Below are 72,089 nucleotides of genomic sequence, written 5' to 3'. Positions count from 1 at the left end.
TTGGCGTCCCATGTCTTGACCGGTGCTGTCCACAATGTGTGTAGCTCCTCTTTCAGTAGCCCGAGATACATATAATATCATTTCCTGGTTGTTTCGGCCCTTGAATTAGCATGATAATGTGTATGTACTTTTCCTTCATGCACTTCCAAGGGGGGAGGTTGTACATCCATACAAACACGGGCCATGTGCTATGGCTGGTGTTCTGATTGCCAAACGGATTCATGCCATCGGCACTCGCGCCAAGCATGATGTTCCTTGGATCTTCTGCGGAATATCGATATTCGGCGTTGAACGCTCTCCACTTGCTTGCATCTGTGAGATGTCTCAGCTTCAGATCACCTCCATCATCGGACTTCACCCTCTCTACGTGCCAGCGCATTAGCTTTGCTTCCTTAGGATCTACAAAATAATGTTGTAGATGGGGAGTGATCAGAAAGTACTATAAAACTTTATGAGGAGCTTTCTTTCCAGACTTCTTGTATCGAGAAGCATTGCACATTGGACGACTGGGTTTTTCACGTGCTCCTTGTTGGGGAACGTAGTAATTTCAAAAAAATTCCTACGCACATGCAAGATCATGGTGATGCATAGCAACGAGAGGGGAGAGTGTTGTCTACGTACCCTCGTAGACTGACAGCGGAAGCGTTAGCACAACGCGGTTGATGTAGTCGTATGTCTTCACGGCCCGACCGATCAAGCACCGAAACTACGGCACCTCCGAGTTCTAGCACACGTTCAGCTCGATGACGATCCTCGGACTCCGATCCAGCAAAGTGTCGGGGAAGAGTTCCGTCAGCACGATGGCGTGGTGACGATCTTGATGTTCTACCGTCGTAGGGCTTCACCTAAGCACCGCTACAATATTATCGAGGATTATGGTGGAGGGGGGCACCGCACACGGCTAAGAGAACGATCACGAAGATCAACTTGTGTGTCTATGGGGTGCCCCCTGCCCCCGTAGATAAAGGAGTGGAGGAGGGGAGGGCCGGCCCTCTCTATGGCGCACCTTTAGGGGAGTCCTACTCCCACCGGGAGTAGGATTCCCCCTTTCCTAGTCCAACTAGGAGTCCTTCCAAGTTGTAGGAGTAGGAGACAAGGAAGGGGAAGAGGGAAGAGAAGGAAGGAGGAGGCGCCGCCCCTCCCCCTAGTCCAATTCGGACTAGTCAATGGGGGGGCGCGGCCTGCCTCTCCCTCTCCCCTAAAGCCCAATAAGGCCCATATACTTCTTCTCCCGTATTCCCGTAACTCCCCGGTACTCCGAAAAATACCCGAACCACTCGGAACCTTTCCGATGTCCGAATATAGTCGTCCAATATATCGATCTTTACGTCTCGACCATTTCGAGACTCCTCGTCATGTCCCCGATCTCATCCGGGACTCCGAACTCCTTCAGTACATCAAAACTCATAAACTCATAATATAATTGTCATTGAAACCTTAAGCGTGCGGACCCTACGGGTTCGAGAACAATGTAGACATGACCGAGACACGTCTCCGGTCAATAACCAATAGCGGAACCTGGATGCTCATATTGGCTCCTACATATTCTACGAAGATCTTTATCGGTCAGACCGCATAACAACATACGTTGTTCCCTTTGTCATCGGTATGTTACTTGCCCGAGATTCGATTGTCGGTATCTCAATACCTAGTTCAATCTCATTACTGGCAAGTCTCTTTACTCGTTTCGTAATACATCATCTCGCAACTAACTCATTAGTTGCAATGTTTGCAAGGCTTATGTGATGTGCATTACCGAGAGGGCCCAGAGATACCTCTCCGACAATCGGAGTGACAAATCCTAATCTCGAAATACGCCAACCCAACACGTACCTTTGGAGACACCTGTAGAGCTCCTTTATAATCACCCAGTTACGTTGTGACGTTTGGTAGCACACAAAGTGTTCCTCCGGTAAACGGGAGTTGCATAATCTCATAGTCATAGGAACTTGTATAAGTCATGAAGAAAGCAATAGCAACATACTAAACGATCGAGTGCTAAGCTAATGGAATGGGTCAAGTCAATCACATCATTCTCCTAATGATGTGATCCCGTTAATCAAATAACAACTCTTTGTCTATGGTTAAGAAACATAACCATCTTTGATTAACGAGCTAGTCAAGTAGAGGCATACTAGTGACACTCTGTTTGTCTATGTATTCACACATGTATTATGTTTCCGGTTAATACAATTCTAGCATGAATAATAAACATTTATCATGAAATAAGGAAATAAATAATAACTTTATTATTGCCTCTAGGGCATATTTCCTTCAGTCTCCCACTTGCACTAGAGTCAATAATCTAGTTCACATTGCCATGTGATTTAACACCAATAGTTCACATCATCATGTGATTAACACCCATAGTTCACATCATTATGTGACCAATACTCAAAGGGTTTACTAGAGTCAATAATCTAGTTCACATCGCTATGTGATTAACACCCAAAGAGTACTAAGGTGTGATCATGTTTTGCTTGTGAGAGAAGTTTAGTCAACGGGTCTGCCACATTCAGATCCGTATGTATTTTGCAAATTTCTATGTCAACAATGCTCTGCATGGAGCTACTCTAGCTAATTGCTCCCACTTTCAATATGTATCCAGATTAAGACTTAGAGTCATCTGGATCAGTGTCAAAACTTGCATCGACGTAACCCTTTATGACGAACCTTTTTGTCACCTCCATAATCGAGAAACATATCCTTATTCCACTAAGGATAATTTTGCCCGTTGTCCAGTGATCTAATCCTAGATCACTATTGTACTCCCTTGCCAAAAACAGTGTAGGGTATACAATAGATCTGGTACACAGCATGGCATACTTTATAGAACCTATGGCTGAGGCATAGGGAATGACTTTCATTCTCTTTCTATCTTCTGTCGTGGTCGGGCTTTGAGTCTTACTCAATTTCACACCTTGTAACACAGCCAAGAACTCTTTTCTTTGACTGTTCCAGTTTGAACTACTTCAAAATATTGTCAAGGTATGTACTCATTGAAAAAACTTATCAAGCATCTTGATCTATCTCTATAGATCTTGATGCTTAATATGTAAGCAGGTTCGCCGAGGTCTTTCTTTGAAAAACTTCTTTCAAACACTCCTTTATGCTTTGCAGAATAATTCTACATTATTTCCGATCAATAATATGTCATTCACATATACTTGTCAGAAATGCTGTAGTGCTCCCACTCACTTTCTTGTAAATACAGGCTTCACCACAAGTCTGTATAAAACTATATACTTTGATCATCTCATCAAAGTGTATATTCCAACTCCGAGATGTTTGCACCAGTCCATAGATGGATCGCTGGAGCTTGCATATTTTGTTAGTACCTTTAGGATTGACAAAACCTTCTGGCTACATCATATACAACCCTTCTTTAATAAATCCATTAAGGAATGCAGTTTTGTTTATCCATTTGCCAGATTTTATAAAATGCGGCAATTGCTAACATGATTTGGACAGACTTAAGCATAGATACGAGTGAGAAACTCTCATCGTAGTCAACACCTTGAACTTGTCGAAAACCTTTTTGCGACAATTCTAGCTTTGTAGATAGTAACACTACTATCAGCGTCCGTCTCGCTGATCAATGGGCAAGTCAATCAAAGTCCATACTTTGTTCTCATACATGGATCTCATCTCAGATTTCATGGCCTCAAGCCATTTTGCGGAATCTGGGCTCACCATCGCTTCTTCATAGTTCGTAGGTTTATCATGATCTAGTAGCATGACTTCTAGAATAGGATTACCGTACCACTCTGGTGCGGATTTTACTCTGGTTGATCTACGAGGTTCAGTAGTAACTTGTTCTGGAGTTTCATGATCATCATCATTAGCTTCCTCACTAATTGGTGTAGGTGTCACAGAAACCGGTTTCTGTGATGTACTACTTTCCAATAAGGGAGCAGGTATAGTTACCTCATCAAGTTCTACTTTCCTCCCACTCACTTCTTTCGAGAGAAACTCCTCTCTAGAAAGGATACATTCTTAGCAACGAATGTCTTGCCTTCGGATCTGTGATAGAAGGTGTACCCAACTGTCTTCTTTGGGTATCCTATGAAGACACATTTCTCCGATTTGGGTTTGAGCTTATCAGGATGAAACTTTTTCTTATAAGCATTGCAACCCCAAACTTTAAGAAACGACAACTTTGGTTTCTTGCCAAACCACAGTTTATACAGTGTCGTCTCAACGGATTTAGATGGTGCCCTTTTTTAACGTGAATGCAGCTGTCTCTAATGCATAACCCCAAAACTATAGTGGTAAATCGGTAAGAAACATCATAGATTGCACTATATCCAATAAAGTACGGTTATGACGTTCGGACACACCATTACACTGTGGTGTTCCAGGTGGCATGAGTTTGTGAAACTATTCCACATTGTATTAATTGAAGACCAAACTCGTAACTCAAATATTCGTCTCTGTGATTAGATCATAGAAACTTTATTTTCTTGTCACGATGATTTTCCACTTCACTATGAAATTCTTTGAACTTTTCAAATGTTTCAGACTTATGTTTCATCAAGTAGATATACCCATATCTGCTCAAATCATCTGTGAAGGTCAGAAAATAATGATACCCGTCGCGAGCCTTAACACTCATCGGATCGCATACATCAGTATGTATTATTTCCAATAAGTCAGTTGCTCGCTCCATTGTTCCGGAGAACGGAGTCTTAGTCATCTTGCCCATGAGGCATGGTTCGCAAGCATCAAGTGATTCATAATCTAGTGATTCCAAAATCCCATCGGCATGGAGTTTCTTCATGCGCTTTACACCAATATGACCTAAACGGCAGTGCCACAAATAAGTTTCACTATCATTATTAACTTTGCATCTTCTGGTTTCAATATTATGAATATGTGTATCACTACGATCGAGATCCAATGAACTATATTCATTGGGTGTAACGCCCTCGATGCGGCTATATCTCCCACGTGTCGAAGCACGACTTAGAGGCATAACCGCATTGAAAGCAATGTCGCAAGTGAGGTAATCTTCACACAACCCATGTAATACATAAGGGAAAGAGATACATAGTTGGCTTACAATCGCCACTTCACACAATTACATGAATAAAACATTACAACATCCAAATACAATCAAGGTCCGACTACGGAACCAAAATAAAAGAAGAACCCCAAATGCGACAAAGTCCCTGATCGACCCCAACTGGGCTCCACTATTGATCAACTAGAACGAAACAAAACAAAGGACAAGATCTTCATCGAGCTTCTCCTGAGCTTGGTTGCGTCATCTGCACAGACTCATTGGCACCTGCAAGCTGGTTTTGGAAGTATCTGTGAGTCATGGGGACTCAGCAATCTCGCACCCTCGTGATCAAGACTATTTAAGCTTATGGGTAAGGTAAAGGTATGAGGTGGATCTGCAGCAAGCGACTAGCATATATGGTGGCTAACATACGCAAATGAGAGCGAGAAGAGAAGGCAAAGCACGTTCGAGAAAGTATGATCAAGAAGTGATCCTAAAGCAACCTACGTCAAGCATAACTCCAACACCGTGTTCACTTCCCGGACTCCGCTGGAAAGAGACCATCACGGTTACACACGCGGTAGATGCATTTTAATTGAGTTAAGGTTCAAGTTATCTACAACCGGATATTAACAAATTCCCATCTGCCATAACCGCGGGCACGGCTTTCGAAAGTTCAAATCCCTGCAGGGGAGTCCCAACTTAGCCCATGACAAGCTCTCACGATCAACGAAGGAATAGACCTCCTCCCGACACATTCCGATCAGACTCGGTATCCCGGTTCTACAAGACATCCTCGACAATGGTAAAACAAGTCCAGCAAAGCCGCCCGATGTGCCGACATCCTGATGGGAGCTGCACATATCTCATTCTCAGGGCAACACCGGATAGGTCAAGCTACGAGTAAAACCAGCCCTCAACTTTCCCCGAGGTGGCCCCGCAGGCTGCCCATTTCGGACCAACACTTAGACAAGCACTGGCCCGGGGGGGTTAAAATAAAGATGACCCTTGGGCTGGCCTAACCCAAGGGAAAAAAGAGGCTAGGTGGCGAATGGTAAAACCAAGGTTGGGCCTTGCTGGAGGAGTTTTATTCAAAGCGAACTGTCAAGGGGTTCCCATTATAACCCAACCGCGTAAGGAACGCAAAATCCGGGAACATAACACCGATATGACGGAAACTAGGGCGGCAAGAGTGGAACAAAACACCAGGCATAAGGCCGAGCCTTCCACCCTTTACCAAGTATATAGATGCATTAATTAAATAAGATATATTGTGATATCCCAACAAGTAAACATGTTCCAACAAGGAACAACATCTCCATGTTCCAACAAGGAACAAACTTGAAACTTCACCTGCAACTAACAACGCTATAAGAGGGGCTGAGCAAAGCGGTAACATAGCCAATCAACGGTTTGCTAGGACAAGGTGGGTTAGAGGCTTGGTTCAACAATATAGGAGGCATGATAAGCAAGTGGTAGGTATCACAGCATAGGCATAGCAAAAGAGCGAGCATCTAGCAAGCAAAGATAGAAGTGATTTCGAGGGTATGGTCATCTTGCCTGAAATCCCGCAAGGAAGAAGAACGAGTCCATGAAGAAGACAAACGGACAAAGTCGAACGGATCCTCACAAACGCGACGTTACCGGAACCAACCCGAAGAAGCAAACACCGGAAAGAAGCACACAACATAGTAAACAACCAACACACAAACATGGCATGATTCACAACCAAGTATGATGCATGTCCGGATTAAAGAGGCATGGCATGGCAAAGAGCACAAGCAACCCTACAAATTAAGTGGAGCTCAATATGCAACAAGTTGCATATTGACGAAACACCACATCAATTATTTAGTTCACTCCTGCTTATGTACCCAACCAAATTAAATGTTGTTAAGCATGGCAAGGGGTGTAGCATAACAAACTATACCATCTAAACAATTTAAATGGGGCCGGATATAATAAACAACAAAACCGGTAAATCCCCATATGCATTTAGCAAATTAATGCAAACAACAAATTAAACATTTTAATTGTTGTTATCATGATGCGGATGACATGAACAAGTTTATGCAATTTTTATTAAAAGTTGACAAGAGCATTATGAAGCATTTGTCACCATGGTGGAAAGGAAAGGGGTGCCACGGCAACGGTAACGAAAACGGTGCCACGACAACGTATCGGTTATCAGGTAGCCCACGGGGATACCGGTGCAAAAGGAAAAGTGACGGGAGCGTGCAAGAGATGGTGGGGTGATCCCGGTTACCGGGTTCCAACGGTTCGATGACGGTGACAAGGCAAAAGAGGGGCAACGTGCACCGACAATTCGAGCACGGAGCAAACACGGGCATCTCTTACATCACACATGCATTCGTTCACGGGCGGTCATCTCGGGGTTATACCTTCGAAGCGTGCGATATCGGAACAGATCAAGTTCGTAGAGGGAAGTAGACATTCTCGCAATGGCGGTAGTGGAAGTAGTTGTTCACGCGGTGGTGGTCGAACTTGACGATACCGTTACACGGGTCTTCGGCAACGGTGGTGGTACCCATTTTGTAGTCGTGCACATTCCGTAGAAGATCGAGGTCACGGCGAGGATCTTGACGTCCACGGAGTCTTCGAGGGTCAACGGTAGTGGTACTCGGGTCATTGGCGACGGTAGTCGTTCTATGCATGGGGCGTCAAGGTACTTGCCGAGGTACTTGCCGTTCTTAGCGGTTCTGAAAACGGCGGTAGATGAACAAGATGCGTCGTCGTGGTACTTGGCAAAAAAATCACAGAGAAGATGCTTGGCGGTCCTTGTTGACCGGGTACTTGGTGTTATTTCCTGTTCTGGTCTACCTTGGCGTCAACCTCAACAGCAAGTGGAGGTACACAAACAGCAACAGGAGGTTGCAGAGGTGGTCGAACTCAGGCGGTTCATGGTGCGGTCACGCGAGCAGCGCTCGCGTACTGAAACTGACGAAGCGGGCGGTGACAGCTTCGTGCGTTTGATCGAAGCAGAGACGAGACCCTGCGGCAGGAAGTGAGTGCGGACAGCCGAGGTGAGAGGAGCCGGGCGGAGCAGGCCCGATCCAGCAACAGGTACGGCAGGGACGGGAAGGACACACCGGATGCTCTGGTCACCGGCAGCCAAGGCAGAAGAGAAGGATGGCGGGCGGAGCTCGAGGTAGTGGAAACAGGGTCCATGGCGCGCTCGACAACGGCGGATAGGCGGCTACGCTAAGCAGAGGCAGGGCCGAGGACGGACGGGTCGAGGGGCTCCTCCCCTGGCGACGAAGCTGGCGATGCGGTGGCGCCGGGTAGACGAGGAGGCGGCGAGGGAGGTCCTGGACCCGCTGCAGGAGGCGAGGCGCTGAGGGCGCGGCGAGGCTGTCGTGGAAGACCGGTGCAGAGGTGGAGGAAGGGCTCCAGCGAGGGGACGTCGAGGGCGAGCCGGGTCAAGGGCGACGAGCTCACGAGACCGCGGGAGGGTAGGTTTGAGGGGTCTCACTCCTCTCCTCTCCTGCGGGTGGCTACACGAGCGATGGAGAGGGAGAGAATGAGAGGAGGGTGTGGCTGCGCAAGGGGATCGCGAGGGAGAGGACGAGGGGATTGAGCAGAGCTGAGCGAGGGGGAAGATGGGATCGAGCGCGGGTGCACTCCTGGCGGCGCGAGGGGAAAATGAGAGGGAGAAGGGAGTCGGGCTCCCTGGTGTCTATGGTTAGCAACGCTAGGTGGGCTTGGGGCCGGCCCAGTAGAAAGGAGGGGTCAGCTAGGCTTGCTGGATTGGGCTCTCCCTCTCCTCTCTTTCTTCTTTAAACGAAAAAAATAGAGAGAGAGGAAAAAGAAGGGGGGTTAGGAAAAAGAGTTTGAGCAGGAGGACATTTTCCTAGACTCATAAAAATAAACATGACCACAGAAAAATATAAGTGGCAAGATTGCAGGAATTAAATTCAAATTCATTTGAATATAATTCAAATGGTTTTGAATTGGGACTAGGTTCGGTGTGGCCAAAAATGTTCGGGTCTTTGGTGGAGCTCCGGAATATGATGAAATAATATATGGCTAAGTTGGAGACCAAGAATTAAGATAACAGCAGCATTGGGATATTCTGCAAGTGTGTTTATGGGTGAATCCAAATTATTGGAATATTTAATATAGCTCCCTAAATATTAGGAGGATATGTTATAAAGAGAAGTCACTGTTGGAAATATGCCCTAGAGGCAATAATAAAAGGATTATTATTATATTTCCTTGTTCATGATAATTGTCTTTTATTCATGCTATAATTGTGTTATCCGGAAATCGTAATACATGTGTGAATACATAGACACCAACATGTCCCTAGTAAGCCTCTAGTTGACTAGCTCGTTGATCAACAGATAGTCATGGTTTCCTGACTATGGACATTGGATGTCATTGATAACAAGATCACATCATTAGGAGAATGATGTGATGGACAAGACCCGATCCTAAACATAGCACAAGATCGTATAGTTCGTTTGCTAGAGTTTTTCCAATGTCAAGTATCTTTTCCTTAGACCATGAGATCGTGTAATTCCTGGATGCCGTAGGAGTGCTTTGGGTGTACCAAACGTCACAACGTAACTGGGTGACTATAAAGGTATACTACGGGTATCTCCAAAAGTGTCTGTTGGGTTGACACGGATCAAGACTGGGATTTGTCACTCCGTATAACGGAGAGGTATCTCTGGGCCCACTCGGTAATGCATCATCATAATGAGCTCAAAGTGACCAAGTGTCTGGTCATGGGATCATGCATTACGGTACGAGTAAAGTGACTTGCCGGTAACAAGATTGAACGAGGTATTGGGATACCGATGATCGAATCTCGGGCAAGTAACGTACCGATTGACAAAGGGAATTGTATACGGGGTTGCTTGAATCCTCGACATCGTGGTTCTTCTGATGAGATCATCGAGGAGCATGTGGGAGCCAACATGGGTATCCAGATCCCGCTGTTAGTTATTGACCGGAGAGCCATCTCGGTCATGTCTACATGTCTCCCGAACCCGTAGGGTCTACACACTTAAGGTTCGGTGACGCTAGGGTTGTAGAGATATGAATATGCAGTAACCCGAAAGTTGTTCGGAGTCCCGGATGAGATCCTGGACGTCACAAGGAGTTCCGGAATGGTCCGGAGGTGAAGAATTATATATAGGAAGTGCAGTTTCGGCCATTGGGAGAGTTTCGGGGGTCACCGTTATTGTACCGGGACCACCGGATGGGTCCCAGGGGTCCACCGGGTGGGGCCACCCATCCCGGAGGGCCCCATGGGCTAAAGTGGGGAGGGGAAGCAGCCCATAGTGGGCTGGTGCGCCCCCCTTGGCCCACCCCATGCGCCTAGGGTTGGGAACCCTAGGGTGGGGGGGCGCCCCACCTGGCTTGGGGGGCACTCCACCCCTTGGCCGCCGCCCCCCCTAGGAGATCCCATCTCCTAGGGACGGCGCACCCCCTAGGGGGCCAATATAAAGGGGGGGAGGGAGGGGGAAGCCGCACCCTTGAGTCTTGGCGCCTCCCTCTCCACTGCTACACCTCTCCCTCTCGCAGTAGAACGGCGAAGCCCTGCTGCGGTGACCCCTGCATCCACCACCACGCCGTCGTGCTGCTGGATCTTCATCAACCTCTCCTTCCCCCTTGCTGGATCAAGAAGGAGGAAACATCACGCTGACCGTACGTGTGTTGAAGCGGAGGTGCCGTCCGTTCGGCGCTAGGATCTCCGGTGATTTGGATCACGTCGAGTACGACTTCCTCATCCCCGTTCTTTGAACGCTTCCGCGCGTGATCTACAAAGGTATGTATATGCAATCTGATCACTCGTTACTAGATGAACTCATAGATGGATCTTGGTGAAACCGTAGGAAAATTTTTGTTTTCTGCAACGTTCCCCATCAGTCACCACCTGAATTCCCTCGGTTTAAATGGATCGAAGATCCACACAATTTATTTAGTTGAGATGCAAAAGATTTATGAGATGATGGCATGATTACATGATGCAATGCAAAAAAAATAAAAGGGCAAGAACAAATGAAACAAACGGTGAAACCCGGAATATATGGAAGTCTTCTCGAGCATCGGTCTCGGGGCGTCACAACACTCCACCACTACGAGATGATCTCGTCCCGAGATCTAGAATGGCACCGGAGGGAAAAACGGAAGAGAAAGAGAAGAGGTAAAACTAAGTTGCTTCTCTGACAAACGAGTGAAACCAAAGAACCTTGAAAAGTTGAACAACTTGAAAGAAAAAAAGCAACGACGATGAACGAAGTTGAAAGCACTCCGGTAGAAAAGAGATGCAAGACTTGATAGGATGAAAAAGGACTTGAGCAAAGGACACAACACTCTGGTTAAATGGATAAACCAAGAAAAGAACATGATCCTGACAAAACAAGAAGATGGGTTGAAGAGAGCAACATCACAATGCCTCCAGAACAAAAGTAAGAATGGAATGGAATGAACGAAGTGAAACAAGATCTTGAGAGAGCACGATAACAACAAATGCTAGAACGGAGTTGTTGGAAAACCAACAACGAAAAGAATAATCTTGATATGGTCTTATGGAATACATCTCAAATTATGAGGTGACAACCTGCCACTCACGAAAAACAAGATTGGATTGATATGAACAAGAAGACGAGAAACTTATCTCACCGAGAGGATAAATGAAGACTAGGGTCGTTTATAAGCACCATAATTAGCAAAATCCTTAGGGAAAGCTTTAGGTGAAAAATAACCCAAGTTAACTCGAATGAAGAGATTGATGGATTTAATATATCTCATTCTTAACAACATGTGAATCATGGAACATGAACTCAAATTATCAAGAATGACATAATACCACCTCCAATGATATGGTAGAAGGAATTGCACTCCGGATTGCACAAAGAAGAATACTTGAGCTCCTTTAGAAAAGAATCTCAATGAACACTTCGAAAAGGAATTAAATCCTTGATGAACCAACATTAGAGCCTCCATGAAGAACTCCGGTAAACAAAAGGATAACGAAAAGAAAGAGAAGTTGAAAACACAAGGTGAAACCTTGTAATGATTAGATGGATCTTCATGACGATATAATTGAGAGAGCTTGGAACTCCGGGAAAAGAAAAGATGAAACAAATGAAACCGAGAATTTGATGAGCCTACGGAATAAGGAGTTAATCACTTGGATGAAAACAAGAATAAGAATTACATTATGCTTATCCTTTACCAATTTAATTGATGACAAGCAACAGATTTGGCATACTACTTATCCTTGTAGAAAGCTTAAGATAGATATAGCGCAAACTTAAGAAGGTCTTCGACGAACCACCAGCAGAATTAGGAAACAATGAATGAATTGATATGATAAGAAAGAAGGAAAAAAAATCTTGAACGAACCACCGTAAGAATTGAAAATGAAGAATGAAAAATATAAAGAAACACCGGGAAGAATTATCAAATGCACAAAAGTGCTTGAGGGAATTTAGATCCATGAGAACGAAGAGATCACGAGCTGATTAGAGAAAACTTGAATGATGCACCGGTAAGATTTGGAGAAAGAGAGCTGAAAGCTGAGAATGAATAAATCTGAGATGATGGACTCCGGATGAACAAACTGAACAGAATCTTGAATTTCTCCGGATAGGTGAAAAGAATTCTCACAATCGAAACAACTATGAGAGGATGGTATCAAGCTTGAACTACGCATCTCTGAGAGAATGGTTAAGATTTTGAGGAAAAACTCTTCTTCGATCTTCAAAATCCGAGAATGACGACGAGAAACACCACCATGAATTATTTAGACACTCCGGAAGAATCAAAAGCGAAGAGGTTGAGCCAACTATGAAAAGAATTTGAAAGATCTTGGAGAAACACATCTGACTAAAGAAAAATCATTCTTACGTCAAACTTTGACAAGAATTTAGGATAGCTCCGGGAAAATTAGAAGAGTCAGGTAAGATCCTGGAAAAAGACCTGTGGGTTAGGGCCCACTCAAAAGAAACACCATAGAATGATTCCTTGAAAAGAGAGATTGCACCGGTTGAATTAAATGGCTTGAAAGATATTACAATCTCGATAGAGCTTGAATGGATCGAGAATGTACCCGTGAGTCTTCTGAGATATCTTGAGCACTCCGGAACAAATGAATAGCGAGAGGTGAATGATAAAGAGGTGCACCGGTAAGAAAAGGTATTTGAAACAAGGAAAAAGGATATGATCCACAAAGCTTGACTTGGTTCCTCCGGAAAAGAAAAAAGAATGAATAATGGTGAACTAGAAACTCCGTTAAAATCTTCATGAGAATCACCGGATAAGAATATTGACGGAAAAAGGATGGAGAGACTTCAAAAGAATAAAAGGATACTTGATAAAGAAATCTTAGTCCTTGAAGAAAAAGGGGTGGGTGGGCGGGAAAAAACAAAGGCATCTTGGGATAGATAAAATGAGCACTGTTGATAAGAATCGATAATTAATCTTGCGGATGTTGAAATGATCGGATCCACTTGAAGAGAAGCACACTGGTTTAAAAGGATTGGCAAAACACTCTCGATGATCGAGAAGGATTAGTGTTCACATCGAAGTATGAGAACACCGCTTAAGAAAAGGTATGGAATCCACATTTGACTTCGAAGCAACTCGAAAACAACAACTCAAAACAAAACAAAGGATTGGCTTGCAGAATAAGCCGGAACAAACATATGATAGAGATTTCGTCCGAAGTTTTCGTGGTGGAGCCTACACGGGCTCGATCGTACAGCACCATCATGTACAAGGCAGTGCACATGACATACGAAGCGTCCCCGAGTCGGCATAGCCAAGGACTCTTTAAGACACAACGAGGCCACTGTAAAACCGACCGTGAATAGGCGGACCACTAGACGTCGAACCCCAATTTCATATCATACATCTGTCGGAAAGATATCCTAAGAGCTACTTGATTTCCCACTTATGAACTCCCGAAATTTTCCCACTTATGCAATCAGGTGTTGAGGATACAGGGGAAGCATAATATCTCACCCAAAGCTAGCAAATCCTACATCCAGCTGTATCCATCCTTCAACACATAACCAAGAAACCTTCGGAAATCACCTACCTCAACCTTCAAAAAGCATCCGTTATACAAGTTATGGCAATACTCCCGAACTCCCGCCCCAGTACTGGGTGGCGTCGAGGTTATCTCACCAACAACTGCATAAAAGAGATTTTTGATGCCGGCGAAACTAAACTCAGGTATTCCAGAACTGCAACGATAAAATTGTGACGACAACCCCATGGAGCTCAACTCCCCGGGACACTGCCACAACCCCTAAATGACAGGAGCCACCAAGAACAATGTTCTCGTCACAAATCGATCGGAACGATTCCAAGATACCCGCGTGATCCTAAAAAAATTTAGTGAAATTTGAGAAGAGAAGAGTCAAAACTCTACGTCAGGATGCCTTACTAGAGCGATGAGGAGACTGGGAAGTAAAAAGAATTCCTAAACTCTCCGATATATAATTCCTAAATGACTCAAAACATTTTTCTAGACTCAACAACGGCTGGTAAAAAGATCAAGCAATGGGGCTCCTAAGGTCGGGGAAGGCTCTGACTACCAACTTGTAACGCCCTCGACGCGGCTATATCTCCCACGTGTCGAAGCACAACTTAGAGGCATAACCGCATTGAAAGAAATGTCGCAAGTGAGGTAATCTTCACACAACCCATATAATACATAAGGGAAAGAGATACATAGTTGGCTTACAATCGCCACTTCACACAATTACATGAATAAAACATTACAACATCCAAATACAATCAAGGTCCGACTACGGAACCAAAATAAAAGAAGAACCCCAAATGCGACAAAGTCCCCGATCGACCCCAACTGGGCTCCACTACTGATCAACTAGAATGAAACAAAACAAAGGACAAGATCTTCATCGAGCTTCTCCTGAGTTTGGTTGCGTCATCTGCACGGACTCATCGGCACCTGCAAGCTGGTTTTGGAAGTATCTGTGAGTCACGGGGACTCAGCAATCTCGCACCCTCGCGATCAAGACTATTTATGTTGGGGAACGTAGCAGAAATTCAAAATTTTCTACGTGTCACCAAGATCTATCTATGGAGAGACCAGCAACGAGGGGAAGGAGAGTGCATCTACATACCCTTGTAGATCGCTAAGCGGAAGCGTTCAAGAGAACGGGGTTGATGGAGTCGTACTCGTCGTGATTCAAATCACCGATGATCCTAGCGCCGAACGGACGGCACCTCCGCGTTCAACACACGTACGGAGCAGCGACGTCTCCTCCTTCTTGATCCAGCAAGGGGGAAGGAGAGGTTGATGGAGATCCAGCAGCACGACGGCGTGGTGGAAGTAGTGGGATTCCAACAGGGCTTCGCTAAGCGCTGCGGAAGGAGGGAGATGTGTCACGGGAGGGAGAGGGAGGCGCCAGGCCTTAGGTATGGTTGCTTCTCCTTTTCCCCACTATATATAGGGCCAAGGGAGAGGGGGAGGCGCAGCCCTTGCCCCTTCCTCCAAGGAAGGGTGCGGCCAAGGGGGGAGGAGTCCATCCTCCCCAAGGCACCTCGGAGGTGCCTTCCCCTTTTAGGACTCTCCCCTTTTTTCTCTTCTCTTGGTGCATGGGCCTCTTGGGGCTGGTGCCCTTGGCCCATGTAGGCCAAGGCGCACCCCCTACAGCCCATGTGGCCCCCCGGGGCAGGTGGCCCCACCCAGTGGGCCCCCGGGACCCTTCCGGTGGTCCCGGTACAATACCGGTGACCCCGAAACTTGTCCCGATGGCCGAAATAGCACTTCCTATATATAATTCTTTACCTCCGAACCATTCCGGAACTCCTCGTGACGTCCGGGATCCCATCCGGGACTCCGAACAACTTTCGGGTTACCGCATACTAATATCTCTATAACCCTAGTGCCACCGAACCTTAAGTGTGTAGACCCTACGGGTTCGGGAGACATGCAGACATGACCGAGATGACTCTCCGGTCAATAACCAACAGCGGGATCTGGATACCCATGTTGGCTCCCACATGTTCCACGATGATCTCATCGGATGAACCACAATGTCAAGGACTTAATCAATCCCGTATACAATTCCCTTTGTCTAGCGGTACGATACTTGCCCGAGATTCGATCGTCGGTATCCCGGTACCTTGTTTAATCTCGTTACCGGCAAGTATCTTTACTCGTTCCGTAACACATCATCCCGTGATCAACTCCTTGATCACATTGTGCACATTATGATGATGTCCTACCGAGTGGGCCCAGAGATACCTCTCCGTTTACACGGAGTGACAAATCCCAGTCTCGATTCGTGCCAACCCAACAGACACTTTCGGAGATACCTGTAGTGCACCTTTATAGTCACCCAGTTACGTTGTGACGTTTGGTACACCCAAAGCACTCCTACGGTATCCGGGAGTTGCACAATCTCATGGTCTAAGGAAATGATACTTGACATTAGAAAAGTTTTAGCATACGAACTACATGATCTTGTGCTAGGCTTAGGATTGGGTCTTGTCCATCACATCATTCTCCTAATGATGTGATCCCATTATCAACGACATCCAATGTCCATGGTCAGGAAACCATAACCATCTATTGATCAACGAGCTAGTCAACTAGAGGCTTACTAGGGACATGGTGTTGTCTATGTATCCACACATGTATCTGAGTTTCCTATCAATACAATTATAGCATGGATAATAAACGATTATCATGAACAAGGAAATATAATAATAATCAATTTATTATTGCCTCTAGGGCATATTTCCAACAGTCTCCCACTTGCACTAGAGTCAATAATCTAGTTCACATCACCATGTGATTAATACTCACAGGTCACATCGCCATGTAACCAAGATCCAAAGAGTTTACTAGAGTCAATAATCTAGTTCACATCACTATGTAATTAACACTCAATGAGTTCTGGGTTTGATCATGTTGCTTGTGAGAGAGGTTTTAGTCAACGGGTCTGAACCTTTCAGATCCGTGTGTGCTTTACAAATCTTTATGTCATCTCCTAGATGCAGCTACCACGCTCTATTTGGAGCTATTCCAAATAACTGTTCTACTACACGAATCCAGTTTACTACTCAGAATAATCTGGATTAGTGTCAAAGTTTGCATCGGCGTAACCCTTTACGACGAACTCTTTTACCACCTCCATAATCGAGAAAATTCCTTAGTCCACTAGTTACTAAGGATAACTTTGACCGCTGTCCTGTGATCCATTCTTAGATCACTCTTGTACCCCTTGACTGACTCACGGCAAGGCACATTTCAGGTGCGGTACACAGCATAGCATACTGTAGAGCCTATGTCTTAAGCATAGGGGACGACCTTCGTCCTTTCTCTCTATTCTGCCATGGTCGAGCTTTAAGTCTTAACTTCATACCTTACAACTCAGGCAAGAACTCCTTCTTTGACTGATCCATCTTGAACACCTTCAAGATCATGTCAAGGTATGTGCTCATTTGAAAGTACCATTAAGCGTTTTGATCTATCCTTATAGATCTTGATGCTCAATGTTCAAGTAGCTTAATCCAGGCTTTCCATTGAAAAACACTTTCCAAATAACCCTATATGCTTTCCAGAAATTCTACATCATTTCTGATCCATAATATGTCAACAACATATACTCATCAGAAATTCTATAGTGCTCCCACTCACTTCTTTGGAAATACAAGTTTCTCATAAACTTTGTATAAACCCAAAATCTTTGATCATCATCAAAGTATACATTCCAACTCCGAGATGCTTAATCCAGTCCTTAGAAGGATTGCTAGAGCTTTGCATACTTATTAGCATCTTTCAGGATTGACAAAACCTTCCGGTTGTATCACATACAACCTTTCCTCAAAAATCGTCGAGGAAACAATGTTTTGACATCCTATCTGCAAGATTTCATAAATAATGCAGTGATCGCTAACATAATTCCAACAGACTCTTAGCATCGCTACGAGTGAGAAAATCTCATCGTAGTCAACTCCTTGAACTTGTCAGAAACTTCTTAATGACAAGTCGAGCTTTCTTAATGGTGATACCTACCATCATTGTCCGTCTTCCTTTTAAAATCCATCTGTACTCAATAGCATTACGACCATTGAGCCGTTCTGCCAAAGTCTACACTTTGTTTTCATACATGGATCCTCTCTCGGATTTTATGGCCTCGAGCCATTTATCGGAATCCGGGCCCACCATCGCTTCTCCATAGCTCGTAGGTTCATTGTTGTCTAGCAACATGACTTCCAAGACAGGACTACGTACCACTCTGAAGTAGTACGCATCCTTGTCATCCCACGAGGTTTGATAGTGACTTGATCTGAAGTTTCATGATCACCATCATAAGCTTCCACTTCAATTGGTGTAGGTGCCACAGGAACAACTTCCTGTGCCCTGCCACACACTAGTTGAAGAGACGGTTCAATAACCTCATCAAGTCTCCACCATCCTCCCACTCAATTCTTTCGAAAGAAACTTTTCCTCGAGAAAGGACCCGATTCTAGAAACAATCCCTTATTGCTTTCAGATCTGAGACAGGAGGTATACCCAACTGTTTTGGGTGTCCTATGAAGATGCATTTATCCGCTTTGGTTTCGAGCTTATCAGCCTGAAACTTTTTCACATAAGCGTCGTAGCCCCAAACTTTTAAGAAATGACAGCTTAGGTTTCTCTAAACCATAGTTCATACGGTGTCATCTCATCGGAATTACGTGGTGCCCTATTTAAAGTAAATGTGGTTGTCTCTAATGCCCAACCCATAAACTATCGTGGTAATTCGATAAGAGACATCATGGTATGCATCATATCCAATAGGGTGCAGTTATGATGTTCGGACACACCATCACACTATGGTGTTCCAGGCTGTATTAGTTGTGAAACAATTTCCACAATGTCTTAATTCTGTGCCAAACTCGTAATTCAGATATTCATCTCTATGATCATATCATAGATCTTTTATCCTCTTGTCACGACGATCTTTCAACTTCACCCTGAAATTACTTGAACCTTTCAATAATTCAGACTCGTGATTTATCAAGTAAATGTACTCAACATCTACTCAAATCATCTGTGAAGTAAGAACATAACGATATCCACTACACGCCTCAGCACTCATTGGACTGCACACATCAAAATGTATTTCTTCCAACAAGTTGCTTTCTAGTTCCATTTTACTGAAACCGAGGATTTCAGTCATCTTGCCCATGTGGTATGATTTGCATGTCTCAAGTGATTCAAGATCACGTGAGTTCAAACGGTCCATCTGCATGGAGTTTCTTCATGCATATACACCAATAGACATGGTTCGCATGTCTCAAACTTTTCAAAAATGAGTGAGCCCAAAGATCCATCAACATGGAGCTTCTTCATGCGTTTTATACCGATATGACTTAAGTGGCAGTGCCACAAGTAGGTGGTACTATCATTACTATCTTATATCTTTTGGCATGAACATGTGTATCACTACGATCGAGATTCAATAAACCATTCATTTTAGGTGTAAGACCATTGAAGGTATTATTCAAATAAACAGAGTAACCATTATTCTCCTTAAATAACCGTATTGCGATAGACATAATCCAATCATGTCTATGCTCAACACAAACACCAATCTCGATGGTAGAAGGAGCGTACGATATTTGATTATATCAACATTGGAAACACTTCCAACACATACCGTCAGCTCACCTTTAGCTAGTCTCCGTTTATTCCGTAGCTTTTATTTCGAGTTACTAACACTTAGCAACCGAACCGGTATCTAATACCCTGGTGCTACTAGGAGTACTAGTAAAGTACACATCAACACAATGTATATCCAATATACTTCTATCGACCTTGCCAGCCTTCTAATCTACCAAGTATCTAGGGTAATTCTGCTCCAGTGGCTGTTCCCCTTATTACAGAAGCACTCAGTCTCGGGTTTGGGTTCAACCTTGGGTTTCTTCACTAGAGCAGCAGCTGAATTGCCATTTCATGAAGTATCCCTTTGTTCCCTTGCCCTTCTTGAAACTAGTGGTTTCACTAACCATCAACAATTGATGCTCCTTCTTGATTTCTACTTTCGCGGTGTCAAACATCGCGAATATCTTAAGGATCATCATATATGTCCCTAATACATTATAGTTCATCACGAAGCTCTAGCAGCTTGATGGTAGTGACTTCGGAGAAACATCACTATTTCATCTGGAAGATCAACTCCCACTTGATTCAAATGATTGTTGTACTCAGATAATCTGAGCACAAGCACAACAATTGAGCTTTTCTCCTTAGTTTGTAGGCTAAGAAAATCGTTGGAGGTCTTATACCTCTTGACGTGGGCACGATCCTGAAATCCCAATTTCAGCCCTCGAAACATCTCATATGTTTCACGATGTTTCAAAAACGTCTTTGGTGCCTCAACTCTAAACCGTTTAACTGAACTATCACGTAGTTATCAAAATGTGTATGTCAGATGTTCTCAACATCCACAGACAACATTCGAGGTTCAGCACACTGAGCGGTGCATTAAGTACATAAGCCTTCTAAGAAGCAATGAGGACAATCCTCAGTCTACGGACCTAGTCCGCATAATTGCTACTATCAGCTTTCAACTAAATTTTCTCTAGGAACATAACTAAACAGTAGAACTGAAGCGCGAGCTACGACATAATTTGCAAAATCCTTTTGACTATGTTCAGGGCAATTAAGTTCATCTTATGAACTCCCACTCAGATAGACATCCCTCTAGTCATCTAAGTGATTACATGATCCGAGCCAACTAGGCCGTGTCCGATCATCACGTGAGACGGACTAGCCAACGTCGGTGAACATCTTCATGTTGATCGTATCTTCTATATGACTCATGCTCGACCTTTCGGTCTTCTGTGTTCCGAGGCCATGTCTATACACATGCTAGGCTCGTCAAGTTAACCCTAAGTGTTTTGCATGTGTAAAACTGTCTTACACCCGTTGTATGTGAACGTAAGGATCTATCACACCCGATCATCACATGGTGCTTCGAAACGACGAACTGTAGCAACGGTGCACAGTTAGGGGAGAACACTTCTTGAAATTTTAATGAGGGATCATCTTATTTACTACCGTCGTTCTAAGCAAATAAGATGTATAAACATGATAAACATCATATGCAATCAAATAATAGTGACATGATATGGCCAATATCATATAGCTCCTTTGATCTCCATCTTGGGGCTCCATGATCATCTTGTCACCGGCATGACACCATGATCTCCATCATCATGATCTCCATCATCGTGTCTTCATGAAGTTGTCACGTCATCTATTACTTCTACTACTATGGCTAACGCTTTAGCAATAAAGTAAAGTAATTACATGACGTTTATGTTGACGTGCAGGTCATAAATAAATTAAGACAACTCCTATGGCTCCTGCCGGTTGTCATACTCATCGACATGCAAGTCGTGATTCCTATTACAAGAACATGATCAATCTCATACATCACATATATCATTCATCACATCCTTTTGGCCATATCACATCACATAGCATACCCTGCAAAAACAAGTTAGACGTCCTCTAATTGTTGTTTGCATGTTTTACGTGGCTGCTATGGGTTTCTAGCAAGAACGTTTCTTACCTACGCAAAGACCACAACGTGATATGCCAATTTCTATTTACCCTTCATAAGGACCCTTTTCATCGAATCCGATCCGACTAAAGTAGGAGAGACAGACACCCGCTAGCCACCTTATGCAACTAGTGCATGTCACTCGGTGGAACCTGTCTCATGTAAGAGTACGTGTAAGGTCGGTCCGGGCCGCTTCATCCCACGACGCCGCCGAATCAAGATAAGACTAGTAACGGCAAGCATATTGAACAAAATCAACGCCCACAACTACTTTGTGTTCTACTCGTGCATAGAAACTACGCATAGACCTAGCTCTGATACCACTGTTGGGGAACGTAGCAGAAATTCAAAATTTTCTACGTGTCACCAAGATCTATCTATGGAGAGACCAGCAACGAGGGGAAGGAGAGTGCATCTACATACCCTTGTAGATCGCTAAGCGGAAGCGTTCAAGAGAACGGGGTTGATGGAGTCGTACTCGTCGTGATTCAAATCACCGATGATCCTAGCGCCGAACGGACGGCACCTCCGCGTTCAACACATGTACGGAGCAGCGACGTCTCCTCCTTCTTGATCCAGCAAGGGGGAAGGAGAGGTTGATGGAGATCCAGCAGCACGACGGCGTGGTGGAAGTAGCGGGATTCCAACAGGGCTTCGCTAAGCGCTGCGGGAGGAGGGAGATGTGTCACGGGAGGGAGAGGGAGGCGCCAGGCCTTAGGTATGGTTGCTTCTCCTTTTCCCCACTATATATAGGGCCAAGGGAGAGGGGGAGGCGCAGTCCTTGCCCCTTCCTCCAAGGAAGGGTGCGGCCAAGGGGGGAGGAGTCCATCCTCCCCAAGGCACCTCGGAGGTGCCTTCCCCTTTTAGGACTCTCCCCTTTTTTCTCTTCTCTTGGCGCATGGGCCTCTTGGGGCTGGTGCCCTTGGCCCATGTAGGCCAAGGCGCACCCCATACATCCCATGTGGCCCCCCGGGGCAGGTGGCCCCACCCAGTGGGCCCCCGGGACCCTTCCGGTGGTCCCGGTACAATACCGGTGACCCCGAAACTTGTCCCGATGGCCGAAATAGCACTTCCTATATATAATTCTTTACCTCCGGACCATTCCGGAACTCCTCGTGACGTCCGGGATCTCATCCGGGACTCCGAACAACTTTCGTGTTACCGCATACTAATATCTCTATAACCCTAGCGTCACCGAACCTTAAGTGTGTAGACCCTACGGGTTCGGGAGACATGCAGACATGACCGAGATGACTCTTCGGTCAATAACCAACAGCGGGATCTGGATACCCATGTTGGCTCCCACATGTTCCACGATGATCTCATTAGATGAACCACGATGTCAAGGACTTAATCAATCCCGTATACAATTCCCTTTGTCTAGCGGTACGATACTTGCCCGAGATTCGATCGTCGGTATCCCGGTACCTTGTTCAATCTCGTTACCGGCAAGTCTCTTTACTCGTTCCGTAACACATCATCCCGTGATCAACTCCTTGATCACATTGTGCACATTATGATGATGTCCTACCGAGTGGGCCCAGAGATACCTCTCCGTTTACACGGAGTGACAAATCCCAGTCTCGATTCGTGCCAACCCAACAGACACTTTCGAAGATACCTATAGTGCACCTTTATAGTCACCCAGTTACGTTGTGACGTTTGGTACACCCAAAGCACTCCTACGGTATCCGGGAGTTGCACAATCTCATGGTCTAAGGAAATGATACTTGACATTAGAAAAGCTTTAGCATACGAACTACATGATCTTGTGCTAGGCTTAGGATTGGGTCTTGTCCATCACATCATTCTCCTAATGATGTGATCCCGTTATCAACGACATCCAATGTCCATGGTCAGGAAACCGTAACCATCTATTGATCAACGAGCTAGTCAACTAGAGGCTTACTAGGGACATGGTGTTGTCTATGTATCCACACATGTATCTGAGTTTCCTATCAATACAATTATAGCATGGATAATAAACGATTATCATGAACAAGGAAATATAATAATAATCAATTTATTATTGCCTCTAGGGCATATTTCCAACAATTTAAGCTTATGGGTAAGGTAAAGGTATGAGGTGGAGCTGCAGCAAGCGACTAGCATATATGGTGGCTAACATACGCAAATGAGAGCGAGAAGAGAAGGCAAAGCACGTTCGAGAAAGTATGATCAAGAAGTGATCCTAAAGCAACCTATGTCAAGCATAACTCCAACACCGTGTTCACTTCTCGGACTCCGTCGGAAAGATACCATCACGGTTACACACGCGGTTGATGCATTTTAATTGAGTTAAGGTTCAAGTTATCTAGAACCGGACATCAACAAATTCCCATCTGCCCATAACCGTGGGCACGGCTTTCGAAAGTTCAAATCCCTGCAGGGGAGTGCCAACTTAGCCCATGACAAGCTCTCACGGTCAACGAAGGAATAGACCTCCTCCCGAGACATTCCGATCAGACTCGGTATCCCGGTTCTACAATACATCCTCGACAATGGTAAAACAAGTCCAGCAAAGCCGCCCGATGTGCCGACATCCTGATGGGAGCTGCACATATCTCGTTCTCAGGGCAACATCGGATAGGTCAAGCTACGAGTAAAACCAGCCCTCAAGTTTCCCCGAGGTGGCCCCGCAGGCTGCCCATTTCGGACCAACACTTAGATAAGCACTGGCCCGGGGGGGTTAAAATAAAGATGACCCTTGGGCTGGCCTAACCCAAGGGAAAAAAGAGGCTAGGTGGCGAATGGTAAAACCAAGGTTGGGCCTTGCTGGAGGAGTTCTATTCAAAGCGAACTGTCAAGGGGTTCCCATTATAACCCAACCGTGTAAGGAACGCAAAATCCACGAACATAACACCGATATGACAGAAACTAGGGCGGCAAGAGTGGAAAAAAACACCAGGCATAAGGCCGAGCCTTCCACCCTTTACCAAGTATATAGATGCATTAATTAAATAAGATATATTGTGATATCCCAACAAGTAAACATGTTCCAACAAGGAACAACATCTCCATGTTCCAACAAGGAACAAACTTGAAACTTCACCTGCAACTAACAACGCTATAAGAGGGGCTGAGCAAAGCGGTAACATAGCCAATCAACGGTTTGCTAGGACAAGGTGGGTTAGAGGCTTGGTTCAACAATATAGGAGGCATGATAAGCAAGTGGTAGGTATCGCAGCATAGGCATAGCAAAAGAGCGAGCATCTAGCAAGCAAAGATAGAAGTGATTTCGAGGGTATGGTCATCTTGCCTGAAATCCCGCAAGGAAGAAGAATGAGTCCATGAAGAAGACAAATGGACGAAGTCGAACGGATCCTCACAAACGCGACGTTACCGGAACCAACCCGAAGAAGCAAACACCGGAAAGAAGCACACAACATACTAAACAACCAACACATAAACATGGCATGATGCACAACCAAGTATGATGCATGTCCGGATTAAAGAGGCATGGCATGGCAAAGAGCACAAGCAACCCTACAAATTAAGTGGAGCTCAATATGCAACAAGTTGCATATTGACGAAACACCACATCAATTATTTAGTTCACTCCTGCTTATGTACCCAACCAAATTAAATGTTGTTAAGCATGGCAAGGGGTGTAGCATAACAAACTATACCATCTAAACAATTTAAATGGGTCCGGATATAATATACAACAAAACCGGTAAATCCCCATATGCATTTAGCAAATTAATGCAAACAACAAATTAAACATTTTAATTGTTGTTATCATGATGCGGATGACATGAACAAGTTTATGCAATTTTTTATTAAAAGTTGACAAGAGCATTGTGAAGCATTTGTCACCGTGGTGGAAAGGAAAGGGGTGCCACGGCAACGGTAACGAAAACGGTGCCACGGCAACATATCGGTTATCAGGTAGCCCACGGGGATACCGGTGCAAAAGGAAAAGTGACGGGAGCATGCAAGAGATGGTGGGGTGATCCCGGTTACCGGGTTCCCACGGGTCGATGACGGTGACAAGGCAAAAGAGGGGTAACGTGCACCGACAATTCGAGCACGGAGCAAACATGGGCATCTCTTACATCACACATGCATTCGTTCACGGGCGGTCATCTCGGGGTTATACCTTCGAAGCGTGCGATACCGGAACGGATCAAGTTCGTAGAGGGAAGTAGACGTTCTCGCAACGGCGGTAGTGGAAGTAGTTGTTCACGCGGCGGTAGTCGAACTTGACGATACCGTTACACGGGTCTTCGGCAACGGTAGTGGTACCCATTTTGTAGTCGTGCACATTCCGTAGATGTTCGAGGTCACGGCGAGGATCTTGACGTCCACGGAGTCTTCGAAGGTCAACGGTAGTGGTACTCGGGTCGTCGGCGACGGTAGTCGTTCTATGCATCGGGCGTCAAGGTACTTGCCGAGGTACTTGCCGTTCTTAGCGGTTCTGAAAACGGCGGTAGATGAACAAGATGCGTCGTCGTGGTACTTGGCAAAAAAATCACAGAGAAGATGCTTGGCGGTCCTTGTTGACCGGGTACTTGGTGTTATTTCCTGTTCTGATCTACCTTGGCGTCAACCACAACAGCAAGTGGAGGTACACAAACAACAACAGGAGGTTGCAGAGGTGGTCGAACTCAGGCGGTTCATGGTGCGGTCATGCGAGCAGCGCTCGCGTACTGAAACTGACGAAGCGGGCGGCGATAGCTTCGTGCGTTTGATCGAAGAAGAGACGAGACCCTGCGGCAGGAAGTGAGTGCGGACAGCCGAGGTGAGAGGAGCCGGGCGGAGCAGGCCCGATCCAGCGGCAGGGACGGCAGGGACGGGAAGGACACACCGGATGCTCTGGTCACCGGCGGCCAAGGCAGCAGAGAAGGACGGCAGGCGGAGCTCGAGGTAGTAGAAACAGGGTCCATGGCGCGCTCGACGACGGCGGATAGGCGGCTGCGCTAAGCAGAGGCAGGGCCGAGGACGGACGGGTCGAGGGGCTCCTCCCCTAGCGACGAAGCTGGCGATGCGGTGGCGCCGGGTAGACGAGGAGGCGGCGAGGGAGGTCTTGGACCCGCTGCGGGAGGCGAGGCGCTGAGGGCGCAGCGAGGCTGTTGTGGAAGACCGGTGCAGAGGTGGAGGAAGGGCTCCGGCGAGGGGACGTCGAGGGCGAGCCGGGTCAAGGGCGACGAGCTCATGGGACCGCGGGAGGGTAGGTTTGAGGGGTCTCACTCCTCTCCTCTCCTGCGGGTGGCTACACGAGCGATGGAGAGGGAGATAATGAGAGGAGGGAGTGGCGGCGCAAGGGGATCGCGAGGGAGAGGACGAGGGGATCGAGCAGAACTGAGCGAGGGGGAAGATGGGATCGAGCGCGGGCGCTCTCCTGGCGGCGCGAGGGGAAAACGAGAGGGAGAAGGGAGTCGGGCTCCCTGGTGTCTAGGGTTAGCAGCGCTAGTTGGGCTTGGGGCCGGCCCAGTAGAAAGGAGGGATTAGCTGGGCTTGCTGGATTGGGCTCTCCCTCTCCTCTCTTTCTTCTTTAAACGAAAAAAATAGAGAGAGAGGAAAAAGAAGGGGGGTTAGGAAAAAGAGTTTGAGCAGGAGGACAATTTTCCTAGACTCATAAAAATAAACATGACCACAGAAAAATATAAGTGGCAAGATTGCAGGAATTAAATTTAAATTCATTTGAATATAATTCAAATGGTTTTGAATTGGGACTAGGTTCGGGGTGGCCAAAAATGTTTGGGTCTTTGGTGGAGCTCCGGAATATGATGAAAGAATATATGGCTAAGTTGGAGACCAAGAATTAAGATAACAGCAGCATTGGGATATTCTGCAAGTGTGTTTATGGGTGAATCCAAATTATTGGAATATTTAATATAGCTCCCTAAATATTAGGAGGATATGTTATAAAGAGAAGTCACCACGTGAATTCCCTCGGTTTAAATGGATCGAAGATCCACACAATTTATTTAGTTGAGATGCAAAAGGTTTTTGAGATGATGGCATGATGACATGATGCAATGCAAAAAAATAAAAGGGCAAGCACAAATGAAACAAACGGCGAAACCCGGAATATATGGAAGTCTTCTCGAGCATCGGTCTCGGGGCGTCACACTGGGTGTGTAACCATATAAGGTTTTATTCATGTAAACAGAACAACAATTTATTCTCTTACTTAAATGAATAACCGTATTACAATAAACATGATCAAATCATATTTATGCTCAACGCAAACACCAAATAACACTTATTTAGGTTCAACACTAATCTCGAAAGTATAGGGAGTGTGCGATGATGGTCATATCAATCTTGGAACCACTTCCAACACACATCGTCACTTCACCCTTAACTAGTCTCTGTTTATTCCACAACTCCCGTTTCGAGTTACTAATCTTAGCAACTGAACTAGTATCTAATACTGAGGGGTTGCTATAAACACTAGTAAAGTACACATCAATAACATGTATATCAAATATACTTATGTTCACTTTGCCATCCTTCTTATCCGCCAATCACTTGGGGTAGTTCCGCTTCCAGTGACCAGTCCCTTTGCAGTAGAAGCACTTAGTCTCAGGCTTAGAACCAGACTTGGGCTTCTTCAATTGAGCAGCAACTTGCTTGCTGTTTTTCTTGAAGTTTCCCTTTTTTCCTTTGCCCTTTTCTTGAAACTAGTGATCTTGTCAACCATCAACACTTGATGCTCTTTCTTGATTTCTACCTTCATCGATTTCATCATCATGAAAAGCTCGGGAGTCGTTTTCGTCATCCCTTGCATACTATAGTTCATCACAAAGTTCTACTAACTTGGTGATGGTGACTAGAGAATTCTGTCAATCACTATCTTATCTGGAAGATTAACTCCCACTTGATTCAAGCGATTGTAGTACCCAGACAATCTGAGCACATGCTCACTAGTTGAGCGATTCTCCTCCATCTTTTAGCTATAGAACTTGTTGGAGACTTCATATCTCTCAACTCGGGTATTTGCTTGAAATATTAACTTCAACTCCTGGAACATCTCATATGGTCCATGACATTCAAAACGTCTTTGAAGTCCCGATTCTAAGCCGTTAAGCATGGTGCACTAAACTATCAAGTAGTCATCATATTTAGCTAGCCAAACGTTCATAACATCTGCATCTGCTCCTGCAATAGGTCTGTCACCTAGCGGTGCATCAAGGACATAATTCTTCTGTGCAGCAATGAGGATAAACCTCAGATCACGGATCCAATCCGCATCATTGCTACTAACATTTTTCAACACAATTTTCTCTAGGAACATATCAAAATAAACACAGGGAAGCAACAACGCGAGCTATAGATCTACAACATAATTTGCAAAATACTACCAGGACTAAGTTCATGATAAATTTAAGTTCAATTAATCATATTACTTAAGAACTCCCACTTAGATAGACCTCCCTCTAATCCTCTAAGTGATCACGTGATCCAAATCAACTAAACCATGTCCGATCATCACGTGAGATGGAGCAGTTTCATTGGTGAACATCACTATGTTGATCATATCTACTATATGATTCACGCTCGACCTTTCGGTCTCCGTGTTCCGAGGCCATATCTGTATATGCTTGGCTCGTCAAGTATAACCTGAGTATTCCGCGTGTGCAACTGTTTTGCACCCGTTGTATTTGAACGTAGAGCCTATCACACCCGATCATCACGTGGTGTCTCAGCACGAAGAACTTTCGCAACAGTACATACTCAGGGAGAACACTTCTTGATAATTAGTGAGAGATCATCTTAAAATGCTACCGTCAAACTAAGCAAAATAAGATGTATAAAAGATAAACAACATATGCAATCAAAATATGTGACATGATATGGCCATCATCATCTTGCGCCTTTGATTTCCATCTCCAAAGTACTGTCATGATCTCTATCGTCACCGGCATGACACCATGATCTTCATCATCTTGATCTATATCAATGTGTCGTCACGTGGTCGTCTCGCCAACAATTGCTCTTGCAACTATTGCTATCGCATAGCGATAAAGTAAAGCAATTATTGGGCGCTTGCATCTTATGCAATAGAGAGACAACCATAAGGATTTTGCCAGTTGCCGATAACTTCAACAAAACATGATCATCTCATACAACAACTTATATCTCATCATGTCTTGACCATATCACATCACAACATGCCCTGCAAAAACAAGTTAGACGTCCTCTACTTTGTTGTTGCAAGTTTTACGTGGCTGCTACGGGCTTAAGAAAGAACCAATCTTACCTACGCATCAAAAACCTCAACGATAGTTTGTCAAGTTGGTGTTGCTTTAACCTTCGCAAGGACCGGGCATAGCCACACTCGGTTCAACTAAAGTTGGAGAAACTGACACCCGCCAGCCACCTGTGTGCAAAGCATGTCGGTAGAACCAGTCTTGCGTAAGCATACGCGTAATGTCGGTCCGGGCCGCTTCATCCAACAATACCGCCGAACCAAAGTATGACATGCTGGTAAGCAGTATGACTTATATCGCCCACAACTCACTTGTGTTCTACTCATGCACAACATCAACACATAAAACCTAGGCTCGGATGCCACTGTTGGGGAACGTAGTAATTTCAAAAAAATTCCTACGCACACGCAAGATCATGGTGATGCATAGCAACAAGAGGGGAGAGTGTTGTCTACGTACCCTCGTAGACTGACAGCGGAAGCATTAGCACAACGCGGTTGATGTAGCCGTACGTCTTCACGGCCCGACTGATCAAGCACCGAAACTACGGTACCTCCGAGTTCTAGCACACGTTCAGCTCGATGACGATCCTCGGACTCCGATCTAGCAATGTGTCGGGGAAGAGTTCCATCAGCACGACGGCGTGGTGACGATCTTGATGTTCTACCGTCGCAGGGCTTCGCCTAAGCACCGCTACAATATTATCGAGGATTATGGTGGAGGGGGGCACCGCACACGGCTAAGAAAACAATCACGAAGATCAACTTGTGTGTCTATGGGGTGCCCCCTGCCCCCGTATATAAAGGAGTGGAGGAGGGGAGGGCCGGCCCTCTCTATGGCGCGCCCTTAGGGGAGTCCTACTCCCACCGGGAGTAGGATTCCCCCTTTCCTAGTCCAACTAGGAGTCCTTCCAAGTTGTAGGAGTAGGAGACAAGGAAGGGGAAGAGGGAAGAGAAGGAAGGAGGAGGCGCCGCCCCTCCCCCTAGTCCAATTCGGACTAGTCAATGGGGGGGCGCGGCCTGCCTCTCCCTCTCCCCTAAAGCCCAATAAGGCCCATATACTTCTTCTCCCGTATTTCCGTAACTCCCCGGTACTCCGAAAAATACCCGAACCACTCGGAACCTTTCCGATGTCCGAATATAGTCGTCCAATATATCGATCTTTACGTCTCGACCATTTCGAGACTCCTCGTCATGTCCCTGATCTCATCCGGGACTCCGAACTCCTTCAGTACATCAAAACTCATAAACTCATAATATAATTGTCATTGAAACCTTAAGCGTGCGGACCCTACGGGTTCGAGAACAATGTAGACATGACCGAGACACGTCTCCGGTCAATAACCAATAGCGGAACCTGGATGCTCATATTGGCTCCTACATATTCTACGAAGATCTTTATCGGTCAGACCGCATAACAACATACGTTGTTCCCTTTGTCATCGGTATGTTACTTGCCCGAGATTCGATCGTTGGTATCTCAATACCTAGTTCAATCTCGTTACCGGCAAGTCTCTTTACTCATTTCGTAATACATCATCTCGCAACTAACTCATTAGTTGCAATGTTTGCAAGGCTTATGTGATGTGCATTACCGAGAGGGCCCAGAGATACCTCTCCGACAATCGGAGTGACAAATCCTAATCTCGAAATACGCCAACCCAACACGTACCTTTGGAGACACCTGTAGAGCTCCTTTATAATCACCCCGTTACGTTGTGACGTTTGGTAGCACACAAAGTGTTCCTCCGGTAAACGGGAGTTGCATAATCTCATAGCCATAGAAACATGTATAAGTCATGAAGAAAGCAATAGCAACATACTAAACGATCGAGTGCTAAGCTAACGGAATGGGTCAAGTCAATCACATCATTCTCCTAATGATGTGATCCCGTTAATCAAATAACAACTCTTTGTCTATGGTTAGGAAACATAACCATCTTTGATTAACGAGCTAGTCAAGTAAAGGCATACTAGTGACACTCTGTTTGTCTATGTATTCACACATGTATTATGTTTCCGGTTAATACAATTCTAGCATGAATAATAAACATTTATCATGAAATAAGGAAATAAATAATAACTTTATTATTGCCTCTAGGGCATATTTCCTTCACTCCTCCCGATAAATGATGCAATCGTTGATGCATGCGTGGTATCTAATGTGTGTCAGATCAAGAGGGCACACTATTTTCTTGGCCTTCTCAACACTAGTAGGACATAGGTTCCCCACGGCAAAAACCTTCTTTAGATACTAGGAATGATCATTGAGGCTTCTGTCGGTCCATTTGTTTTTGGTCTTCGCCCTTAGAAGTTCGAGCGTGAAACTCCAACGGGTCACCATGGGATCACAACCATCATGCAATGGAGTCTTCGAGTCTACCACTAGTTGCGCCAGCTTGGCCTCCTCTCTAGAAGCAGCTCTGTCGCTAGTCGTCTTCTTGCGAAGCAGGTCTCGAACATGAAAGTCCCCCACAACTGAACTAAGTACCGATGAAGGCTGCGACGTGTCTGCGTCTTCTCTGTCATGTCCAGCCACTTCTTTGCCTTCTCCGACCTCTTCTCGGCAGCCATGTTCGATGCCCTCTTCTTTAGGTCCATTATCGATCATCTCTTCGTCTGGCACTATGTCGTTATTGCCTGTCCCGTTGACGTCCTCATCATCATCTTCACTCATCCACCGAGTATAGCCATCGATGAAACCATACATGAGCAGGTGCACCTTCAAACTTCCATCCTTAAAGGGGTTGAGCCAGACTCCAACTTTGCATCTTCTACACAGACATAAAATTGCCTTCCGGTTATTTTCATACATGTCGTGCATCGCGGATCGCAACCATCTTTCCACCATCCTTGCACTGACCTTCTTCATGATCGCCTACGCGGTACAAGCAAGGGGATTATTACCACACATGCATATGCATGCATCAAAGTCATACAAAAATTTGGCATGACCTTCCCTAAAAATAGGACATATAGAGTTTGCCCGAAATTAGCCGAAACGGAAATAAATCGACATTTCAGCAAAGCATAGGCAACTCATGCATGTCACACACACTTTTTGGCAAATGCACATAGCTAGGCCACTCATGCCACACGCGCGCGCGCACACACACACACATTTCCATTCTTGCACAACACTTATTTTTACTCACATATCTCGAGTAGCGTGGATGAGGCCGGTGTCGCTACTTAGGTATCTAAAGTGGGCAAAGATCGATATTTAATTCTCCTTCTTCATTAATTACCGAAAAAGGCTTTCGCCCCGCTTTATACTATAAAGCAACTGCCCAAGCCAAACATCCAACAAGGTTCACACACACACAAACACAAAGGTCTAGCACAAATGGTAGTCAAAGGGTTAATGCTGAGGGCACAGCTCAACAAGCCCTGAAAAACAGAAAAGCACGCACACGCGGGGTGCAACAGAGCAACTAGTCGGGCTCCGGGGGCGGCGGTGGGAGCGGGGGCGCCAAGCGGAAGGCCATCGATCGAAGATCGGTGAGGAGAGTGTTGATGACGTCCCGATCCTGGGGGCGGCTAAGTGGCCGCCAAAGCTGCAAGTATCCACACATTTTAAAGATTGTGTCAGTAGCACGTCGAAGAGGCACCTTCTGGATGACATGCTTATTGTGGACGGTCCAAAGCGTCCAGGCAAGGACCCCAACGCATAGCCATCTAATATGGCGGTAGCGAGGGGGGGCATGAATCTCCACAAGCAGGTCAGGGAAGTTGGTGTTGCACCACTGGCCCCCAACCGTCTCGCGGAAACTGGACCAAAGAAACTGGGTCGTGGAGCACGAGAAGAAGATGTGGTTAGCATCCTCCACCGTGCCGCACAGGGGACACATCCCATCTCCAGGTCCATTACGCTTAAGGACCTCCACGCCGGACGGGAGGCGGCCGCAGATCCATTGCCATAGGAAGATCCTGATTTTCAGGGGCAAGCGGATGTCCCAAATCAAACTAAAGGGCTCGGGGGCCGTCGAGGGGGCGATGGCCGCGTAGAGGGATTTGGTGGAGAAGCAGCCGGATGGTTCCAGACGCCAAGAGATGGCGTCCGGGGTGTCGGCGACGTTCATCGGGAGAAGGGCGATGTCCTGGAGGAGGGCATCCCAAGCGGCCACTTCGGGCGGGCCAAAGGAGCGGCAGAAAGCGAGGCGCCCTAAGTCAATAAGGGTTGTCTCGATAGAGACCCAAGGGTCAATTGCAATGGCGAAGAGCTCCAGAAATCACGCGGCCAGGGGGATGTCGCCAATCCACCGATCAAACCAAAATAGGGTCGTGGACCCGGTACCAACCGAGATGGATGTGCCAATGTGAAGCACAGGTAGCAGCTGGATGACGGCCTGCCAAAACTGAGAGCCGCCAGAGCGCTGATAGAATGTGAGTGGCTGTCCTCGAAGGTACTTGTTCCGGATGATGGTGAGCCAAAGGCCTCCGTCGCCATTAGCAATGCGCCAGAGCCAACGGGTCAGGAGGGCAATGTTCATGCACCGGGAGGACAAGATCCCAAGACCGCCCTGGTCCTTGGGTTTGCAGATATCGGGCCAGCTCACCATATGGTACTTCTACTTATCACCCTCACCAGCCCAGAAGAATCTGGATTGGTACTTGGCGATTTCCTGATGAAGCGACGAGGAACCATAGAAGGCTGGCAAGCGAGGTTGATGAGGATCACGTGATGGAAAGAGAGGTAGATAGTGATGTGCATATATCTAACCAATGGGAGCTACCTAGTGAGACAAACCTAGCTAGGAGAGTGGAGAGGGGCCAATAGACACATGGAAGAAGGGGAGAGAAAGTGAGGAGGGAGGCATTAATGGAGAGAGAGGGAGGAGGGGGAATTGAAGGAAGCAGGAAGAAAGCAAGTGAAGGAGGAAGGAGAAGGAAGGGGGAGAGGGGGAGGGGAAAATGTTGGGGAACGCAGTAATTTCAAAAAAAAAATCCTATGCACACGCAAGATCATGGTGATGCATAGCAACGAGAGGGAAGAGTGTTCTCTACGTACCCTCGTAGACCGTAAGCGGAAGCGTCATGACAACGCGGTTGATGTAGTCGTACGTCTTCACGATCGACCGATCCTACCACCGAAGGTACGACACCTCCGCGATCTGCACACGTTCGGCTCGGTGACGTCCCACGAACTCACGATCTAGTAGAGCTTTGAGGGAGAGCTTCGTCAGCACGACGGCGTGATGACGGTGACGATGATGCTACCGAAACAGGGCTTCGCCTAAGCACCGCTACGATATGAATGAGGTGGATTATGGTGGAGGGGGGCACCGCACACGGCTGGAAACAATCAACTTGTGTGTTCTAGGGTGCCCCCTGCCCCCGTATATAAAGGAGCAAGGGGGAGGCCGGCCAGCCTTGGGGCGCGCCAAGGAGAGGGGGAGTCCTCTTCCTAGTAGGAGTAGGACTCCCCTTTTCCTATTCCAACTAGGAAGGGGGAAGGGGGAAGGAAGGAGAGGGAGAGAGGGAGGAAAGAGGGGGCGCCGCCCCCCTCCTTGTCCAATTCGGACTCCCAAGGGGGGGGGGCGCGGCCAGCCCTAGGCCCTCTCCTCTCTCTCTCACAAGGCCCATGTTGGCCCATTAGTTCCCCCGGGGTTTCCGATAACCCCTCCGGCACTCCGATAAATATCTGGTGACCCCCGGAACTCATCCGGTGTCCGAATATAGTCGTCCAACATATCAATCTTTATGTATCGACCATTTTAAGACTCCTCATCATGTCCGTGACCACATCCGGGACTCCGAACTATCTTCGGTACATTAAATCACATAAACTCATAATATCGATCGTCACCGAACGTTAAGTATGCGGACCCTATGGGCTCGAGAACTATGTAGACATGACCGAGACACGTCTCCGGTAAATAACCAATAGCGGAACCTGGATGCTCATATTGGCTCCTACATATTCTACGAAGATCTTTATCGGTCAAACCGCATAACAACATATGTTGTTCCCTTTGTCATCGGTATATTACTTGCCCGAGATTCAATCGTCGGTATCTCTATACGTAGTTCAATCTCGTTACCGGCAAGTCTCTTTACTCGTTCCGTAATGCTACATCCCGTAACTAACTCATTAGCTACATTGCTTGCAAGGCTTATAGTGTTGTACATTACCGAGAGGGCCCAGAGATACCTCTCCGATAATCGAAGTGACAAATCCTAGTCTCAATCTATGCCAACTCAACAAACACCATCGGAGACACTTGTAGAGCACCTTTATAATCATCCAGTTACGTTGTGACATTTGGTAGCACACAAAGTGTTCCTTCAGTATTCGGGAGTTGCATGACCTCATAGGCATAGGAACATGTATAAGTTATGGAGAAAGCAATAGCAACAAACTAAACGATCATCGTGCTAAACTAATGGATGGGTCAAGTCAATCACATCATTCTCTAATGATGTGATCGCGTTAATCAAATGACAACTCATTTCTATGATTAGGAAACATAACCATCATTGATTCAACGAGCTAGTCAAGTAGAGGCAAACTATGACACTCTATTTGTCTATGTATTCACACATACACTAAATTTCCGGTTAATACAATTCTAACATAGATAGTAAATATTTATCATGATATAAGAAAATATAAATAACAACTTTATTATTGCCTCTATGGCATATTTCCTTCAGAAAAGTGGTAGCCCAAGATATTTAGATTGTTGCGCCATAGCAATAGCGCGAACCATGCCATGATGATGGCCATTACTACGTGTCTTGCGTACCACACCCCAGTGAGGCTCCTTCTCTAACGTGTCCAAGTTGAACGTAAACGGTGACGTGTTTACAAGATTCTCCGTATTTGTAAGGAAAAACAACTCTTGTGTGCATCTTTCACTTTTTGGCCCAAGTTTTCTTGATCACCCAGAACTTCCCTTTTGTGCCCGGGAGCTATGTCTCGCTTAATAGACTATATATAAAAAAACAAAGTGCAGGGGGAATCGAACCTGGGATCCCTTGATTGCTTCCTAGCACTGTTAACCATTAAGCCAAGATCTAATTTGTGTTAAATGAGCCAGGCTTGACCTACTAGAAGAAAAGGAGCTGGTTTTTACAGTGGTTTTTCATTTTTCTTTTCTTTTCACACCTGTTTTCTTTGTTTCTTTTCCTAGCTTCTGGTTTTTCTTTTTCTTTTCTTTCCTTTTCTTCATTTTTATTCGGTTTTCTCCGAGTTCTTCCTTCTGGTTTGTTTTTTGTTTGGTTTTCTTATATCATCTCTTTTTTGTTTTTTATTTTCATTTTCCTTTGTTTCTTTCATTGTTTTTATCGATTATTCTTGTCTTACTAGTTTTCCTCCTTTTTTGCTTTGTTTTTTTGTTTCTTTCTTGGTTCAACATTTTTTGTTATTCTTTGTTTCTTTATCAATTTTCATAGTTTTTTCAAATCTTTTTTGCATTGATTTCTTTGGTTTTATTTTTTATTTCATTTTTTCTTTGGTTTCTTTTATTCTTATTTGGTTTTCTGTTTCTTTTGGTTTCAATTCTACATTTTTGTATGTTTCAAGAGTATTTTTCTAATACACATTTAACATTTTACCAATACAAATTTAACATTTTTGGAATACATGATCAACATTTTTTCTGTACACATTTTTAACATTTTTTAAATGCTTGATTAACATTTTTCAAATACAAGATTAACATTTTTAGATACATGGTCAACGGTCCTATATACACTTTTTAACATTTTCAAACGCTTAATTAATATTTTTCATATACAAGATTAACAATTTTTATACACATTTAACATTTTCAAATGCTAGATTAACATTTTTTGAATGCATGGTCAACATTTTTTCTATACACATTTAACATTTTTCAAATACTTGTTCAACATTTTTTTCAAATGCTTGATTAATATTTTTATATACATGATCAAATTTTCCCATCATTTTTAATACATGGTCAACATTTTTCTATACAGATTTAACATTTTTCAAATGCTTGATTAACATTTTTTAAATACTTGTTCAACGTGTTTTCAAATGCTTGATTAACATTTGTATATACATGATAAAAAATCATCATTTTTTAATACATGGTCAACATTTTTTCTATACACATTTAACTTTTTCCAAATGCTTGATTAACATTTTTTGAATACTTGTTCAACATTTTTTTCAAATGCTTGGTTAACATTTTTTAAATACATAATCAAATTCTTTCATACACATTGTATTTTCTTTAATATACATTGTGCGTATACATGATAAATATTTTCTCTATACACACTTAACGTTTTTGCTGTCATGATTTCAAGATAGCCGCTGGTTCAAATCAAGGTTTGTTTTTGTCCCATCATCTTGATAAGCCTATAACGAATGCATTCATATTATTTTTGTTTGGTTCATAGACAGAAAAATTATGCTTTCTATAAATAAAGAGTATGATTCTAATGCTGAAAAACGTTAGAGAATGACTAAATGCATCAACTCAATTTCAAAATTTACAGCCCCATTTTGCTTTTTGCGCAGGGCCCATAATTCCTGTAGACGGCACTCGCTCGTATACACTAGCTGCAGCCAGTAATCCCTCAGATTCACAGCATGCCGCGACGCGAGATTTCCTTAGGACATTTTACAACACGAGGATAAAAGCTTCAAATACATCACAGCAACACAGGTGATTTAGGTCCTCCCCGTTACAGAGCACAAAAATTGTTGAGCAATGCTATTGTATACTCGTATGCCGCCCATTTATATATCTGACATCAAACATACACGAGAAACATTTTGGCTGAGACGAATAACAATTGGTCAGCCAATATACCTACCCATTGCAGACTCTGAATGTCACTCCACCGGTAATTATCAGTAACGTGATAACAACACTTGGTGCAAAGCCGGATACTGCACCCTGCAATGCTAATATCAGGTACGGAGTAGTACTCAAGTGGGGCAATATAATGATGTATCATCCATAAACACCTGAATAAAGTTGACAGGGAAGATTCTGAGGAACGGCCATCATAAAGGTTCCCCTCCGTTACCATGGATAACCTGGTGAACGAGCTTGTCTGGTAATCTCTTTGTCGCCTGAAATAAACATAAAATTGTAAATGGGTTTGTTATAAGGACAGGTCTAGTGAGCCCACATGGAAAATAGAAATGAACACCACAAGACTTGGCACGCCAAAAGATTAATCCTTCATCACGTTGTGCTATTAAAAGTAGTGCCCCCTCCCAAGCTACACGGAAGGTTCTCTTCTAAAAGGTCTCTTGCTTAGCACACATGGATTAAAACCACTTTGATCAGCTCCCACTGGGATCCAGCCAAATCCAAATGGATCAGCAGGGTTCAGCCTGGCAGGGGATTTATCCCGGACCACTATTTTCAGTGCATTCGGTTACACCTGTCCCTCAGAATCCCATCCAAACCCCTCAATCCCGGTCATTCGACCGGGGTAAAAAAACTACGCCTTCCAATCCATGATATCAATCCCGAGCCATACATTCTCTTCAGCAAAAAATAGAAGAAGAAAAAACAATACTCATCCGATTCCGCTTGCAATTTTAGAGGCCAAGGCAGTGGAAGAACAATGACCCCATATTCAGTGCCCCCTTATCGGCGGCTTTCTCAGCAACCAATTTTTAGGGTTGTTGGGTTCTTAGATATTGCTTTGGATTCCGACATCGATCCACCAGCAAGGGTTTTAACCCAATTACAAAGGAGATGAACACAAGAGGCTCTCAATCCATTGTTTGTTGAGCCTACACTTTGGTAAAGTTATAGATAAATAAAAGAAGGGTCTAATCAAAAGCATCATTCTCGGAAAATAAGCCTACACTTTGGTTTGAACTGCAGCCGTTGCATTGGAGATGGACGGCTGAGATGCTTGTCATTGGCGTGAAACGGAGTTGGCAACACATTCACTTAAGTTATGGGCCTTTGGGTCGCCAGAGAACGGTCAGATGTGCTAGGTACCACTTCCGGGCCTGACAACTCCCCCGGATCAAAGATCTGACTTGGCCTAAGAGTCCTCCCAGGCTGCTACTTCGATTGGAAAGTTAATCCATGTGATGAGCCATTGCACAGTACATGGGATATCAACTTCCTTTCTTCAGGGGGGGGGGGGGGGGGGGGGGGGGGGGGGGGACAGAATGGTGCCATCAACTGCTAGAAGTGCAAGATTTGATTTGGCGCTGCTTTTGGCCCAAGTGGTGCTTCAGTTGGCTGACATGGAATGGGTCATGTAGTTGACAGCCTTCTGGAAAAAGCAGCTTGTAAGAGACGGAGTCAGGAAAGGAAGAAACCCACCAGGCCACCACCGCGTCGCCCTCTTCTGGCAGCTCGGGGGGAGAAAACCCTAGCCGCCACCTCCTCCCCTCTCCCTCCTTGTCTCGCCACTGCCAGAGGGGCTCAGCGGCGAAGCTTGGGCATACCCAAGGACGGCGGCGGGGCACAACTCCGGCTAGTTTGGAAAGTCGGTGGCGGCTCCGTTCCCTGGTTCCGGCGGCCGTGTGTGGTGTGTTGGTGGCGTGCAGTGGTGATGTGGGATCCTGGCGATGTGGTGATGCGTTGCTCGGAGCGCTCGGGAGATCGGGCCTGATCTGGTCCCAGCCGGGCCTGAGGAGGTGCGTGTGGCGAAGGGGCTCGTGGCAGGCGGTCGCAGGCGAGATGCATCTCGGTGGCAGACATGCTTGGGATGCCACCATCGCACAATGGACCTAAAGCCGTCGTAGCATGGGCTTCATGCAATCACGACGTCACCGTCGCCGCCACCATCGTCCCCACCACCATAGATCTTAGCCAAGATGTCCCCATGAGCAAACTCCCATTATCGTTTTTCGTTCTTGTCCATGTTCCTAGGATCTATGAACACGATTGCATGGTCCTTAAACTACTTTTTTTCTTCTTTGCTCCTCGACCGCCAATGCAAGCTTTTGCTCCTCAAGCTCAATATTTTTTCTTCGGCCTCTAATGCAAGTCTTTTCATCTCAATTTCAAGTCTTCCTTCTTCCGCTAGCACCTTCCTCTCTTCAGCTGCCGCCTTTGCCTTCCACTTCTCCTCCATCATCTTCATCTCATAGAAGCAATTCAATTTATCCTCCTTCCAGTCGGCCGCCAATGCCCTCTTCACATCCACCATCGCAATCAACTCTTCTTTTTATGCTCTAACACAAACATTCTTCTTGGTTTGCTTTGCATTTTTTTCTTCCATCGGTTGGACAAACGGAGTGGATGGGTTCTCAGATTTTTGCCTTGCAGGGCATTTCATCGATCATGTTGGCGTCGCTCCAGGTCTCGTCTGAATCCAGCTTGGCGTCAGCCGCCGGAGGTGGAGGGGATGGTCCCGTGGCTGCAACAAACACAACAGTAGTCGTCCACGTCGCGGAACGCCAAGGGGGGAGCTTCCCAGCGACCGCATCCTTCTTCGTGGCGGCCACCGCGCTATCACCACCTTAGCTAACTGCCGACGGCCCGTTTGTCGGTTGGCTGGGACAAGGACGGTATGGTGGTGACGATGGAGTAACCCGCGACTGAGCTGGCTCAATGAGGTTCTTGCCTTGGTGCCGCCACTTTGGTCCTAGCACAGTCAAATTCGCGGCCAACGGTTGGTCCCCGGCACTGGCGAGGGTGGCTGGGGGTGCGGCGGGGTGAGGCTTTTCATTCCACTGGTTATCAAGGCCGGGGGCAGCGGTCAGGAAAGCTGCGGGCGAGCAGGAAGACGCGTGCCTGCCTATTTTTAGGACTGAATTTGAGAGAATGAGGGGCATTTTGTGTGTGGGGGGGGGGGGGGGGGAGCCATATTCAGGGGATTCAACTTTTTGAGGCATCTGCTAGCTGCTGCTTAATTTCCTAAAATAAAAACAAATACTCTGATAAGTTTCATGCACTAGCCAATGCAACCAAAAGTCTGAACTGATGGAAAGGGCTAGGCAATCCACATACACTTCAACACCCCCCCCCCCCCCCCCCCCCCCCCCTCACATGTGATGCGGGAAGTCAACACGTGAATAAGCTCAGTGTCACACCTGCTACGATGTAGCGGTGGACTAGCAAGGAGAAGGAGTAGCACAGGAGAGTTGTGGGCTGAGCCCACTGGGTCTGGCTTGGGCCGCATGTGGCCAAGCCGTCCGTCGTGTGTGTGTGCCTGTACTTATGGAACCGTCCTCTGTTGGACAAGGCAGCGAAGGAAAAGTCTGAATTATTCTCATCTCCTTCTCCAACCTCACCTACTCTCTGTTCTTCCTCATCCCCCACTCCGATCCCCTTCCTGTGGCGACGATTTCATCAATCGGTCGTCACAATTGGTAATCAGAGCCAACAATTTCCCCCAAAAAATTTTGCGCTGCAGCATCCTCAACTCCTTTGACTGATCGGTAACATCCACCGCTGTCGGTGGGAATTCACTCCGGTGAGATCCCACAAAATCCACAGCGGGGTTCGATCTGTTCGGGGCGGGTACCACGGCGCCGTCCAAGCCTTCCGTCCAGACCCGGCAACTCCTCACTGCCATGGGGGAACAAACAGCAAACCTCACCGCCCTGATGGAGAAGCTCTTGTCCAGATTCGATGAAGAGCAAGCTCTGGCGACCAAACGCGCGGAGACACAGGCCACGTTCAACACGCACGTCTCCACCGAGCTGCAGAGCCTATCCAAGCAGATCGGGCTCACGCAGGCCGACGTGGATGACGTGCGCAAGGCGACTTCTCCGACGGCTTCCTCCGCCATGGCATTGGCGTCGCAGGTGGATGACCCCTCCGCGGCAGGTTCCCGCACGCCGGCGGCCACCAACGGCATCCAGCAGCCTATGCCCCCTCCAGCTCCACCCGCCCAGCGCACCGCACCTCCTCCGAGTGCCCTGCCTATTCCGCAGGCTTTTGGGAGCACGGCAGCCATCGCCCGGCTCGCCAACGAAGGGCCTCCCCTGCTCACGAGGCCAGATGCGCAGTTCAACTTGCAGCTGCCCAGCACACCGACGCCGCGGGATGAGTACTCAGTCCGGCCACCCAAACACCACTTCCCCCGCTTCGATGGTGATGCGCCCCGCGTCTGGCTGGATCGCTGCCTAGCATACTTCGAGCTGTATAGGGTGCCGCCGCACAACTAGGTCGCGACGGCGACGCTCTATGTCGAAGGGCACGCGGCACTGTGGCTTAGAGCCTTCCGTCAGACACATTCAGATATTACTTGGGAGATGTTCCGGCGTGCAGTGGTGGAGGAGTTTGGCCCAGAGGAATTCGAGTCAACGATGCACAATCTTCTTCAGCTCCGTCAGACAGGAACAGTGGTTGAATACAGACAACAGTTTGAGGTTCACATGTATAATCTGATTGCCCTCGACTCGACCCTGAGCTCCAAATTTTTCGTCACCCAATTCTTGCTTGGCCTGAAGGATGACCTGCGCGCCGCCGTGCGTATTCAGGCACCCACCAGCATCACCAGGGCGACAGTGTTTGCCAGGATTCAGGAAGAGGAATTGGAACTTCAGCGTTCCAGATTCAGACCGCCATCTGCAGGCAGACCACCACCATTGTCGGGCATAGTACCACCACTAGGACGGCCACCTCCTGCACCATCAGCGCCCTCTCCGACCGCTCCAGCACCGCGGATCGCCCTAGCACCAAAGCCAGCCGCGGACGACTTCGGGCGTGAGCGGCAGTTGCGGGATTACAGACGCCAACACGGCCTCTGCTTTCGTTGCAGGGACAAATACTCCCGTGATCATCAATGCAAACGCTCTGCTCAGCTACTGACGATTGAAGTGGGCGATTTTGGAGAAGTACTCTCTGATGATGCAGTGCATGCCCTGGAACTATTGGATGAACCTGCAACCACCGATGCTACTTGTTGTCTCCTATCAGCTCACGCCGTGGAGGGCACCGAAGCACCAGAAACTATTCGACTGCGTGCCACAGTGGGTGATCAAACTATGTTGCTACTCGTCGACTACGGCAGTACGCACAGTTTTGTGAACTCCACATTTGCTCAGCGCATCAAAGCTCCAACAACAGATATTCCAGCAATCAAGGTTCGAGTCGCCAATGGACAGAGCCTGAACTGCACGGCTATGGTGCCTCAGCTAGCCTGGACCTCCCACAGACATACCTTTGCCACAGACATGCGCGTCCTCGATTTAGGAGGCTACGATGCAGTGCTCGGTGTGGATTGGCTGGGACAGCACAGCCCAATGCAGTGTGACTGGAACCTGAAGACCATGCAATTTGATCGTCAGGGAGAAACAATTAAGCTGACAGGTGTGCGCACTGGTGATCAACATCAACTCACAGCCCTAGATGCTGCAACCTTATGGCAAATGCATGACGCTAACGACATATGGGGGGCAGCTTTAGTGGAGATTCAGCTAACATCTGAGACGACATCCGACTCTGACACGCCTACTCCGCCTACCATTCAGCGCATCCTGACGGAGTTCAGTGACATCTTCGAGGAACCAACCCAACTTCCTCCCCATCGACAGTATGATCACGCCATTAATCTGGAGCCAGGTGCAGCACCTGTCAACTGTCGACCCTACCGGTACTCTCCGTTACAGAAAGACGAGATTGAACGTCAAGTGGAAGAAATGCTTCGCACGGGCATCATTACACACAGCATGAGCCCCTTCGCAGCCCCGGTGCTCCTGGTCAAGAAGAAGGACGGAACATGGCGTTTCTGTGTGGACTATCGACGTCTCAATACCGTCACAATCAGGAACAAGTTTCCTCTTCCTGTCATCGACGAACTCTTGGATGAACTCTCTGGTGCCGCCTTCTTCTCCAAAATTGACTTGCGAGCGGGGTACCATCAGATTCGCATGCGTGCGGGCGATGAGGAAAAGACGGCCTTCAAGACACATCATGGTCATTTTGAGTTCCGCGTCATGCCCTTCGGCATCACCAACGGCCCGCCCACATTCCAATGTGTGATGAACTCGGCGTTCGCCGGGCCAAATCGTAAGTTTGTGATCACTTTTCTTGATGACATTCTCGTCTTCAGTCACACCTTGCAGGAGCATGAAGCTCATCTATGCACAGTCTTCTCCATCCTCCGTGAGCATCAGCTATATGCCAAGCTTTCCAAGTGTTCGTTCGGGCAACCCCAAGTCGAGTATTTGGGCCATGTAATCTCCAAAGAGGGCGTGGCCACGGATGCGAGCAAGACCAGTGCCATGCGCGCGTGGCCCACACCGACAAATGCCACAGAATTGCGCGGGTTTCTAGGCCTCACCGGCTATTACCGCAAATTCGTGCCGCATTATGGGATTATCGCCAAGCCCCTCACTCAGCTCCTCACCAAGAAAGGCTTCGCCTGGTCGGCACAAGCACAAGCAGCGTTCGATCTGCTCAAGGATGCCATGGCAAGCACGCCTGTCCTGCCGTTGCCTGATTTCTCACGCCCGTTCTCTATCGAGACGGACGCGTGTGACACAGGGGTGGGCGCAGTCCTGGTGCAAGACGGCCACCCAATCGCCTACCTCAGCAAGGCTCTGGGCATACGCAATCAGCGTCTGTCGATCTACGAGAAGGAGTTCCTCGCGGTGATCATGGCCGTGGACAAGTGGCGCACTTACCTCCAGCGCGCCCCGTTCGTCATTGTCACGGATCATAAAAGCCTCTGCCATCTCGGCGATCAACAATTGGAAACAGAGTTGCAGCGCAAGGCCATGTCTAAGATGGTGGGTCTCCAATTTTCTTTCAAGTACCGCCGCGGCGCGGACAATGGCGCAGCTGATGCACTATCCCGCGTCGGTCACCTGCTCTCTCTGGATGCCCTCTCCATCTGTCAGCCCCAATGGCTCCAGGAAGTAAGCAACTCCTATGAAACTGACACGGACAGTCAAGATTTGCTGCAACAACTCGCTCTGTGCAGCCCGGATGATCAAGGTTACGAATTACGCCAAGGCACCATTCGCTTCCAGAACAGGATCTGGATTGGCGCCAACACAACCCTACAGACCAAATTGATCAACGCATTCCATGCAAGTGCAGTTGGGGGACATTCGGGAGTGACCGCAACTTATCAACGTGTCAAGAAACTGTTCGCTTGGCGGGGTCTGAAACAAGCAGTGGAAGACTATGTTCGTCAGTGTTCTATCTGTCAGCAGGCCAAGCATGAACATCTGAAAACACCTAGACTACTACAGCCACTCCCAATTCCATCAGAACCGTGGCGGGACCTCACTATGGATTTCGTCGAAGGATTGCCAGTGTCCGAGGGCTACGAGGTGATTATGGTGGTGGTCGACCGCTTCACCAAATATGCCCACTTTGTTCCTCTTCGCCATCCATTCACAGCAACAACAGTGGCTCGAGCATTTTGGGATAACATTATCAAGTTACATGGAGTACCCCACTCAATCGTATCGGATCGCGACCCGGTTTTCACCAGTGCAATGTGGCGTGCTCTTCTGGAGGCAGCAGGAACAAAACTCAGCTATTCCACAGCATATCACCCGCAGACGGATGGTCAGAGTGAACGAGTCAACCAATGTCTCGAGATGTATCTTCGGTGCGCCGTACACGACCAGCCAAAGAAATGGCGACAATGGTTACCTACTGCAGAGTTCTGGTACAATACCACCCATCACTCCTCGCTGAACACTTCACCCTTCCAAGCGCTATATGGCCAGGAGCCCAACTTGGGAGGACTGCCCACACTGGCCCGCACGATACCACAGGATACTGATGCAGATTTGGATTGGGCTACACATAATGAACAACTCCGTGTTCAGCTGGCCCGGGCTCAAAACAGATACAAGCAAAAGGCTGATCGCCACAGGACAGATCGCTCTTTCCAAGTGGGTGAACAAGTTCTTCTGAAGCTGCAACCTTATGCTCAATCTACTGTGGTCAACCGTCCCTGCCCCAAATTAGCATTCAAGTTCTTCGGACCATTCACCGTCGAGCAACGGATCGGTTCTATGGCTTACAAACTGCAGTTACCATCAAACAGCCACATTCATCCGGTCTTCCATGTATCACAGTTGAAGCCATTCACACCTGACTACTCTCCGGTCTTCTCCGAATTGCCTCGTCCGCCCGACCTGACTGCTGCACCACTACAACCCGAGTTGATACTGGATCGCCGCATAGTCAAGAAAGGTAACACCTCAGTCGTGCAGGTCTCTATTCAGTGGTCCTCGCTCTCTCCAGATTCGGCAACATGGGAAGACTACACCGTCCTACGTCATCGCTACCCCAACGCTCCATGCTGGGCTCAAGACGCTCTCGCTCAAGGGGGGGAAATTGTCACACCTGCTACGATGTAGCGGTGGACTAGCAAGGAGAAGGAGTAGCACAGGAGAGTTGTGGGCTGAGCCCACTGGGTCTGGCTTGGGCCGCATGTGGCCAAGCCGTCCGTCGTGTGTGTGTGCCTGTACTTATGGAACCGTCCTCTGTTGGACAAGGCAGCGAAGGAAAAGTCTGAATTATTCTCATCTCCTTCTCCAACCTCACCTACTCTCTGTTCTTCCTCATCCCCCACTCCGATCCCCTTCCTGTGGCGACGATTTCATCGATCGGTCGTCACACTCAGAGGTATGGCTCAAGAGGAATATACATGGACACAGAGGGGGCAGCAACAATTTCTGAATAAATTGCAAAGGCCAGGACTTGAACTAAAGATCTTAGGTCCTGATACCATGTTAAGCTTCATGCCCTAGCCAACGCAGCCAAAAGTCCCAACGGATGGAAAGGGCTAGGCAATCCACATATACACTTCAACATACTCAAACTTGACTTTCGAGGGGTCTGTTAGAGATGCTCTTAGGAATTTGTGCCCGTAAGGTTGAAGTTTGAGGTAAACCATGTCAGCCATTTGCAGTGTTCTTTCTTTCCTATGCTTGTTAGGATGCTTTTCCAGTCTTGCCAGAGCTTGAAGAAGATTCCCAAACTGAATATCACTTCAGTATATTCTCTGTCAGTAGAAGGATTGTTTCATGTTCATGTAGAAGTGACATCTCTGCAATTAGGGGTGGTGGTCTGCCATACAATGCTTGAAAGTGAACCGTTTTGAGGGTGGCGTCAAAGCTTGGGTTGTACCACCACTCAGCCAGAGGACCAATTTTGTCATTTATATGCGTTTGTTGAAGGACATGCTTCTCAGGTAATTTTTGTTGGTTAATCCTGGCACGTTAGCTAGTCTAGTTAGGACTTAGTTTGTGTACTGTTTCACTTCCCATTTTTAGCTGTTCTCACTTGGCGCGTGAGACATACATGTGGGAGCTACGCCCCACACGAACGAGCTGAACCCAAGCCCAAGTCAGTGGGATGGCACGGAAGAATCGGGTGCGGAACACGATCAGCACAATCGTCTTTCCTTTTGGATAAATAGAAGGGACAAGAAGAAAATCTGCAAGCAGTACGCAGCACAAAATTCTCATGTGTTCCATGTGCTTGCATTCTGCCTGATCATCTGCGGCGGCGTACCGCACTCCCCCAGCAGGCCAAGTCCCCGGCAACAGAGCCCCTGTAGCTCATTCACGACGACCTTTGTGGGCCAATCTCACAGCCAACGCTATGCAGGAGGTGCTACTTCCTTCTGATTGACGACTATAGCCACTTAGCGTAGTTGGTTCAGCTGTCGACTAAGCACAACCATCGTAGACCACGTCTTTACATCGCCCCTCGATTTGATTCAGGTAGGTCATCGAGGGAGCCTCTACGATTAGCCAGCTTCAAGCCCCAATCAAGCATGACCCCGGCGAGACATCCATGGCTCTGCATCCGCCGCCCCTAACGCAGGCAGTGGCCTGGGATGGTGGCCAGTAATTCAATTATTTTAGACGCAGTTAGGTTTTGTTAGAAAAACCAGTTAGTTATGATGACCCATCATTGCGGCTGTAATTTCCGTGATTGTAGAGCAGTTTGCTTTAATAAAATAAAGGATACACTTTCACTATAGAAAAAAGGGAGTTAGCTTTCTGTGATGTAGTAGTCGTGACTGTAGCCGCAGCAGTTCGATCTACAAAAAATAGAACAGTTTGCTTCTGAAAAAACTTTCACTTACAAAATGGGAGTTAGCTTTTCTGTTATGTAGCAGTTCGCTGTGTAAAAAGGGAAAAAGTTGGTGAGAAAAAAATGCAGCTGTTCACTCAGGCAAAAAAAGCAACAATCCGCTACTGAACACTCAGACAGTTTGCTATGCAAAGAGCCGTGGAAGTTAACTCATCCAAATTCAGAAGTTAGCATGTAAAAAGAAGTTGGATTAAAAAAAAGGAAGTTCAATATAGAAATAAATCTGACATAAAAATGCCAGCTTGGAAGTTTCACAATGTGACCTCGGGTAGTTCACTCGTTAGGTATGATCAGTTCCACTTCCTGGTTTCCAGCAATTATGCATTTGCGTGCTATAGCAGTTGACTTTATATTTTCAAGTAGGCGAGATGTGTTTTAATATAGAATGCGTGCACACACACACACTCACTTGATTTTTTCCTCTGCTCTTGCTACTAACAGAATCAAGCAAGTGAATCAGTAAGGTGCTATGTAAGATGTAGTGTGATGTACACCATGAATTAAAGCTAAAGAGTAATAGGACAGAAGACCTGGAAATGCCTCATATGCAAAATTGGCTCACACCCAACCTCCGCAACCAATTTCCCAAGGGAAGTCTTAGCATTCAATCGACTAGCCTGATAAACAGATAAACTGTTGTCTTCACCAGGAAGCTGCTGGCAGATTTTAAGTAGCGACTCGAGAGAATTCATCTGCGAACAATGGAACATTTATATCATGAGCCCACAATTAATCATCGGAAATTCAGGGTGATACCAGGAAACACATTGTACATTAACTGCCAGAGAAGATCACACATTTTACAAGATCAGAGCAACTGAACAACTGCTACATTACCAAAACAAACAACAGTCGACATCGAACCTGCTCGTATGAATACTTGAGGAGTTCCAGATGAACATAATCCAAAAGAGGGCGAAACATTAATATAGAGAGCAAAATGAATTTATGACTATGACAAAATAAATTTATTGATATTATGTTGAACTCATTGAATGTCAAATCGCACATTATCAGTAAAAGAAAAGGGAGAAGCCAGACCTTCATGTAAGGGCATGATGCACAGCCACCATGGATAGAGCACCCTTCACCAGAAAACACACCAGGCACAATATTAATCTGTTCTAAATCATTCGCTACTGAAGAGCCGAAATGATGGGAATCATCAACAGATGTCTTAGAAATTGCGTCTGACGAAACAGGGAACACAATTTCTACTTCAATGCTAGCACCTTCTTTGGAAGATTCATAGGAGTCAAATAATTGCCGGACAGCAGCAACAATCGAAGTGATCATTCCTGATTCTGTTCCCAATACAAACTGAAGATGATCATCAACATCCCGATCCAGAGCTTGCTTCAAATGGTATTTAATGAAATCTAAGATATTCTGAGTGGATCCAACTACTCCCATTCCCCTCGTCTTTGCTTCCATTGACAAAGAAAACATTTCTCCTGGGACTTCAAAGTGTGCAGTTAGAAATGCATCACAGTATTCCTCCTTTATTTTCTCCACAACTTCATGGCCAAACATATCATGCACAATACAGTTACCATTCTGCACATATATATATGCAAACAATTGTCATACATGCAAAAACTGCAGAATTAGAAGTACGATGTTATGATGTGTGTGAGCACCCCGGTGGGCGAGAGGTGGCAGCCGCCATACCTTGATGCGGTGCAAAAATAATATAGTATACCTACGCATAATGTGCTATCGGGTATGCTCGTTGACTCATTGTATCGCTGATAAAGTCACCGTTCGGTGGAATGGGCCACACAGACGCAGGCCCATGAGGCCTTGAACTACTGAACCAATCGCCCCATACCGCATGAAGCCAGCCAGCGACCCGAGACGCACTCCAGCACATGCAACAACCCTAGCGAAACCTCCACGCTTTGCTCTTTGTTTCTTACCGTGGCAGCGGCTAGTCAGGCCAGGACGTGGTGGGCGACGAGATGGCCGACGGCGGCCATGGGCTAGGCGTCGAGCAAGCGTGAAGGGTTGCGGTTGGGGCCTAGCAGGCGGCAGTAGCCAGTTTCCCAGCTCGCCTCCTTCACAGGTCACGGCCGGCAAGCAACAGTGCGGCGTGTCGCCACACCTATGTAGTGTTACTATTCATCACACAGGGTGCAGAATAAGTTATTCTTCACCCGAGGTAATCTTACAATCGTTTTTTAAATAAATTAAATTTGGAATACAAATAGTTACATTCATAGTGATTCCCTATGTAAAATTTGGCATAAGACAAATATATAGGTCATAAGACAAAAAATATAGCATTTTATGTGTATTTTACACTATGTTTTTACGTTTGTAATTTTATGTAACATAAAATAATTTTTACGGTGATTATATATTCTCTTACGTTCTCTTTTTAGGTCTAAAATAAGACAAAATTTACGAAATGTAAAATTACGGTGTATTGATGTTAAAACAGAGGGGGGTGAAGAATAATTATTCCTCACCCAGGGTGACGAATAGTCAATCCCGCCCCATAATTACAAATGTAAAAACATAAAAAGCAATTTTTCTGGTCTTATGACCTATTTTTTTTCTTATGCCAAATTTTACGTAGTGAATCAATATGAATGTAACTATTTGTATTTCAAATGTAATTTATTTATGAAATGATCGTAAGATTACCTTGGGTGAAGAATAACTTATTCTGCACCCTGTTTGGGGCACCTAGGTACCCAGGCACCTTGCCTAGATGTCGTTCGATTGCATCGTGATTGTGTTGTGATGATGGGAATATGGGTTATTGGATTTGATCTGTTAACAAATGAGCTCATATTTTAATTTATATCTTTGTCGGAAAAAAACTTTCGATACTTGTTTGCATGGTTTTGATGCGTGTCAATTATGTCAATAGATTACCTTCCATAGATGTTTGCATGGCGTACCTTATATGGAAAGAGAAATCTGATTATTTAATGTGCGTCACAATTGTACATTAGTGAGATCAAGTCTATACCAATATAAAAAGACCCAAAGGGGCAGATCCAATTAATCTCGGCCATCAAACCATGCCAGTCCAACGACCGACATTGCTTCAATGGTGAGCTCTCAACATGTTGAGTGTGCAATTGATAGCATACCAAATATCAACATCTATATTAATCTCATAATTAACACGTAACTGATATCCTACCTAATATCAACGCGAAGTTGATTTTCTCCCTAATATCAACGTGCATTGCACGTGCTCATTTACTAGTAATAGAAAAGCTTCCATACTATTGCCATGTAAAATATAGTAATAACTTTTAGCACTTCATATGCAGGGATTTTTATGTGAGTATATACTCATTAGATTTTTCTGTATGTATATATCCCAACATTTCTCTACAGCTACGTTCCCGGTGTGAAATATACGAGTTCATACCTCAATAATAGAGATATTATACCTAATTGTTTTTCCATATTCCCCTAAATCTACATACCCAGGCGTGAAATATATTAATATATACGCCAATAATACGTAGGTATTATACCTAATTGTTTTCAAGTACATAGTCCAAAAATAAGTGGGTATGCTTAATTGAATTATATGCGTACATACCCCAATATTTCTCTACAACTATATACCTATTCTGTACAACTACATACCCTGGCGTAAAATATATGACTACATACCCCAATGATACATAGGTATTATACCTAATTGTTTTTGCATATTTCGCTACATACCTCGGCGTGAAATATATAAGTACATACCCGAATAATACCTAATTGTTATTATATGAGTACATACTCCAAAAATATGTAGGTATTATACCAAATATATGAGTACATACCCCAATAGTATGTAGGTATTATACCTCGGCGTGAAATATATGAGTACATACCCCAATAATACGGGTATATACTCGCCAAATGATATGAAATTGGTAGTATCCAATACAATTACGGATATGAAAAATTGAGAGTACTCAATATACTTTTAGGTATGTGCATGCTCATCATATTTATCTACAAGCGCATACCCTCACGTGAGAATTATGAGTACATACCCAATGATACATAGGTATTATATGTAGTCACAAAGCGTGTATGATACCTAACTTTTTTTCGGGATGTATGTCTACGCAAATATGAGAGCATGGTACCGAATCAATTTCAGTGTATAGTCACAAATACGTAGTGTACAACTTCTGCATGAAAATGTATGAGAGAAGGAAAGCAATAAAAGGAGATGTACTAATTCAGGGAATTTCTCATACATGGAAAGTCTTGCATGCAAATACTAGGAAACAAATCAGAATTTCAAGAAACTGCACTAACGGGTTGGACCCGATCAAGGTGCCCAGGCACCTAGGTGCCCCAAACATTTTACATATATATATATATATATATATATATATATAGGGAAAATACATCCTACTACCGGGTGTAGTCACACCCATGTCTCATATACTACCATGTGGTAGTATATATATTACTTTATCATTTTTAGTATGTTCATATACTATATCTAAGATACTCCAAAGCGAGTTATGTGAAAAAATTGGATGTGAGCCCATGTTTTTATCATATTTGTGAAATACGTACATATTTGTACATAAAAAGGAGTATCATCAAAATATAATACATACTACCTAAAAAATAGTATATATAGTTATATACTACCTAAAAATTCTTACATACTACATACTACGCATACATACACTCCGGTATGATGGATACTATCTAAAACGTACAAAACAAAAATGGGAGTAACTACACCCGGTAGTAGGAAACATTTGTCCTATATTTGTGTGTGTGCAGAATTGTTGCTATCATAGCTTACTGAAGAAATAGTTATCTTAGCCACAAGCCTTTAACTTGTGATTCATGCCGGGTAGGAAAGGAGAAAAAGGTGAAAGCATTTTGCTGATATTTTGCAGTCCGTTCGGCAGGAAAAAGCTGCAGAGGTGGGGGCAGCGTACTGGGTGGTAGTCCAACTAATGCATACAGTTTGAGCGTTGGGTTAGGACATCTCAACGCCGTGCCGCAAATCCCCCACAAATTCCGGACCACGGTGTCCGGGCCATTTTTGCCATCCAATGCAGTGCCTCATATGTCCGCGGAAGGAAGACGACTCTGACGGAAGCGGCGACGTCGACGGAGCGGACTACGGAGATCCCGCCGGCGGGAGGCCATGCTTATGAGTGAGATTTTAGTTTAACTTTTGGATGCCGTGGAATTAAGATGATGAGCCATACAATGAAGTTAATGGGAGAGAGTCATTGAGCACTGCTTAAGAAGAATGACAAGCATGACCAAAAATCAATTTGCTTTCATGCCTGGGAGGTCGACCATGGAAGCCATTTTCTTGGTACGACCACTTATGGAGAGATACAGGGAGCAAAAGAAGGACTTGCATATAGTGTTCATTGACTTGGAAAGGCCTATGATAAGATACCGTGGAATGTCATGTGGTGGGCCTTGATGAAACACAAAGTCCCAGCAAAGTACATTACCCTCATCAAGGACATGTAAGATAATGTTGTGACAAGTGTTCGAACAAGTGATGTCGACACTGACGACTTCCCGATTAAGATAGGACTGCATCAGGGGTCAGCTTTGAGCCCTTATCTTTTTGCCTTGGTGATGGATGAGGTCACAAGGGATATACAAGGAGATATCCCATGGTGTATGCTCTTTGCGGATGATGTGGTGCTAGTTGACGATAGTCGGACGGGGGTAAATAGGAAGTTAGAGTTATTGAGACAAACCTTGGAATCGAAAGGGTTTATGCTTAGTAGAACTAAAACCGAGTACATGATGTGCGGTTTCAGTACTACTAGGTGTGAGGAGGAGGAGGTTAGCCTTGATGGGCAGGTGGTACCTCAGAAGGACACCTCTTGATATCTGGGGTCAATGCTACAGGAGGATGGGGGTATTGATGAAGATGTGAACCATCGAATCAAAGCCGGATGGATGAAGTAGTGGCAAGCTTCTAGCATTCTCTGTGACAAGAGAGTGCCACAAAAGCTAAAAGGCAAGTTCTACAGGACGGCGGTTCGACCCGCAATGTTGTATGGTGTTGAGTGTTGGCCGACTAAAAGGCGACATGTTCAACAGTTAGGTGTGGCGGAGATGCGTATGTTGAGATGGATGTGTGGCCACACGAGAAAGGATCGAGTCCGGAATGATGATACACGAGATAGAGTTGGGGTAGCACCAATTGAAGAGAAGCTTGTCCAACATCGTCTGAGATGGTTTGGGCATATTCAGCGCAGGCCTCCGGAAGCTCCAGTGCACAGCGGACGGCTAAAGCATGCGGAGAATGTTAAGAGAGGTCGGGGTAGACCGGGAGGAGTCCGTTAAGAGAGACCTGAAGGATTGGAGTATCACCAAAGAACTAGCTATGGACAAGGGTGCGTGGAAGCTTGCTATCCATGTGCCAAAGCCATGAGTTGACCGCGAGATCTTATGGGTTTCACCTCTAGCCTACCCCAACTTGTTTGGGACTAAAGGCTTTGTGTTGTTGTTGTATTTTAGTTTAACTTGTCAAAATCATCCGGTTTTAATGTAGTATGTCAAACTTTGCATGAATTAGGTCCGGTTTGCACGAAATTCGTCCGGTTCGTTCAATTTTTGATTGAAATGCGGACTGACGTTTCGGGCATGTGGTTGGGTGGCCGGCTCCCGTATCCACGTGGTGGAACCTTCAGGTGAAACGGGGAAGGGCTGCTGCGGGTCTGCTGGCTGCTGTTGAGCACGCGGTGCAGATGACGTGACAAGTCATGGGCATGTGGGCGGGTTTGTAAAGGTTTTCGTCCAATTTTCTGCTAGTTAACTGGGCAACTCTCACTTTCTGCTTATAACTAATAAAAAAATGCAGTTGCACTGGATTTTTGGCTAGTCATACAATGTGCAGGCATGAGTACCATACTCTAATGTTCAGTTTAACTGCATAAAATGCATGCAAGAAAGTGAGAATAGACTGTCTAACTTAGCACAGAAAAAGGTACAGAATCAGACAAACCTGATAGTAATGAAGACGTTGTAATAATGAACTTATAGTTTTCCTGTTGTGATCTGGATGTATCTCTGTAATCTCTTCATCTGACATGATAGTCATTCTCTTAAATAGGTCTGCTATGTTCGCACCCATATAGGAATCAGGACCATACCAGACATTAAGATCTGGTATTTCGGCAAATGCCTACAAGGTAGGTGGACAAGTGAGCATAATGATCTAATAAAGAGATAAATATAATAAACCTTGCTGGAAAATAATGCAATGCAAATCCACCAAGATATATAATACTGATACAAGTCAAACGACTACCTGTAGTATAGTTGCAACAACATTGGAAGAGGTACAGGTTATCGTAGGAACAAGTTCATGAGTATGAGCTTTTGTTTCCAGTGAGGTATTGATATAAATGACATGTAAAGAAGGAGGAGATCTTGATGCCGTCTTAAGAAAATGTGTATAAGCAGAACTTGAAGCAGCATCTGCCAAGGAACAACCAATTTGCTCGCTGGACATTCTATAAACACCAACCTGCGTACGAATCAGTAAACGAAGGGGTGAGAGACAGAGCGAGAGAGATGGAGGGAGGGAGGGAGGGAGGGAGGGAGGGAGTGGGGGTCAAATAAATAAGACATAAACAGCTGTGGGTTATCAAAACATTGGGAATTCAAAATATGATAGTGTCCACTAATAGTTAGGTTACAGTTCTCTAAATTGCCAGTCTTGACTGGTTTTTATAATGCAGTAAAGTAACAACAAAACAAAATTAATTATGTCAAGAATCCAGTCAAAAAACAACAATGACATATGATGGTCCCATGTAACGCCATTTCACCAACAGGATATATCGAAGTGCATATAAATACTCCCTAGAGCTTAAGGGCATCTCCAGCCGCGCCCCCAGGAAGGCCTCCCCAGGCGATTTTTTCGCGCCGGCGCCAAAAAAACGGCCCAGTCGCGCCCCCAGGAGCCCGATTTTCGCCGGCCTGGGCCGAAAACAGCGCCGGCGGACCCAGGCCGAACCCGGCGCGCTGGGGGGCGTCCGGGGGCGCCGGGGCGAACTGTTTTGGCGCGAAACAGCCACGGGCCCGCCGCGTCAGCGACACGGCGCCTCGTCTTCCCCCAATGGCCTCGGTTCCCGCGGGAAATCAATGCCAAGGCTGCTGCCGGTCAGCCTTGCCATTGATTCCTCAAGGGCGGCGCGTCACGGGACGGCGTGCCGACGCCTCCCCTCCCTCGCACGCGTACACACGGGTGTGGCGCGGCTATATAGCCGGTGGCCTGCACTCGCCTGTGCCCACACCAGCCCCGCCCCTCGCCGCCGCCCAGCTCCTCCCTCTCCCTACCTCTCCCGAGCGCCGCCGCCCAGCCCCTCCCTCTATCTCTCTACCTCTCCCGAGCCCGTCGCCATGGCGGAACGCTACCCCGAAGACGAGGCGGCGGCCAACGGCTTCGGCCGCCGTTCGCTCCGCAAACAGGAGTCCTGGCTCCTGTTCCAGGCGAACATCCCGGCGCCGCCGGACATGCGCGCCGGGCCGACAGGGTGGAGGCTCAGCGCCGGGGGAGTGCCCATTCCCCCGTTGTCCGACGCCGTGGCGAAGCCGAAGTACTTCGCCGAGGAAGTCGAGGTCGTGCGCGCCTCCCTCACCGACGCCCAACTCTCCCTCCCCCAGTACGCCGCCGACAACCACGCGGCTTGGGCGGCGTATTTCGAGCGCCGCCAGCAGCAGCGCTTGGCGTCCATCAACGGCGCGCCGGTGGTTGGCGGCCGGCAGAACAGCAAGGGGCGCCACCTGTGGTGGGGCGTCCCCGGCCGCACACTCGAGGGCGTGCTGACGTACCTCGAGGGCGGCAACGACCCGCCGTTGGCGTACCCGGCGAGGGCGGCCGCCCCGGCGCAGCACCGACGCGCCGGGCCATGGGCGCCAAGGAGGTTCGGGTCCTCCTCCCGATCTTCATCGCACTCCTCCGGCACTCCGGCCCTGCTCGGCGTCAAGGCCGAGCCCGCGGCGGAGACGCCGCTCGGCCGGCGCACTCGCAGCGCCGGCATCGTCATCAACGAGGGCGGCCGGCGCGCCTGCGGCCCTGGAATGGGCGCGCAGGGACTCCATAGCGATGGAGAAGGAGCGCCTGGAGAAGGCGAAGGAGCGCCAGCGCGCCGCCCTGCTTCGCTTCGCGGAGCGTCGACGCGGCCGTGACGAAGGCGGAGTCGTCGTCATCTGCGACAGCGACGACAACGACGACGATGCGCCGCCACCAGTCCGCCATGGCGACGCCGGGCAGGGGTCCAGCAGGGGCGCCCGCGTCAAGGAGGAGAAGGCCGACGACGACGATGGCGGCGACTTCAGCCAGTTTTTCCTTTAGATTAGTTTATGTATATGTGCTATGTAATGAAAATCCGCAAACTTCGCCGAAATGTGCCGAAATTTATCGTGTTTGGCCGAAATTTATCGTGTTTGGCCGAATTTTATCGTGTTTTAGCCGAACTTCGCCGAACTTCTTTTATTTTAAAACGTGCCTGGGGGCGGCCTTGGGGCCGGCGGCTGGGGACCAACTCGCCCCCAGGCCCAATTTTTGCGCCGGCTCACCCCCAGGCGGCGATTTTAGGCGCCCCCTAGGGGGCCAACGGCTGGAGATGCCCTAACTCTTGCGCTGTGTTGTGTCCACAATGAAAACATATATAATACCACAAGACTTCGCAATACATAGTGAAAGACTGAAAATCAATGATACTAACTGATAAAAATACCTGAGTAAATCCTGCTTGATCAAGTATTGCACGGACATTTTCTGACATGAAGTCAACACCTAGCACAGCGATATATTTGCATCCTGATTCAGCCATCTGAACAGCACTATCTGCCATTACCAATGAGTCGGATATGTGAATGTGGGGCCATTGCCTCTTTGCAGCAGTTAGTATGCCTTGCACCTCAGGATCCATGTAGAAATGGGCCACAATTCCAATTTGTTTCTCTCTGAGGGCATTCACAAGCTCAGAAATCTTGGACTGGTCAGGAGATAAAAACTTCGCCTGCAAAATTAATAATTAAAACTAGTCAACATGTCTTTATATTCCATGAAGAGACAGCAACAAACTTACACTACAAAATATGTAGCATTTAACTTATCTTTCATTTGCTAAGATTTAAAATTAAAACTTAAATAACTTTGCAGATATCAGCATCTTTCAGTGGACGTTTAGCCTTTCACATTTTTCTCTCAGCTACTCCCTCCGTCCCATAATATAAGAGCGTATTTGTGTCAAAAATGCTCTTATATTATGGGACGGAGGAAGTATATTGTAAGGTTTAAGGTTTGTTATTCTTAACTTGATGAATGGTCTATTCCATAAATATCAAAAAGTGATAGTCGGTGCCTCTTTGGCAAGGATTTTCCTGCCTAAGTAACAACATCTCCAATAGATGGTTTCTTTCAGGTCGTTAGGAAGATCATTCACATCATTGAATTTTTGGTAGATTTAGAAAGAAAGAAACTGTAATCTCCAACAACAAATGTTCTTATGTCTAGATCTGAAATATCTCACGTGCGCCCTTCTAAGAAATGGAGGTGTACTATTGGACCAATAGTATTGGAAGCACCCTTATTAGAGCATCTCTAACAGATGATGTATAATAGGGCAGCCAAAAATAGTTTCAGGGCACCAAAAAGTGGGTTTAGGGCAACAGAAATTTTTAGAACTACCAAATGTTCAAACTGAAACATGAATTCAAACTTAAACACAACGACACGAGTTCAAACTTAAACATAAAGACTCACCACCATATTTCGTCTCAGTACTACGCACACACTAATCATCATCCCCGCAATCGACACGGTTCCAAAGCTCCATGAACGACTATGTCTCACTATCCAACTCTTCTTCTTCGTTGTCATCGAACTGGAGTTTGATCACCGAGGGGTCTGCCTCGTCCTCCTTCTTGATCACCCTTGAGGTGCCAGTCTCGTCCTCCTTGATCGCCTTCTTGCCTTGTGTGTCCCTACTAGCAAAGAACTCGTACTCCGCCTGCGCAAGGTGTGGATTTTCCGCGGCGAACCTCGCGAGAGCCACCTCATTGCTCTCATGGACAGAGCGCTGCTACATAACTAGGCGGTCTTCCTTCTCTTGCTTGCGAGGCACAAGACGCATTTCGGGAGCAAGGAACTCCGCCGCCTCCTGGCTCGTGACTTCCGCAAAGTTTAGCTCGAACTTCGGCTAGCGGTACCTCCAAGCCACGGTGTCATAAGCGCGCGTCTCAAAGGTCCCAAGCCAGTGTCGCATCTTGTCGCACAAGATCTCCACGGCGTAGCGGCCGGACGGCCGTTGTCCAATGCCGCGGAAGCTTGTGTTGCTCATGGGTTCGGCGTTGTGGCGCGGCATCCTCGACGGTGGTGGTGGAGGGGCGGCAGATTCGGTGGTGTGGTGGCCGGCCAGATGCAGGGGCGGTGGATCCGGCGACGGGGCGGTTCGGCGGTGAATCCAGCGATGGGGCTGTTCGGCGGTGGCCGGAATCGGTTGACGCGACGGTGATGGCGGCCGAATGGGGTGGAGCGGTGGCCGGACGGACAGAGAGGGCGGTGGTGGTGGTGGCTGGATTCAGCGGCGGGGTAAGGGGAAGCGGCTGCAGGGATGAAGTTTCATGAGACCGGTTGGGCTGCACGCAGCTACAAGATTTGTTCTGCGGCAGCCGGCTGCTGCTCTATATTTGCAGCACTCGAGGCCAAAAATATGTGGCTGCCCTAAAAAAATTGCAGCACGGTTTAGGGGATAGAGCAGCTGCTGGAGCACCATTTTGGGGTCCAAATGCCATCTCCAACAGTTGCCCTAGGGCACCAAAAATGCTTTGGAGTAAAATTTGGGTCATCAGAAAGTGATATTTTCGGCACCAAAAACTGTCCAACTCCAACAGCTGCCCTAAAATAGGCACTATTCAAACATATTGTTTTCTCAAACCAACATCGAAACTACTTGATCACATTGCATACTTCAACAAACTCCTGAACATTCATAGTTCTAAACATGCAACGATCTAAACATCCAAACATAGTTTAGAAGATGGTACTCCTACCCACATACTACTCGTCATCGTCATCATCAGCCTGTGTGTCGACAGCGTTCCAGTGCCATGGTCTCCTCTCAGAGGTACTGGACTCCTCACTCTCGCCATTGTCCTCGCTCTCGTCATCGGACTCGAGCTTGATCACCTTGGAGGGGCCAGCCTCATCCTCCGTCTTGCGCTCATTGTCCCTCTTCCAGAACCACTCCTCTGCCTGCACGAGGTGCGGATTTTCCGCGGCGAACCTCGCCATCGCCGCCTAATCACTCTCCTGGGTGTCCCTCTGCTCGAGGATGATGCGGGTCTCCCTCTTCGCCATGCAGGACACAATGTTCACTGATGGACCGATGAACTCCGCATTCGCCTGGGTCTCGATCTCCGGAAAGTTGAGCTCCGAACACGGCCAGCTGATCCTTCAAGCAGCAATGCCGTAGGTACGAGCGGCGATCTCCGTCGTCTCGAAGGTGCCGACCCAGTGCTGCTGGACGTCACAATGTAGCTTGGCGCCGTAGCAGTTGGACTACCACAGCCGAACACCGCAGAAGCTGGTCTTGCTATTCCGCGCGCATTTCAGCAACATTGTCGGTGATGGCGGCCGATTGGAAGAGGGGGCGACGGATGCGATGGTGCGACACGGCGCAACAGCGGTAGCGGTGGGATTCGGTCGGTGGGGCGTTGCGGCGCCACGGCGGTGAAATGGGGTGATGCGGCGCCGCGGTGCGGCCGATTGGAGGAGGGGCACCACGGATCCGGGCGGTGGGGTGGTGCGGAGGTGGCCTGATCCGGCCGGATTTTCAAGGGCGGCAGTGGCACGGGAGGGTTTGTAGCTGCGAGAGGTTGCGGGAAGTTTCTGACTATGGGAGTTAGGCTGCGCACGCCTCGTTTTTAGCTTTGCGGCAACGGCGCGACTGTCGCGCCTGCGTTACCTTTTTTTGGGCCACCCTAAAAAATTTTGACACAACAAGGGTAGCTGTTGTTGCAGCATTTTTGGCCCCAAAAGCCCTAAAGAGCGGTTATGCACTAATATAGGGCAGCTGTTGGAGAAGACCTAAAACGGTTTTTTGGGCAGCTGCCCTATTACAAATCATCTTTTGAAGATGCTCTAAACGGTTGATCCTTCTAACTGTTGCAGCTCTTTTAGGCAAAGTAAAGACTTGCATCTTTTTTCCAAAGAGGCGCCCTTTCATTGTCAGAAAAGAACGAAGCATGTAAGTAAGAAATATGTGTGGTGCATACTGAATATGCCCAAGCAAGTCCACACAAAGTAGAAGGTAAGGCCAACTCCACCGCGCGACCCCGTCCTGTCCGGCCCCGTCCGTTTGGGGTAAAATGGACAAACCGGACGGCCCAGCGCGCGGGAGCAAACGGACTTTTGTCCGTTTTGTGTCTGCTTTCGACCCATCCGCGGCCCAAGTTTGCGCCGCTTTTGGGGTGAAACGGGCACCACGCGGACGCGCGGGCCGTCTGCGCGTGTCCTCCCCTGGCCCGCCCGTCGGTGGCCAGGGCGGGCCTTTTTCTATCCGCCCCCCTCCCTCCCCCCGGTCGCACCCTCCTCCACTCTTCCACACTCCTGCCGCCGCCGCCGCTGCCATTGCAGCCGTGCAGTTCGGACGCGCGCTCGCCCAGCCCCTTCCCCTCGGCGCCGCCGAGTTACCCAACCACGGCCACCTGGTTTGCGCACCCGCCGGCCCGATTTGGGGCGGATCTGGTCGGTCTTGAGCTCGCCCGGCTATGGGAGGCCGGGCCGCGCCATGGACTGGCCGGGCACCTCACCGGAAGGCCCTGGCAGGGCCGCAAGGCCACATGCAGGCAGTGGCTCCTCCTCTAGCCGCTCGGATCTGCACCGTCGGTGGTCCACCGGCAGATACACGAATGGCGGTCGGCCAGGCTCGGTGCTTGCCCAAAAGCTCGTCGGCGCACCGTTGCCACTCATTAAGTGCGACCACTGCCCAAGGATGGTCGTGCGCCGCGTGTCTACAATGCCGGAACATCCCGGATGGGTGTTCATCAAGTGCTTAAACGATGGGGTATGTGCTCTTTTTAGCTTCGTTTTGTGCTCTAGATTTGACTAGTTGTGCTAACTTCAAATTTTATTGTGTAGCATGGATGCAAGTTTTGGTATTGGGAAGAAGAGTACATCGATATATTGATAGAGCGAAATTTAGTACATGTTCATGCACTTTTAGCTAGCATAGAGGCTGTAAATGAGACAAGTGCACTTGTTGCTAGATTAGAGGCTAGACACGAGACTAGGTGTGAGGAAGCAACATCTACTTCTGGCTTGAAGAAGAAAGGAGGATGCCAGATCGAGCCTCCTCCACAGATCAACAATGAGTGCATCGAGAAGGCCCTAACCCAACTCAAGGGAGTAGTTATGGAAGTTGGGTATCTTCTAAAATGTATTCTTGTGGTTCTTGTTTTCTTTGGTCTTGCTTTACTAGTCAAAATGTGATGATGTATTTTTCATGTACCAAAAATGAATGATGAAAAAAAGTTAAGGACTTGCAAAGAAAAATGTACGCGGACAGGATGCGGCCGGGATGCGGCCACGTGCTGGGCGCACGGCCACCGCATCCCAGGACAGGCCCGGACACGACCCATCGCCCTACCCAAACGGACAGAATCCGGACAAAACGAACGTCTGTTTGGGGTCGCGTGGTGGAGTTGGCCTAAGAGTCACGCCGACACAGGCACTGTCGATCCGATTATTATAGCCATAAGTCTCCATTCTTGACCATACACATAGCTATGACCACATCGCAGATTCTAGAAAAAGGAAAAAGGCGAAACGCAACAACCAATAGAAAAGCACCTTTATAATTATCCGATGCCATTATAGTGAGGAAGGTCAATTTGCACCCAGCTTTGGCAGATTCTACATCATATATTCAAGCCCGCCACTGCTTTCTTAGCTACTTCCTCCGTTCTGAAATAGATGACCCAAATTTATATTAACTTTGTATTAAAAGTTAGTACAAAGTTGAGTATCTATTTTAGAACGGAGGGAGTACTTCTTAGTCAAACATGTGAGTACTAATTTCCAATTTGTGGAGACATGGACACGTCTTTTCCATGAGATCATGCAGAAAAACCAACTGACTAACAGCAATAATAAGCTAGCCGAAAGAAACAGCGCTCACCTTGGCCTCGGCGTAGCTTCCTTGCGCGCGGACGGCGCCGTCCCGGCCGATCACGAGCGACGGGAACGGCTCCCCAGGACGCCTGCCCTCGCGCGCCGAAATGGCTGCCCGCGCCCGCTTCTGCATGCCGACGAGCACGTTGTGCCACGTATTGACCCGGGACCGCGCCCCCGCGGCCACACCGAGCGGTGCGAGATCGGCGGGGTCCACGTCGAGCACCTCCTCGGGGCCCGCGCCGTCGAGCGCGGAGACGAGGCAGGAACAGTACCCGCGCGAGAGCTCGGAGTCGGAGTCGGCCGCGAACCGCATGCGTCCCGAGCGGTCGCAGCTGCCCAGGAGCCAGACCTGCGCGACGCACCCCATGACGCGGTTGGCCGCGACGCGGTCCGCCTGGGGCAGCCGCGGGAGCGCGGCCGCGTACGCGAGCAGGCGGCGCGCGCGGTCGGCGTCCGGGAGAGCGCCGAACTCCTCGGCGAGTAGGCGGAGGCGGAGGCGCGGAGGAGCGACCTCCTCCTCATCGGACGCAGTGCACGGGAGGGGCGAGGGCGGAGGAGAGGCGTGGGAGTGAGAGCAACAGACGGCAAGGGAGCCGCGGGTGCGTGGAAGGGTGCGAGAGGGGTTGAGTGGCGGGAGGAGGCGGGGCTTCGTGGAGAAGGCGACGAAGGAAGCGACGGCGGCAAGGGTGGAGGTGTCCATGGAGATGGAGGTGGTGTGGTGCGGGGACATGGAGGTAGCGCGTTTTTATTGGAAACGGCTTGAGATGGGTGGGAGGAGGCGGCGTAGGCTGTGCGCGTCCTTTTGTAGGGGACCGAGGCATGGTTCTTGATCCGGGGCTGGCAGGTTTTGGTTTTTTTTTCCTTTTTTATTTAGGCTGGTTGTAATGGAAAGTATCGTATATTAATATCATACATATATGATATTAGTGTATGATACTACATCCATAATGCAAAGTATAATATGTTGGTATCATAGAATACTATATTTATTATCCTGTATGACACAAAGTAGCACATCATTTAATATGTTACGGTATCATGATATGATACTCAAGCATTTTTTTCTTTATTTAGTTTTATGCCATCTCATCAAAATTACTTAGTTGGCATGCATGATACTATTATTGCGGGCAGCCTTAGATTGTCAAGGGTTGGATCTTATTGAGAATGGTTAAGTCTACTATAGGAATATATACGTTGATGTTTCTTGATTTATTTGCATATGCATCTTCACATGAAGTTGCATGTCTCAATTTAGTTATTTGTTTTATTACTGTGAAATCTGCAGGCCGTTCCACTGATGCTTCTAGCCCTTGTACTCTCTTTCGGTCACCGAAAGACCAAAGACGTGGCTGCTCGATCAGACATGTCTCCCTTCCGAAAGTGACTGAAATATGTATGGTATGCGTTGATAATTTATGTTGTTGGCTTCGAAATTGCATCTTTACTCGGGATCTTAATTACCTCAGTCTCCCCAGCACGTTGTTGGTGTTGCCTGGTCATACGGTCTCAGGTGTATACACATTTCTCTCATTTACCTACGGAGCTATGCTTTCCTAAATTCGTCATGCCTATTTGCAAGCATCGTGCATTGCTATATCAGTTACCCCTTGAAACCTATATTTGGTGTCAATATTGTTTATTTTTCTTCTTTTGGACTTGTGATGTTCGGCCTAGGTTGCCAAAGATATTCAAGGAATTGTGAAATAAAAAGAAATAATAAATTTGTTTCTTGGCCGCAACGCATGGAGACCTTGCTATAGAACATATACAATTTCAATTTTTTTTGGTTGTTTATTATGCATGTGTTACTTTTATATTTTAGCAATAGTTTGATCATTCAACTGAATATGCAGGGTTTCACAATAGTGAGCATATGAATTTTGTAGTTTCATAAAATAAATCAAATATGAGAGATTGAAATATAGAAGTTGAGATTTAGAAATGTCGTTGGAGTTAAAACAAGTTATCCGGGAGAACCTTTATAGGGGAATCCCATGTGCATAGATTCAGGGGAGATAGTTTGAAAGAGTTGTTGGACTTGCTTTAGCTCCCATTACCAATCTATAATACTTAAATAGTTCATCCCCACTATTTTATATCTTTTGACATGCAAGCTGTCCACATCAACAACGGTCACCTCAGCAGATCAATCTAGCCTCGTCAGCAATCCACTCACAAATAATCAACGAATCATTGATGCATTTTTACATTCTTTCATGCCCATCCTTGGTCATCAAAGCGTCCTGTCTTTTCCTCTTTCGCCTTCTAGCAATTTTTCCCTTCCACGGACCACTCTCCCGCACCATAAAATTCTACAAGCACCAGTATGTGCCCATTAGGCCCGCTGCATCTTGATCCTTCTTCATTCCCCACTCCTATCTCGATCCCTACATCTTCATCTTTCCGCGAACCTTTCTTCTCTATCGACAGCTACCTTCGCCCTCACCTCATGTCGCCCATGGGTGCCTTGCCACAGAGGTAGTGGTTGCCTACGATCTACAGCTGCATCGTGCTATCGACCTACGGCTGAAAAGCGGATCTTGGGCGCACGGCCGCAGCCTGCCCGGAGAAGCCGATGGCCGTGTTATCTTCTCGCCATCACCGGTGTGGAAGGTGGGAGGAGCCCGGGGCTCTAAAAGATGTGAGTCAGATTTGGATTTTTGATGTTTTGCCTTCACGAGTTCCAATTCAACAGCTGAACGTTGAATCATATTTCATTTCACTGAATCTTGCGATTGGCTGTTTGTTAATATCATTCAACAATCAACATCAGATTGGTTTGTCACACCCTGACTCGCCACCAGTGTCCACGCCCAAGAATAAACCCTCTCCAGCGGTAGCGATGCACTGGAGGAAGCAGTCGACGCAGGAGTCGCTCAACGAGGCGAGACCAGCTATGGCAACCAGTGGAGCAGTACACATTCCTTCCGTGCTGGCAGGGGGGTCCCCACGGCTGTCGCAACTGCGTCCCCATACAAAGTGTCGTTACCGGTGCCAGCGTGAAGTTCAGGTTATGCGTCCTGACCATCGTCCCTGTGGACTCTCCATTCCCCGTCACAATCTTTTGTAGTAGTACTTCTCATCGAGATGTAATTATTGGTTAAAAATGGTGTTTTGCAGTATCGTACATCATGTTAAAACAGTATCTTGATTCTTCCTGAAAAGGGACACTAAAGTCATTGTATTCTTTTGTCTAATTTTAGCTGATCTTGGAAGTGATATGTTAGTTGGTGCAGTCTAACTCTGAACTCTATTCTAATTTTCGTTTTCATACTGAAAATAAATTCCCACTCACGCAGCCATTTGAAGGTATTCTGTGATGCAGCCTATTTATGGATGTGTCTTTTATGAATAACATGAGTATTTTGATGTTTATAAAGGTCACTTTTTTCTTTATTCTAGAGTTTCCTTTCTGTGAGTTTCCTGTGTTAATATACAGTGTATTGGCTTCAAGATGTATGCATGCGGCTACTGACTCTCTTACTTATAGTGACGTCAAATATGACGATAATGAAGGAAGGTAAAGATATTTTTCCATGTCATGGCTATATACACGGTGTCCGATGGTATTTTCATGTATCCCTATTTCTCTAACCGCTTTATCTTTTAAAGGTAATAAAACCTTATTTATTACACACATGCCGAATTATGCATTGAGGAATAGCATAACAAATTGAATACGAAATGTTTGGTTCGCACTCGATATATTGGTGGGTGAGAATCTAGATGAAAATGGTTATGCATAGTATAAAATAAAAAAATCCAGTATCTCAGTCCTTCTCTATTTCTCACTGTCTCAAATCTCAACTACAAATTCTCCTGCATATGGATGGACCAACCATGAGAGTTGAGATACCTTTTTTTGCAAGCTTGACACCACCTCGATGATTCCATTTTTGTAAAGGTAATCACCCATTAGTGGATTACTTTGTTAGTTTTTTCTGCAGAGTTATGCTATCCTCATATGTTTGCAAGGTGAAGCCTTATGACCCTATCAGTACTAATGACATATGTATGACATTTTTGTACCTACTCATGCGAGATGGATACAAGTAAACGTACATGGGAGCTCTAATGGAAATTGCACACGGTCAAGACATGGGTTTATATGGTATAGCAAGGTGGTGATGTTTTAGTTGTAGCTTGAAAGTTTTTTCCCTTGCGGATGATGCAGACTTGGTATGTGACGCCCGAATAATTAAGCTACAGTGATCCCCCGCTAATGATGCCACGTCACCTCGGTTACTGTTGATAAATCCTAGATAATTCAAAACCGAAACAAGTTCAAAATTTAATTACAAGAAAACAATAAAAGTTTTCAAACATTAAAATAAAAATGTTCGGTTTGTACTAAATATTACATAGATAATTATGGTGTAGAAGATACAGTTTTATAAAATGCATAAATATTTTAAATTGAATTAAAACAGAAAGGAAAAGAAATAAAAGAAAAAGAAAATACAAAAGAGAAAACAAAACAAAAAAAGAGAATACAAGTCCCCCTTGGCCCACCTGGGCCTCGGCCCAACTGGTCGGCCCACTCGGACCGAGCCATCCCACTACCTAACCCCCTGGCCTACAAGGCCTCCTCCCCTCCCCGTGACCTAGCGCCGACACCCACTCCCCTCCCCCCCACACGCTCTCTCCCTTCTCCCCCGATCTGGGTCGAGATCGAGGGCTCGATCCCCCCGCGTCGTCCCCCCCCCCCCGCCGCTCAACGCCATCGCCTGAAGCCGCCCGCCGGCGACGACCCTTCCCGCGCGCCCATGCCACAGCCTTCTCCTCGCCGGATCCCACCACCGCCCGTCGCTTCGTCCTACTCGTCTCCTCCTCGCCGATGATGCGTCCTCGTCCTCCTCCCCAAAGGCTCCACCGAGCCTCGCCGCCCCCCTGCTCACCAACGCTGGTGAGGACCCCCGGTCCTCCTCTTCCTCCCCGTGCCCTCGCGCGCGCTCGCCCACCAGATCCCCGTCGCCCCCCTCTCTCGCGTGCACCCTGGTCGTGCCCGCCGTGCCTCACCGCACGCCGCCCCTGCACACACGCTCGCGCGTGCGCCGCTGCGCCTAGACAACGACGCAGCCCCGCCTGCTGCCGCCCTGAAGCCACGACCTCCACCCCGCGGCTGCGCGCTGCTCGCGCAACGCCCGCGCCTCACGGCCGCTGCATCGCACCTCCGCGCGCGCCTGCGCCACGCCTAGCCGCGCCCCATACCTGCCCACGTCCTCCACCCGAAGCGCCGCCGCTTGTCGCCCCTGGCCACCGCGTGCACGCGCGCGCGCCGCCCTGCTGCCTCCTCTACCCACCGCAACCGCCGTGCCGCTACCTCCCCAGGTCGCCGTGGCCTCGCCTGTGCTGCTTCCTCGCCGCCCCGGCGCCACCCCGACGTGGCCTCGCCGCTGCCGCTGTCGTCCCAGGCGACCGGGCTTGCCGTGCCCATGGCCGGCGCCCCCCTGTCGATCTGGGCATTTTCCCAATCGGGCCGGGTTCCTGTGCCCGTAACCTGCGCGCCCGCATACCAGCGGTGCCCGAATCGCTGTGGCCCTCTGGGCCACTGACTAGGGGGCCCCACGCCCCAGAACATAAAAGGAAAATAATAAAAGGAATAATAATATTAATTAATTAATAATTAACTTAAAATAATGCTGTTAATTAACTAATTAAACCTAATTAACCTACTAAGATAACCTAACTACTGTTAATTAGTCTTAGTCATTGACGAATGGGACCCACACGTCTATTGACCCAGTCAACAGACAGTTGACTAATGACATCACGCTGACATCATAATTACATTTTCTAATTAAATTAATTCTGTTAATTCTAAAAATGTATTAAATCTTTAAAATTAATATGAAATAATCCGTAACTCGGATGGAAAAACTTTGTACATGAAAGTTGCTCAAAACGACAAGACGAACCCGGATACGCAGCCCGTTCGTCCGCCACGCATCCCTAACCTATCAAACTCGCAACTTTCCCCCTCCGGCTACTCTGCCCGAAAACGCGAAACACCGGGGATTCTTTCCCGGATGTTTCCCCCCCTTCACCGGTATCACCTCATACCGTGTTAGGGCACCTCTAACGTCGTTACTTGTCATGTCATGCATCACTATGCATATGCTTGCTTATATATTTATTGTTTCTCCCCCCTCTTCTCTCGATAGACACCGAGACCGACGCCGCTGCTACCCAGTACGACTACGGTGTTGACGACCACTCTCTCTTGCCAGAGCAACCAGGCAAGCCCCCCTTTGATCACCAGATATTGCCTACACTTCTCTATACTGCTTGCATTAGAGTAGTGCAGCATGTTACTGCTTCCCGTTAATCCTATACTGATGCATAGCATGTCCTTGCTACTACTGTTGTTACCTTTACCTGCAATCCTAATGCTTAGTATAGGATGCTAGTTTATCATCAGTGGCCCTACATCCTTGTCCGTCTGCCATGCTATACTATCGGGCCGTGATCACTCAGGAGTTGATCACGGGTATATACTATATACTTTATACATGGTACATGTGGTGATTAAAGACGGGTCGGCTCGTAGGAGCACCCGTGAGTGGATCTTTGAGGCAGAGCGACAGGGCAGGTTCCGACCACCTAGGAGAGAGGTAGGCCTGGCCCTGGTCGACGTTCGCGGATACTTAACACGCTTAACGAGATCTGGGTATTTGATCTGAGTCTGGCCATTTGGTCTATACGCACTAACCATCTACGCGGGAGTAGTTATGGGTATCCCGGCGTCGTGGTATCAGCCGAAGCCTTCGTGACGTCAGCGACTGAGTGGCGCGCGCCGTATTGGACTGGAACGCCACTAGGCTAGGTCTGCTTTCGGCCGCGTACGCAACGTGCAGGTGTGCTAAGGGCGATGGGCCCAGACCCCTGTGCGCATAGGTTTAGACCGGCGTGCTGACCTCTCTGTTGTGCCTAGGTGGGGCTGCGACGTGTTGATCTTCCGAGGCCAGGCATGACCCAGGAAAGTGTGTCCGGCCAAATGGGATCGAGCGTGTTGGGGAATGTGGTGCACCCCTGCAGGGAAGTTAATCTATTCGAATAGTCGTGATCTTCGGTAACAGGACGACTTGGAGTTGTACCTTAACCTTATGACAACTAGAACCGGATACTTAATAAAACACACCCTTCCAAGTGCCAGATACAACCGGTGATCGCTCTCTCACAGGGCGACGAGGGGAGGATCATCGGTTAGGGTTATGCTATGCGATGCTACTTGGAGGACTTCAGTCTACTCTCTTCTACATGCTGCAAGACGGAGGCTGCCAGAAGCGTAGTCATCGAAAGGACTAGCTATCCCCCTCTTATTCCGGCATTCTGCAGTTCAGTCCACCTATGATAGCCTTATTCCAGTTGATACCAATGCATACATATGTAGTGTAGCTCCTTGCTTGCGAGTACTTTGGATGAGTACTCACGGTTGCTTTCTCCCTCCTTTCCCCCTTTTCCTTCTTCCTGGTTGTCGCAACCAGATGTTGGAGCCCAGGATCCAGACGCCACCGTCGACGACGACTCCTACTACACCGAAGGTGCCTACTACTACGTGATGCCCGCTGACGACGACCAGGAGTAGTTAGGAGGATCCCAGGCAGGAGGCCTGCACCTCTTTCGATCTGTATCCCAGTTTGTGCTAGCCTTCTTAAGGCAAACTTGTTTAACTTATGTCTGTACTCAGATATTGTTGCTTCCGCTGACTCGTCTATGATCGAGCTCTTGTATTCGAGCCTTCGAGGCCCCTGGCTTGTAATATGATGCTTGTATGACTTATTTTATTTGTAGAGTTGTGTTGTGATATCTTCCCGTGAGTCCCTGATCTTGATCGTACACGTTTGCGTGTATGATTAGTGTACGATTGAATCGGGGGCGTCACAAGTTGGTATCAGAGCCGACTGCCTGTAGGAATCCTCCTTCCAAATTCCTTGGCCGAAGTCGAGTCTAGTCAGTGAAAACTGTTTACTAACATGGTTGTGTGGCTTACGGGCCCACGTCGCCATTTGGGTGGTATTAGGATCTTTTATTCCTCGACCTATACTCTGGGACTCTGATCTCTCTTCTATTCGGGTTAAATGAATTTACTAAAAATCTAACTTAGGTTCTCGAAAATACTTTCTCCCGGAGAGCCCCTTCAGTCCAGATGATCGCCGGCTGCACTAGAAGATTTCGAAGATACTCTCCGATA

General features: G+C 47.1%; 1 protein-coding gene across 3 annotated transcripts; it reads right to left on the bottom strand.

The window, feature by feature from the left end:
* Positions 1–38,338: 38,338 nt before the first annotated feature.
* On the bottom strand, positions 38,339–64,678 carry LOC125508478 (quinolinate synthase, chloroplastic-like). 3 transcript variants are annotated; one of them, XM_048673199.1, is made up of 8 exons: positions 63,897–64,678; positions 58,449–58,733; positions 56,012–56,230; positions 55,706–55,885; positions 49,768–50,283; positions 49,257–49,418; positions 38,691–38,798; positions 38,339–38,619 (listed from the first exon to the last, which is right to left on the bottom strand). In XM_048673199.1, the coding sequence occupies exons 1-7, from the start codon at positions 64,620–64,622 to the stop codon at positions 38,730–38,732; spliced, it is 2,157 nt and encodes a 718-aa protein (XP_048529156.1). In that variant the 5' UTR covers positions 64,623–64,678; the 3' UTR covers positions 38,339–38,619; positions 38,691–38,729. The 3 variants fall into 3 exon arrangements, with proteins under 3 accessions (XP_048529156.1, XP_048529157.1, XP_048529155.1); XM_048673200.1 differs by having other exon boundaries at positions 38,339–38,612; XM_048673198.1 differs by having other exon boundaries at positions 38,339–38,798.
* Positions 64,679–72,089: the final 7,411 nt, after the last annotated feature.

This window comes from Triticum urartu, chromosome 5 (genome assembly GCF_003073215.2).
Source record: "Triticum urartu cultivar G1812 chromosome 5, Tu2.1, whole genome shotgun sequence".
NCBI lineage: Eukaryota > Viridiplantae > Streptophyta > Magnoliopsida > Poales > Poaceae > Triticum > Triticum urartu.
This window is presented reverse-complemented; position numbering and strand designations above follow the sequence as displayed.

Coding starts and splice junctions, on each gene's coding strand:
- LOC125508478 (XM_048673198.1), bottom strand. CDS start 64,622: ATGTCCCCGCACCACACCACCTCCATCTCCATGGACACCTCCACCCTT. Junction 55,886..56,011: donor TTGTTGCAACTATACTACAG/GTAGTCGTTTGA, acceptor CCTACCTTGTAG/GCATTTGCCGAAATACCAGA. Junction 50,284..55,705: donor AACGTCTTCATTACTATCAG/GTTTGTCTGATT, acceptor ATATATGTGCAG/AATGGTAACTGTATTGTGCA.